At 39.1% G+C, this 72,089-nt stretch overlaps 1 pseudogene; it reads left to right on the top strand.

Moving 5' to 3' along the window:
- On the top strand, positions 100–710 carry LOC103694676 (ubiquitin-conjugating enzyme E2 G1 pseudogene; annotated as a pseudogene).

Genomic DNA, 72,089 nt, shown 5'->3' on the forward strand with positions numbered 1-72,089 from the left:
AGATCCTCAGGAACGTCCTTTCCCACAGTGTGGCATTGGCCAGGGATGGCACCCCTGGGGCCATCTGTCAGGCTGAGGTGCTTCTCCAGTCTCCCAAGGCAGGTCTCCTGCTGCTTCTTTTCCCTAGTCATGGCCTGGGTTCCTCAACACACCTTTCTCCAGCCACTGTCAGAGCTTGTAAGAATTGAAGTCAAGGTGACAGCATGAGATATTGGTGGGGAAGATGATGGAACTGCAGTCGGGACAGCTATTGCAAAAACAGCTGGCAGAACTAAACAAAAATCCAGTGCATGACAATGATCTCTATCGTTGGAAAGTTCTTATTTTTGGTCCTCCAGATACACTTCATGTTTGTGGAGATTTTAAAGCTCATCTCACTTTCCCAAAAGATTATCCCCTTGGCCTCCTAAAATGAAATCCATTATAGAGATTTGGCACAAATATGTCGATAAATTTGGTGATATTTGCATTTCTATTCATCATGCGCTTGGGAAGGACAAGTTTGGTTATGAGAAATCAGAGGAACGCTGGCTGCCTACCCATACTGAAAAGACCATCATGATTAATGTCATTTCTATGCTGACAGATTCGAATTGAGACTCACCTGCAACTGTAGATGCTGTGAAAGAATGGAGGGAAGACAGAAATGGAGTATTTCAAAGGCAACTTGTCCTCTGTGTCAGAAGAAGCCAAGAAACTGCATTTGAGTGATGCTTATTCAGTAGATAGTAACTTCACTTATTTCAGGGTCTTCAATTGAGAAAAATGACACTGTTTTTCCTGCACTATACCTGCCTATCACTGAACTTTTGTTGCAACAAGTTGGCAAACTCTGGCTGGAACTGGGCTCCAATAAAACATGACACTCATTAATGCTGACAAGAGCCTAACACATGCCACGTTACAGATGATTGCACATTTTGAAATCTAGCGAACTGTTTTAACCTTCAGGTAGAATTACAAGGCCACCATGTTCTTCCTCTTTCTGAGCAAATAAACCTTTCAGTAAATGAGAGAAAAGAGTCTACATGACAGGGGACAGGGTATCCCTAGAGTGCTGGTCAGCCAGCTTTACCAACCAATATGCACAGCTGCAGAGAGAGACACACACACATCACAGAAATTATCACTGAGCAGACAGCATTGAGGACATCATGTTGGCTGAATAGTTGAATTTACAATATGCACAGAAGATATTTAAAGTAAGACCCATGAGTCTGGTGTCCAACCTTGGAGACTGTAAATGCCTAGGGAACACATTGTTGAGGTACTTGGAGAAAATATTTAATCTTGAGCCCTCAAATGTGTCACAATAACCCACAACCTGAGAGAATCCTTTCCACCATCGATGGTTATCTAGTCACGTAAAGATTGTAAGCTCAGGAAAGAATTCTCCAACAGCACTCACAGAAATAGGGCAGACCTGCTGCTACTCAGGTCCTGTGAGTGTGAATCAAGATCTGTAAAGTTTGAAAAGACCATCCTGTGCCACAAGGAACTAGTAGAAAGGCCACATGCCACTCAAAATGGTGACAATGAGAACCACTCATTGTCAGTGGGCAATATCTTTGAAAGTTGCTTCTTATCAGTGATCTCACATGACCCCTCTAAAGCAAATGAGCAACAGACTTCTGACCACATCAATCAAAGCTCTGTTCTTGTTCTGGAAGTGGCCCCCAATTAGCACTACTGAGTCAGTGGTAAATCAGTGTGTGATATGTGATCATCCTATTTCCCTTAATGAACTGCAGCTTCAATTAGAGCAGGAAATTTTCCTTGCTAATCGTTTATTTTCATAAAAGACTCTAACACCAAAGAAAGTCTTGTAAATGACAACAGAAACGAACTACAGGATGAAACATATTTGAGCGCCTGTGTAAGGTAGAGGATTGCTACATGGGCTTCACTGTTTATGGTTAGAGACCAAGACAACCTGCCCCTGCTTTGTACATGCATCATAGATTTTCTTGCTAGCCCCTCACTGAGCCTTTTCGCCTCTTCCCAGGAATCTCATGCAGTGTAGTCTGCCCCCTGCAACTTTCTGTCCTCCTTCCTTAGTGTGATCACTATGTTGCATCTGAGTCTACTCCCTCAAGACCTAGTAGTGTTGGATACTAATCTGCAACCAAAAAAACTGGTGAACAACTGCCCCCACTACTTCAAGTACTTCTAAATACTAGACTGTCAAAGGATTTATATACCTCACAGAAGAGAATGTCATCCCCACTTTTGGTTATATGTCTATGGTTTTGGAAAACCATTAGCAGGGAAAGGAAAACTCTTCCTCTGAGAAATGAGACAAGACTCAACAGGAATGCAAACTTTCTATTTCTCTCATGGAACCCAGATCTTTAAATCCCTTGTCTGATCCCTAGAGGCTTAGAGCTGATTGATATCCCCCTCATAATGTGCTCCCTTTTCTTTCTAGATGCTGTGGAGTTGGGCAGGACAATACTTGGGAGGTTCAAAGATGGTTCACATTCAGGAAAACTGAGTCCAAGAGGTAAAAGTCCAAGAGGTACTACTCTCCTGGCAAGTCTTTTGCTAAGAGGCAGATAGTATGGAACAAGAGCCATCACTTTGGTTCAAAAACAAAGAAGGGATGAAGGATTCCCTGCCAATTTCTGGGGCCTCAGTTATGTCAGTCATGCGTAGTATTGTTTTTCTCCTGTCCCCTCCTTGCACTTATTTAAAGACTGTTATATCCTGGGTGAAATTTCTTCAGGTCCTACATAACCATCTTATATAGTATATTTAGCATTTCCAATTCAAAGTTCAGTCTGAAATAGGGAAAATCCCTGGGTGCAAAGGACCCCATGAATACAGGATACAAGGATAAGATTAATTCAGATTGCATATTGTACTATGACCTTCCAGGTGATGTGAAATCCTTGCTCCTATATACTGGTTCTCCAGGTACTTTAAAAGTTTTGAACAATGCCCCAGACCAAAAGAGGCAGTGTGCAAAAAAGAGGGATCAGGGCTGGATAATCTTAGTGGGACTGTAGGAAGACACCAGCTCTCTAGTACTCAGAATTCTGAACTAGAGTCCTAGGCCTAACTGAAACAATTGCTGACATTTTTATGTTTTCAGAAAAGGGGATACATACTGGCTTTCTATTGCTACAGGAATGTCCAGAGGACATAAACAATATTTCCAGGGAAGAGTCTTTATAAAGTCACTAGGTGATTTCAATTTGTCACTAAGGTGAGCACTAGGGCAAAGGGCTCTGCTGCTCAAAATAGAGTTTCATGACTTCATCATTAGGATTACCTGGAAATTTTGATCTGGCAAATCCTTAGGACCGATCTTGAATTCTGGAGGTAAACAGACACATGTGCTCATCTACACACACACAAACAACACACATACACCCAAGCACGCACACACACACACACACACACACACACACACACACACTTAGCATGCAAAATATATACAGGGACCTGGCATGGTGCATTGTCTCAGAGAATAATGAACAAAAGCAGGGGAAGAGCAGGGATGACCTCCAGGTCTTTCAGTCACACAATGAGGGGCATGATATCCAGCTATTGGTATGACCAATCAGACCCCATGCACCTCAAAAAACAAGAAGAAAGAAAGAATGAAAAAGATTCACCACACACTCACAGCACCTAGAATCTGGCATTAGCCAATTCCTGTCAAATACTCATAAAATACATGAGAGCTCACACATCCAGCCCATATGCCAAGACAAAGTATGCTTCTCTTATGGAGGAAGCAAAACTAGTTTGTGTTCCAATTTCATTCCTATCTGTGATTTATGTTCTGCCTCTAAGGGGCTCACATAAAATTAGTTTGTATGTGAGGACTCCCTAGATGTGCAGCCTTTTTGACATAAGGAAAGCTGTGTTAACAGAAAGGGAAAAATATGGTCAACAGGGAACTGGGGATAGTGACTCCCTGTTATCTAAGTCCTAGTCTGTGCAACAGGTCAGGAGACCACAAAGACCGTTCCTTTCATTTTTCATTTTCTGGAACTCAATTGACAATTTCTCCAACTTTTTCATCCAATGCTCCTGCTCAGTGATGGTGGAGGATTGCTATGATGCCTTCCCAGCAGACCCTGTAGGTAGATAAAAACAAGTGACATACATAATTGATGGCATAGGCCCAGGAGAGACCATGCTGACTCCCCGAAAGAAGGCTCAGGACTGAGGAAAAAGGAATGCTAGAGATATAATGAATCCCTGACAGAGCAGGAGAGCTGTCTTCAAGTTGGGCTCCTCAGCAAAGGCCCTGTCCCGAACCACCATAACTTAGAGATACACCTCACTCACTACTGCCCCTTTCCCAGACACAAAATGCCTAAACTGCCCCAGTCAAATGGATTGGAGAGCATTATCAGATCATATCTGATGTGATAAAAATAAGGCCTGTAAGTCCATAGTGCTTAGGACCAGCGAGCCCTAATCCTGTATTCATGTTAAAAGTGTCTGAATGATTGAGACTTTGATACATTACCATGGGAGTATCCATTTCTGTTCTAGGTACCACATAACCATTTAACTTACAGGAATCTGCTGAGAATGAAGTGCCTCAACACCCAATCCTGAGAGGGAGACTTTGCTATTCTCACAGAGCTTCCTCTTGGCTTCCTTTGCCACTAAGAATGAAATTAAGGAACTCCCAGCAAAATGGCTGCATGTCTGTCAGTACTTGGTTCTCTGCTAAACTAACCATCATAATTCCCTGATGCTAGGTCTGCTCTGTAGGAAGCAAGAGGTTCCAGATTACAAATCTATTCCTGGAAGACCCAGTTCTAGCCTATCTCATCCATGAAGCTTCCTATCCCCAGCCTCTGTTTTATTTCCCCTTCACCAGGATCATTTATTTCTGCCCTTTTCAACCAAGAGGAAAGGTAAGCTTCCATCTCCCTCTCTTTGCTCTCTCTATGTTCCCCGTACTCTCTCCTAAATGGCCTTCTCAATCAGGCCAGTATGTCTATGAGCAAAACCTCAAGACATTGACTGAATGTCCAAAATATAGTTACTGCACTCAAAATACCAGTAGCTGTTTTCACAATAATGGTGGCTTCACAGAGATTACTAGAGATCCTTAGAGGTACATTGTGAGCTCCAAAGGAGGGATTGATAGATTCCCCTCAAGCAGACACAAATCGTTAGAAGCCAAGCTGTCCTTTCCAAGTGCCCCCTTTAGAAACAATGGATGAATTTCAATCACTCCCCCTTTCAAAGCCAGAGATCTCTCTGCTCCTTTAGAATCTTTTCACTCCTTCACGAAGAGTGATGATCCACATTCCAAATGCAGAATAGAAATGGCCCTTTTCCTCCTAAAAATCTTTAAGGTCAAGATAGTGCGGTAGCAAGATTGCCTCCCTGCAGTGTGCAAGAAGACCAGGATAGATTTACAAGGCTCTTTGAATATTTTGGGTGATGAGGGATGGTGGTTGTCTTGTCAGGACAATGAAACCCTGAGAAATAGGATGGGTCTCACTTCATAGAAGCTCCCAGTTTCTATGCTCCTTTCCTGGAATACCCAGCTCAAGTCTACATCATCCAGGAATTTCCTGTTTCCATGACCAGGGTTCTCTCACTGCATATTCTCCAGAACCTTTTGTATCTTCTTGTACAACAAGATCAAATGTCACTTTTATTCTGCCTCTCTCAGCTCATTATGTCTCTCCCAAAATGGCTGCTCATCCTGGTCAACATGTCTGCAGCTGAAATATGTAGGCTCTGAACTAATAATCCAAAGGCAGTTGGTATCCCTACAAACATGGTGACATAACTGAAGATACTATGGCTCTCCTGGATACAATACATTACCCAAAGAAAGGACTAATTACTAAAGACATTACTGTGACCTGCCATAGCCTACCTGCTAGCTAACTCTCCTCTAATTGAACAAAAGATGTGATGCACTTTTCAGGAGCTTTTCCTGTGACATGGGTATGTTTCACCACTTCTTGCTTCCCATCTGGAGATTTCTTTATGTCTCATTAGAAACTTACTTTTCAAACAATGCTCAGGAGTTAGTCATTCTACTCAGTTGGTAAAAAGGATTTCCCTGCAGTGGACTACCTTTTTAAACTTTATATACTTTGTAACAAGTTTATAAACCCTCAAGGCAGGAAAATAGCCATGCCCCTACCTGAGAAGCTCCAGCATCCTTGCCTCTCCCCTGAACCACCCTAAGTGTCATAACAGTCACAGAGGTAATCTGAAGCCCTTGAACAGGAACAACCTCATATTACCCTAATATTAGGAGAATTCTTTGTTTAGCTTTAGAACCCATTTTCAATAGGGTTATTTGACTCCCTGTGGTCTAATTTCTTGAAAACTTTGTATATTTTGGATATAAGCCCTCTTTCAGTTGAAGGGTTGGTAAAGAACTTTTCCCAATCTGTTCATTGCTGTTTTGTCCTAACAACAGTGTCCTTTGCCTTACAGAAGCTTTGCAGTTTTATGAGATCCCATTTGTCAATTCTTGATCTTAGAGCATAAGCCACTGCTGTTTTGTTCAGAAGATTTACTCCAGTGGCCATGTGTTCGAGATGCTTCACCATTTTTCCTTCTATTAGTTTGAGAGTATCTGGTTTGATGTGGAGGTCCTTGATCCACATGGACTTAAGCTTTGTACAGGGTGATAAGCATGGATCCATCTGCATTCTTCTACATGTTGACCTCCAGTTGAACCAGCACCATTGCTGAAAATGCTATCTTTTTCCATTGGATGGTTTTGGCTCCTTTGTCAAAAATCAAGGGACAATAGGTGTGTTGGTTCATTTGTGGGTCTTAAATTCTATTCCATTGGTCTACCTGTCTCTCTCTGTACGAATACCATGAAGTTGTTATCACTATTGCTCTGTAATATTGCTTGAGTTCAGGGATAGTGATACTTCCAGAAGTCCTTTCATTGCATCGGATAGTTTGAGCTATCGTGGGTTTTTGTTATTCCAGAGGAATTTGCAAATCATTTTGTCTATCTCTCTGGAGAATTCGATTGGTATTTTGATAGGGATTGCATTGACTGTAGATGACTTTCATAAAATGGCCATTTTTGCTGCATTAACCCTGCCAATCAATGAGCATGGGAAATATTTTCATCTTCTGAGATCCTCTTCAATTTTTTTCTTCAGAGGCTTGATGTTCTTATCATACAGATCTTTCATTTGCTTGGTTAAAATCACATCGAGGTATTATATAGCATTTGGGAATGTTATGATTGGTGTCGTTTCATAAATTCTTTGTCGGCTTGTTTCTCATTTGTTTAGACGAAGGCTACTGATTTATTTGACTTAGTTTGATACCTAGCCAGGTTTCTGACAGTGATAATCAGGTTTAGTAGTTCTCAGGTGGAACTTTTGGGATCACTCAAATATACTATCATATCATCTGCAAATAGTGATATTTTGAATTGTTGCTTTCCTGTCTACATCCCTTTGATCTCCTTTTGTTGTCTGATAGCTCTGGCTACAACTTCAAGATCTATATTGAATAAGTAGGGAGAGAATGGGCGGTCTTGTCTAGTCCCTGATTTTAGTGAGATTGCTTCAAGTTTCTCTCCATTTAGTTTAAGGGTAGGTACTGGTTTTCTGTATATGGCTTTTCCTATGTTTAGTTATGGGCCCTGAATTACTATTCTTTCCACGGCTTTTATCATGAAGGTGTGTTGAAATTTTCAAGTGATTTCTCAGCATCTAATGAAATGATCATCTGGTCTTTATCTTTCAGTTTGTTTATATAGTGGATTACAAGGTTGGTTTTCCATATATTAAACCATCCCTGCATGCCTAGGATGAAGCCTACTTGATCGTGGTGGATGATTGTTTTGATGTGTACTTCGACTCAATTTGTCAGAATTTTATTGAGTATTTTTGCGTCGATATACTTAAGGGAAATTGCTCTGAAGTTCTCTTTCTTTGTTGGGTCTTTGAGTGGATTAGGTAGAAGAGTAATTGTGGCTCAATAAAAGGAATTTGGTAGCACTCCATCTATTTCAATTTTGTGGAATAGTTTGGATAGTATTTGTATGAAGTCTTCTATGAAAGTCTAATAGAATCTGCACTGAACCTGTCTAGACCTGGGGTCTTTTGATGGGAGACTCCATGCTTCAGTTTCTTTAGGAGTTATAGGGTTGTTCAAATGGTTTATCTGTTTCTGACTTAACTTAGGTACCTGTATCTGTCTAGGAAGGTGTCCATTTCCTACAGACTTTCAAGTTTTGTTGAATGTGGACTTTTGTAGTAGGATCGGTCGATTTTTTTGAATTTCCTCTGATTCTCTTGTTATGTCTCCCTTTTCATTTCTGATTTTGTTAATTTTGACAGATTCTCTGTGTCCTTTCATTAGTCTGGCTAAGGGCTATCTTGTTGAGTTTCTCAAAGAACCAACTTTTGGTTCTGTTGATTTTTTTCCAATGTCCTTTTTCTTTCTACTTGGTTGATTTCAGTTCTGAGTTTCATTATTGCCTGCCTTCTACTCCTCCTGGGTGTATTTGCTTATTTTTGTGCTAGATCTTTTAAGTGTGCTGTCAAGCTGCTGACATATGCGCTCTCCTGTTCCTTTCTGGAGGCACTCAGCGCTATGAGTTTTCCTCTTAGCACAGCTTTCATTGTGTCCCATAAGTTTGGGTATGTTGTATCTTCATTTTCATTAAATTCTAAGAAGTCTTTAATTTCTTTCCTTATTTCTTCCTTGACCAAGTAATCATTGAGTAGAGCATTATTCATGTATATGTGGGCGTTCTTCCCTTATTGTTGTGAAAGCCCAGCTTTAGACCATGGTGTTCTGATAGCATGCATGGGATTATACCTATCTTTCTGTATCAGTTGAGGTCTATTTTATGACCAATTGTATGGTCAATTTTGGAGAAAGTACCATGCGATGGTGAGATGAAGGTATATCCTTTTGTTTTAGGATAGAATGTTCTATAAATATCTGTCAAGTCCATTTGGTTCATGATTTTTATTAGGCTGTCCATGTCTCTCTTTAATTTCTGTTTCCATGATCTGTCCATTGATGAGAGTGGGGTGTGGAAATCTCCTACTATTATTGTGTGAGGTGTAATATGTGTTTTGAGCTATAGTAATTTTTTTTTATGTATATAGGTGCCCTTGTATTCGGAGCATAGATATTTAGGATTGAGAGTTCATCTTGCTGGATTTTTCCTTTGATGATTATGAAGTGTCCTTCCTTATCTTTTTAATGACTTTTAGTTCAAAATCGATTTTATTCGATATTAGATTGGCTACTCCAGCTTACTTCTTCCGACCACTTACTGGGAAAGTTGTTTTCCAGCCTTTCACTCTGAGGTAGTGTCTGTTTTTGTCTCTGAGGTATGTTTCCTGTAGGCTACAGAATGCAGAGTCCTCATTGCTATCCAGTTTGTTAATCTATGTCTTTTTATTGGAGAGTTGAGACCAATGATGTTGAGAGATATTAAGGAATAGTGATTATTGCTTCCTGTTATATTCAGATTTGGATGTGAGATTATGGTTGTGTGCTTGTCTTCTCTTTGTTTTGTTGCCAAGATGATTAGTTTCTTGCTTTTTCTAGTGGGTAGCTTGCCTCCTTATGTTGGGCTTTACCATTTATTTTTCTTTGCAGCACGGGATTTGGAGAAAGACATTGTGTAAATTTGATTTTGTCATGGAAGATCTTGGTTTCTACATTTATGTTAAATGTGAGTTATGCAGGATACAGTAACCTGGGTTGTCATTTGTGTTCTCTTAGGGTCTGTATGACATCTTTCTAGGATCTTCTGGCTTTCATCATCTCTTGTGAGAAGTCTGGTGTTATTCTGATAGGTCTGCCTTTATATGTTACTTGACCTTTTTCCCTTACTGCTTTTAATATTCTTTCTTTATTTTGTGTATTTGGTATTTTGACTATTATGTGACGGGAGGAGTTACTTTTCTTATCCAATCTATTTGAAATTCTTTAGGCATCTTGTATGTTTGTGGGAATCTCTTTCTTAAGGTTAGGGAAGTTTTTTTGTATGATTTTGTTGAAGATATTTACTGGTACTTTGAGCTGGGAGTCTTCACTCTCTTCTATTCCTATTATCCTTAAGTTTGATCTTCTCTTTGTATCCTGGATTTCCTGTATGTTTTGAACCAGTAGTTTTCTCCATTTTACATTATCTTTGAGCGTTGTGTCGATGATTTCTATGGAATCTTTTTCTTGAGATTCTCTCTTTTATCTCTTGTATTCTGTTGGTGATTCTTGTATCTATGGCTCCTTGTCTCTTTTTTTGGTTTTCTATATCCAGGGTTGTTTCCTTGTGTCTTTTCTTTATTGCTTCTATTTCCATTTTTAATTCTTTCAACTGTTTGATTGTGGTTTCCCGGAATTCTTTCAGGGATATTTGCGATTGCTCTCTATCGGCTCTATTTTTTTATTTATGATTTCGTGCATTTCTCTAAGGGAGTCCTTCATGTCTTTCTTGAATTCCTCTAGCGTCATAATCAAATATGGTTTTAAATCTAGGTCTTGCTTTTCTGGTGTGTTTGGACATTTAGTATTTGCTTTGGTCAGAGAGTTGGGCTCCGATGATATCATGTAGTCTTGGTTTCACTTGAGTGGGTTCCTGTGCTTGTCTCTTGCCATCACGATTTCTCTGTTGTTACCTTGTTCTGCTATTTCTGGCAGTGGTTATAACATCCTATAGGCCTGTGTGTCAGGAATGCTTTAGACCTGTTTACCTTTAGTCTTTCAGCCACTCATGGGAACAGAGCATTCTGCTTTCAGGTTTGTAGTAGTTCCTTTCTTTTCATCTTCAGATGTTCCTATTGCCATATTTCCTGAGGCCACCAGGCAAGTGATTGGGGAGGAACATTTGGTCTTACCTCGGTCTCAGGCCTGGAGTCACTTCTCAGAGCTGGTTTCAGTTCTCCATGATAGCAGCAAGCAGAAGAGGTTGCCCCACCTCTGCTCAGGACACTGTGCACATGGGGCCCAGATGGTGCTAGGCGTTCCCCTCTAGAGTCAGAAATGTGGGCAGAGATTGGTCTCCTCTGCATTCCGAGGCGTGTCCTCTCCTCTGAATATCTAGTTTGCTCTCCCACATAATTTAGGTGTATGGAGCTATTTAACCAGGTCCCCTTCAGATCCAGGCATTGTCTGTACCACAGTGTTGAGTGTCCCTGTCTTCCTGTTCCCAGAGGCCCTATATAGTTTCCTCTTGGGACAGGGATTTGGCATAGGTGGGCAGTACTGGTGGTCTCTCCTGCCCTGATGTCTCAGAAGTCCCTAACTCTCGGGGTGGTGAGCTCTCCCTCCCTCGGGTTTTGGTAACAGGGAGCTCTGGACAAGGATCAGCGAGGTTTGGGCCCCAGCTAGAGACCAGAATTGCCTGGTCCCAGAGGAATTTTGCCTCTGTGAGTCCTGTTTCCAACAGGTAGGTCACTTGGAGAAGAAAAGTTGGTCTTACCTCTCATATAGAGCCTTGATGATGTGGGTTTCAACTCTCTGTAAGGGCAGCAACCAGAAGGACCTGTCCCGCTTTAACTCCAGACATTGTGCACAGGGGGCCCAGATGGAGCTGGACGCTTTCCTCTAGAGTCAGAAATATGGGCAGAGAGTAGTCTTCTCTGCCTTCCCAAATTTTGTTTTATGATAATGTAAACTGCATCATCATTGCCCTGATCCTTCTGCAAAGTTTCAAATATATATATATATATATATATATATATATATATATATATATATATATATATATATGCTCTGTTCCTGTATTTCTTCATGTATTTAAAACGGAAATGACTATTATGTTCCCTCCTTTAACTCACTCCTCTCTCCTCACTTATATTTCTTTGCCTACTCTCCTCGTTTATGCTACACCTATCCCTTCCTTCCGAAGAAAATTGCATTCCCAGCTCTCTATTTATGAACTCAGATGGTAAGGAGAGAGAAGCTTCCCCTAAAGAGCTATCAAAGTAGAAGTCTACCAGTAGAGATTGGATGGAAGAGCACAGTATTAATGTACAGTGAAACAATTACCTAGGAGATTACTGTTAAAGAAATAGCAAATTTAGTAATTAATTTTTTAATTTACATATCAAACGCTGCTCTGCCCCTAGACCCCTAGCACGAGGAAAGGGTAAATCTACACATACTTTGAAGCATGAAAGAGGAGGAGAGCTCTTTACAAGTTGGATCTATTAGCTACTCTCCTGCTCCCAACCATGAATGCTTGATATATGCAGGTAAGTCCTATAGTTCATAGTGCTTAGGGCCTCCAAGCCCTAATCATGTATGTTCAAGACAAAAGAGTCTGAAATCTTGATACATGTCCAGGGGAGGATCCCTCTCTCTGCTCTTGTCAAAACATGTCAATGACATGTACAGGAATCCTCTGAAGATAAAGACCAATACTCAACACTGAGAGTCAAAATTTTATCCCTAGGACTCCTATTGGCTTTCGTTCTCATTCAGAGTGAAATTAAGAAACTCATAGCAGACCAGCTGGATGCTTGTCAATTCCTGGCTGTCTGCCAATATTCATCAGATATTCTTGACTCTGGGTCTCTTCTTTTAAAATCCAGAGGTTTCAAACCATAAGTCCTACTCCTAGAAGGTATGACCCAAGCACAGGTTCTCCAGGAAGCTCCCCAGCACTAGCTCAGGGCTTACTCTCTCTGCTTTACACCAGATTATTTTTTGCACTTTTACAACAAGAAAGAAGTCCTAATTTCATTTTTTTCACTATCGCATGTCTCCATGATCTTTGTTTTCTCTGTAAATAACTTGATAATACTGAAAAACATGACCAATAAGCACTAACTAAATAGCACAAGGGCAGCTTTTCTTTCCATAATACTAGTGACATCACAGAGAATACCATGGAAATTCAGGCATAAAATAGAGTATCCAGAAGAGTGTACTCTTCAACAGCACATAACTACCCATTAACTAGCTCTTCTCCAAATCAACAAGCCAAGTTGCCCTTTCCAGTAGCTTTGCCTGAGACACAGGGAAGGCTTTCAATCACTGTCCCTTCTAAAACAGATATAACTGATTTAAGAATTGTTTCCCACCTTCATGTATAGATATTGAAGCCTCAATTTTCAAACAAAGCCTAGAAATGGTTCTTCCCCACCTTATTTAGCACACTGAAATGACAAGGAAGAAAGGAAGTTGAGAATTTAGATCAGGAGGATTGTCGGTGATGTGACAATTCTACACATTCAATCCCTCTAAGGGGACGTCTTCTGTAGCTAAATGATCATTTTTTCCAATTCTCTCATCCATTGCTCCTCCTAACTAATAGTGGAGGGTTGGGATGATGCCTTCATAGTAGACCAGGTATATAGATAAACACAAGTAAGCAAAGACTTGGGGAAGATCCACAGAGTAGTATAGTTTGCGTGGGGGAGTAAAAAATAAGGAAAAATTACGTAAATTCAGATAAAAACTATTCTCAGAGCCTCAAAAATAACATGTTTTAGCCATTGGGCTGTTAGTGATGTGATCAGCTGTTCACAGTTCAGGCTATAGATGCATTGGTTTGCATCTGTAGTCAAATTGCATAGGTGCAATTTGAGACATCAAAACAAACAGTCAGAGAAAGCATGATGGGTCAACCTTGGAATGAGCAATTAAGTCACACTGAACTATGGAGAAGTGTCATGTCGAGAAAATAGAGAGACAAAGACAGACAGACGGACAGACGCGCACACACACACACACACACACACACACACACACACACAGACCCGAAAACAAAGCATCAGTCATGGGGAAAAATGTTGTAGATCACTGATAAGGAACTTCAACTAGGGAAGAAAAGTCATATTCTGCTGGGTGCCACATGTGACAACTTCTATACCCTTGAAAGAGTGTCACTACTACATTTCTGGAGAACATCCTTTTGGAACATACAGACAGGGACTGGTAAAGTAAGGGTAGAGACTAGGTATTCTTAAACTATACATGTTTATTAAAGCCCCTTGTTACCTTTCTTCATATGCTGGCAGTCCAAGCAAAAATAAGCCAGCACCTGTTCAGCCTGTCATTTATTTCTTGGACCTTTGAAAATTTATCTTCAATACATGCTTATTGGGCCCTATGCTTGTTGGGAGTTGTTGAATATTCTACATCTTCTCAGTTGTTAAAGTTCTAGTCTAGTACATGTGGACATCAACTCTATTTCTAATTGTGGTTTTCCAGAGGACAGCAAGTTCAGATCACACTGGGGATATGAGAGAAGCAAGAGCATACACTGGTATGAAATGTGCTTTCATTAGTAAAGACTGTTGTAGGAAAGAGGAAAAAAATAGGACAGAGAGGCAGAGAGATGCACATAGAGAGAGATGAGACAGAGAGACATAGAAAGACATATACACAGAGAAAGAATGAAAGAATATGCCTTGTGTACATGAAGCCATAAAATAATTTGTGAATCTAGACGACAAGTTATAGATGACTGCTTGTAAATTATAGTAACTAAGAACGAATCCTGGTGCCAGTTGTGCTATTGAGCTTGGCCTTTACCAATGTGAGACACTAGATGTCCATGAGCAAATACTTAGCCTGGAAAATTTAGTTATGGTGACCAAGAAAAACAAACACAGATTTGTCCCCTCTGTCTGCCTCTTATTGCTCTGATCTCCCATGTCACAAGAGGCTGAATGGTCTTCCAAATACCCTGAGATGCAGCTCACAAGGAATAGCACCAATCTTCAACAGTGCTTCATATCAGCAAAGCCTTGGCTTGTGGATGTTATTCAGAACTGGACAGACAGGTTACACTTTGCCTAGCTGGGTGTCAAATTTCAAACTTGAGACTCACACTCTGTGATTGTCAACACTTCCATGTTTCTATTGGGAGGACTGTGTAAAAATGGCCTGCTACTGTATTCTCATTCCTTTCACATGTGACATGTGACTGAGATGACAGCCTCCTTAAGCTTATACAGAGATCCACAGGATGCAGCTTGGCTTCAGAGCTCTAATGTCTGGCCACAGAAGCCATGAGAACGATGTGACAGTTCAAAGTGATAATGTATACATGCCAAGGCATTTCCTCCAACTTTTGCATTCAAGCATATTCTTTTATTGCAGTTTATGCTGCTCTTTCTAGAGGGACATGTTGTGGGAGAACATTTGGATACTGCCCCATCCACAGATTATAGATTTCTTACATAGACTTCTTTCAGTGACAAGGTTTCTGTAAACTTGTTTGCAAACAAACCATTTAAGCACACAAACACACACACATACACACATACACACATACACACACACACACACACACACACACACACACACACAAACACACCGAGTGTAGGGATAATGGAGATGTTCATGTTGAAAAAAGATAGGACAGTAGATCTAGAATATAAAATGTGAAGGGCTGCACTAAAATCTAAGACCCTAGGATAGAGAACGGGAAACAATTGTGGATGATGCTTTCACTAGAACTGAGCCACATGAACAATGAAGTATGAGAAAATAGATATGCATTGTCAAAGCCAAAGACCAGAAACATACACAGTCAATTGAAAGCAAATGCAGCTCATCTATCTGATTTCTAATGGAAGAGTACAGGTGTTTACCACACCACTCCTGCATACTATTTCATTGCATTCCAATGCTAGCACACTGAAGGATATTCAAGAACATACCTGACAGGTGAGCTTTGACCTAGCTTCATAAAGAGATGCAGCAAGAATCTCAGCATTTCCAAAGCTCTGTTGAGCAAGGGGTGTTAATTTCTTCTGGCTCCCTTAGCAATGCTTCAGAAATCCAAGGAGACAGCCTCCTCATGCATATTCACAGCTGCACAGGGTGTCATTTGGCTTCAAAACAACATAGCCTGTAGTTACAGAAGCCAGGATGAAAACTACCAACTCCATCAGCATACAGTTGCTGGGCAGATGACCCCAATCACTGATAGATCTCTCTAGACCCATGACTGTTTATATACATGCCTTGAAGGGGTAGGAAATGGCTGTTTTGTTCCCTCATTCACTGTTCAGGACACATACAGAAATCAGGAAGGAGACATTCCATGTTGTAGTTCACTTACTGAGTTTTTCACTGTAGTAGAAAACTGCCAGCAAAAGACACAATCCTTAGGATAAAACAGCAAGCAACAGATTGGAAAAGGGATCTATACCAATCCTACATCTGATAGAGGGCTATTATAACAATACATAAAATGAACTCAAGAAGTTAGACTTCAGAGAGACACAAAACCATATTAAAATTGTGGTCCAGAACTAAACGAAGAATACTCAACTGAGGAATATCAAAAATATGAGAAGCATCTAAAGAAATGTTCATCATACTTAGTCATCAAGGAAATGCTAATGAAAACAACCCTGAGGTTCTATCTCAAACATGTAAGATTGGCTGAAAAAAAAAAAAACTCAAGCGACAGCAGATGCTGATATGGATGTCTAGAAAGAGGAATAATTCTTTGTTGGTGGGATTACAAACTGGTTCAACAACTCTGGAAATCAGTCTGGAGATTCCTCAGAAAATTACAAATTGCACTACCTAAGGACCCAGATATACATATCCTGGGCACATAACCAAAAGATGCTCCAACATACAAAAATGACTCATGCTCAACTATGTTCAATAGCAGCCTTATTTATGATACCAAAAACTAGTAAGGACCATAATGACATTCATCAGAGGAATGGACACAGAAAATATGGTACATCTATCAAAAACAATGATTTCAAGAAATTCATAGACAAATGGATTGTACTAGAAAACATAATACTGACTGAGGTAACCCAATCACAGCAAAACACACATGGTATGAAATCACCAAAAGTGGATATTGCCACAAAAATCTCAAATTACTCAAGATGCAGACTACAGACCACTGGAAGTCCAAGAAGGACACCCAAAATGTGCATGCTTCACTCTTTCACTCCTTTTAAAAAGGGGGAACAAAAATATCTAATAATTTAGAGCAGAAACTGAAGGAATCCCATTCAAAGCATGACGTACACGTGGCAAATATATATATAAACCCACCAAAACTAGAGCTAGATAAGGTTGATGAAGCTAAGACGTGCATGCACCCAGTATCCAGATACAGATCTTTCCTGAGAGACACAGCTAGAGCATTTCAAATACAGAAGTGAATGCTAGTGGCAAAACAGTGAACTGAAAATGGACCTCTTTTTGGTAGATTTTGAGAAAGGATTAGCAGAGGTGAAGGGGATTTCAACCCCATAGAAAGAACAATGCCAACAAAACAGAGCTTTCTGGTACTAAACCAACATTCAAAGACTGTACAGGGACAGATCTATCGCTCCAAGTGCATATGTAGCAGAGGATGGCTTTGTTAGTCAGCAATGGAAGGAGAAGCCCTTGGTTCTCCTTAGGTTTGCCTCCCAGATCAAGGGAATGTTGAGGGACAGTAAGAGCGGTTATAGAAGAAGGGTAGGGGGACCAGTTAGGGTTCTTATGGACAGGAAACTGGGGAAGGAAATAGCATTTGAAATGTAAATATAAAAATATCCAATTAAAAAAGCAATAAAATTTGCTAATTTTTTAAAAATGAAAGCAATAAAATAGAAAACTGTCAGCTAATCACACCTATTGACTAAGATATCTAATGTGTCAATGTCAAGGAATGGGAGTCAGAGTAATACCACTGGAAAGGCTGAGACGATGAAGTGTCAACTAGAAGCACTTCTTTCTCCCAGATATCAGTGTCAGACATTAAGGCACTATAGGAATCCAAAGAATGGAGGAGTTTACTCTGAGCTCAGGACATACTTGTCTTTCCCTTTTTCCTTAGGAACTTTTTCTTCCTTGACAAAAGGATAAAAGTGATGAACTCTTAGGAAAACAACAGTGCCCTACCCAACACTTGGCTTTAGGGATAAAGTAATTAATGATATAAATTACATGAATTCCAGGAACCATAAAAAGCAGGGATGTCCACATGCTTCTGAAAGGCTCACAGCTCTTGATTCACATGTGTGTAAGGCTCAAATCAAGGCTATCTCTTAATGAACCCACTCAACCGCTACCCAGTAGTCATTGAGTATTTCTATGGACCATGCATTTCTCACATTTTTATACAAAGACAGAGTGCAGCTTCCTTCTCCCCATCTCTGATCTCTTTATCCTCTTTGTTCTCACTCCCAAATGGCCGTTTACTCTGAATTAGTCTTCAATTATTAAACCCTAGGTGTACTGACAGAATATGTGAGAAACTGTTGCTGTCACGACAACACTTGTGACATCACAGAAGAAGCTAGGGCTCTCTGGGATACAAGAAATTTTTCTTGAAGTGCCTAATGATGATGTCACTGAAAACTGCCATGGCCTACCTGCTAAAGAGCTTTCCTTACATTGACCAGATTAGAGGGTGGTCTTTCAGGTGTATCTGCTGTGACACAGTGGAAAACTTTACATACTCCTTTTCTCTAAAGCTAGAGACTTCTCTTTGCTTCATTAGTAGTTATATGCTCTGAATGGAGAAAATGAGTCAGAGGCTTGGCACCGGTAGAAAGGATTTAGGAACATGGAGGGGAGGAGATTCTTCTAGATAATATTTTTATTCCCAGGTTCATTTCTGTGATATACAGATCAATATTCTAGGTTTTCTCTGTTTCCCAAAGGTCATCATTTTCCCTACAGACCTTTAATTGAGTGAATATTTTATTACACTTTCCAATTGTACATTCCTTGATAGTAAACTTTATATATATTTCTGAATGTGTGCTCAAAAATTCCGTTTTCCAATTTCATTATTTTGCAATTATTTTGGCACCAAAAGGGGCCCTGCTATAGAGTCATTATTACAGTATAAGTATTGTGTACCTATTTCAATGATACATTCCCGAATCCTTATTCTATCCAAAAATTACCAGACATCAGGAAAGCAAAGGAAAACATGGAGTATGGAATGCGGTTCTGTAGTCCCATTAGATATCAGTTGTCTAATATCTACATTCCTGTGTTTCCAGGGACAGACTTGAGTGTTTTGGATGTTTTACTATGATTATTTCTTCAGGCCAAACATAAGAAGCAGGAGTATCGGCAAGGAGAGGAATGGCTTTAGGTCCATTGAAACATTAAATTCAATAGGTTCATAGGAACAGGAGGAAGTCTTTTTGGCACTGTCATTTATGGAATCTAAATTCTTGACCTAGATCTGCAGATTCCATGTTAAATTTCCACATAACATCATAGCTGTAAGGTCCGCCAGTAGTATACACACACACACACACACACACACACACACACACACACACACACACGTATATATCAGCCACCAAAAGTAGATAAGGTTGATTAAGCTTAGAAGTGCATGCTGAGAGGAACCATATATAGATATTTACAGAGACATACCTAGTGCATGTAAAATACAGAAGTGAATTCTAGTGGCAAACCAGTGAACTGAAAACGGACCTCATTTTGGTATATTTTGAGAAAGGATTACAAGAGCTGAAGGGGCTTTCAGTCCCATAAGAAAAGCAATGACCAAGAACCAGACCTTTCTGGTACTAAACCAATATTCAAAGACTGTACATGGACAGACCTATGACTCCAACTGCATATGTAGCAGAGGATGGCCTTGTTGGGAACCAATGGTAGGAGAAGGGATTGGTCTTCCCTGAGTGTGACTGCCTGTTCTGGGGAATGTCGATGGACAGAAAGGGGGGTAATAGAACAAGGGGAGTGGGACTGGTAAGGGATTTTATGGCCAGGAAATTGAAAAAGGAAATAATATTTGAAATGTAAATATAGAAATATCCAATAAAAAATAAAATTTGCTAAAAAATAAAAAAAATGAAAAAAATAAAACAAAAGAAAAGTGCCAGCTAATCACACTTTTTGACTCAGAAATCTAAAGGATCGATGTCAGGGAATGGTAGTCAGAGTAATACTAGTGGAAAGACTGATGTAATGAAGTCTCAACTAGAAGCACTTCTCTCTTCCAAATATCAGTGCCAGACACAAACTGCACTATACCAATCCAAAGCATGGAGGTGAGTACCCTGAACTGAGGACACAATACTTGTCTTTCCCTTCTTCTTTAGCACCTTTTTATTCTGGGCAAAAAGAATAAGAGCTGTGATGTCTCAGGAAACAACTGTCCACTTCCCAACACCTGGCTTTTGTGATAAAGAAATGAATGATATAAACTATGAGGTACAGGATCCATAACAGAAAGGTAAGTCCAGATGCTTCTGAGAGGCTCCCAGGTCCTTATGTCCATATGTGGTAGGCTCAGATCAAGGCATTCCCTTCAGAAAACAACCTCAACCCCTACCCAGGACTCATGGATTGCTCCAATATTTCTTCCATTTTTAATACCAACACATAAGTCCAGCTTCCTTCTCCCCATCTCTGACCTCTTTATCCTCTTTGAACCTCCCAAATGGCTGTTTACCCTGAAATACAGGCCAATTAGTAAACCTACAGGTACTGAAGGAAAATATGAGGCAGTTGCTTTACAACATCATTTGTGACATCACAGAAGGTAGGACTCTCCAGGATACAAATATTTTTCAGGCTGGGCCTAATGATGATGTGACTGAGAACTTCCATGGCCTACCTGCTAAACTGTTTTCCTTACATTGACCAGACTAGAGGATGACATTTCCAAGAGTGTCTCCTGTAACACAGTGGAAACTTTTACATACAACATCTCCCTAAAGCAAGGGACTTCTCTTTGCTTCCTTATTGGTTACAAGCCATTGGTGTTTTATTCAGGAAATTTTTTACAGTACCCATGTATTCGAGATGATGCCCTAGTTTTTGTTCTATTAGTTTGAGTGTATCTGGTTTGATGTGGAGGTCCTTGATCCACTTGGACTTAAGCTTTGTACAGGGTGATAAGCATGAATCGATCTGCATTCTTCTACATGTTGAACTCCAGTTGAACCAGCACCATTTGCTGAAAATCCTATCTTGTTTCCATTGGATGGTTTTGGCTCCTTTGTCAAAAATCAAGTGACTATAAGTGTGTGTGTTTATTTCTGGTTCTTCAGTTCTATTCCTTTGGTCTATCTGTCTGTATCTGTACCACACAGTTTTTGTCACTATTGCTCTGTAATACTGCTTGGGTTCAGGGACAGTGATTCCCCCTGAAGTCCTTTTATTGTTGAGGATAGTTTTAGCTATCCTGGGTTTTTTGCTATTCCAGATGAATTGGCAAATTTTTCTGTCTAACTCTTTGAAGAAATGGATTGGTATTTTTGATGGGGATTGCATTGATTCTGTAGATAGCTTTTGGTAAAATGGCCATTTTTACTATATTAATCCTTCCAATCCATCAGCATGTGAGATCTTTCCATCTTCTGAGGTGTTCTTCAATTACTTTCTTCAGAGTCTTGAGGTTCTTATTTTACAGATCTTTTACTTGCTTGGTTAAAATCACACCAAGGTACTTTAAATTATTTGGGTCTATTATGAAGGGTGCCGTTTTCCTAATTTCTTTCTCGGCTTGCTTCTCTTTTGTGTAGAGAAAGGCTCCTCGTTTATTTGAGTTAATTTTATACCCAGCCACTTTGCTGAAGTTGTTTATCAGCTTTAGAAGTTCTCTGGAGGATCTTCTGGGATCACTTAAATATAATGACATATCATCTGCAAACAGTGATACTTTGAGTTCTTCTTTTCCAATCTGTATCCCCTTGATCTTCTTTTGTTGTCTGATTTTCTGGCTAGAACTTCAAGAACTATATTGAATAAGTAGGGAGAGAGTGTCTAGGCCCTGATTTTAGGGGGATTGCTTCAAGTTTCTCTCGATTTAGTTTAACTGTAGCAACTGGTTGGCTGTATATGGCTTTTACTATGTTTAGGTATGGGCCTTGTATTCCTATTCTTTCCAGGACTTTTATCATGAAGGGGTGGTGAATTTTGTCAAATCCTTTTTAAGAATCTAATGAAATGATCATGTGGTTCTGTTCTCTCAGTTTGTTTATATAATGGATCACGTTGATGGTTTTCCGTATATTAAATCATCCCTGCATGCCTGGGATGAAGCCTACTTGATCATGGTGGATGATTGTTTTGATGTGCTCTTGGATTCGGTTTGCCAGAATTTTATTGAGTATTTTTGCGTCGATATTCATAAGGGAAATTGGTCTGAAGTTCTCTTTCTATATTTGGTCGTTGTGTGGTTTAGGTATAAGAGTAATTGTGGCTTCATAGAAGGATTTCGGTAGTACTCCATTTGTTTCAATTTTGAGGAATAGTTTGGATAGTTTTGTTATTAGGTCTTCTATGAAGGTTTGATAGAATTCTGCACTAAACCCGTCTGGACCTGGGCTCTTTTTGGTTGGGAGAACTTTAATGACTGCTTCTATTTCCTTAGGAGTTATGGGTTTGTTTAACTGGTTTATCTGTTCCAGATTTAACTTAGGCACTTGGTATCTGTCTAGGAAATTGTCCATTTCCTGAAGATTTTCAAGTTTTGTTGAATATAGGTTTTTATTGTAAGATCACATGTATTTTTGAATTTCCTCTGAATCTGTAGTTATCTCTCCCTTTCTGATTTTGTTAATTTGGACACACTCTCTGTGTCCTCTCATTAGTCTGGCTAAGGGTTTATCAGTCTTGTTGACTTTCTCAAAGAAACAACTTTTAGTTCTGTTGATTCTTTCTATGGTCCTTTTTGTTTCTACTTGGTTGATTTCAGCTCTAAGTTTGATTATTTCCTGCCTTCTACTCCTCCTGGGTGTATTTGCTTATTTTTGTTCTAGAGCTTTAGGTGTGCTGTTAAGCTGGTGCCATGCTCTCTCCTCTTTCTTTCTGCAGGACCTCAGAGCTATGAGTTTTCCTCTTAGCACAGCTTTCACTGTGTCCCATAAGTTTGGGTATGTTGTACCCTCATTTTCATTAAATTCTAAGAAGTCTTTAATTTCTTTCTTTATTTCTTCCTTGATCAGGTTATTGTTGAGTAGAGCATTGTTCAACATCCACGTATATGTGGGCATTCTTCCCTTATTGTTATTGAAGACCAGCTTTAGGCCGTGTTGGTCTGATAGCACGCATGGGATTATTTCTATCTTTCTGTACCTGTTATGGCCCGGTTTTTGACCAATTATATGGTCAATTTTGGAGAAAGTACCAGGAGGACCAGAGAAGAATGTATATCCTTTTGCTTAGGATAGAATGTTCTATAAATATCTGTTAAGTTCATTTGGTTAATATCTTCTTTTAGTCTGTCTACATCTCTGTTTTATTCCTGTTTCCATGATCTGTCCATTGATTAGAGTGAGGTGTTGAAATCTCCTACTATTATTGTGTGAGGTGCAATGTGTGTTTTGTGCTTTAGTAAGGTTTCTTTTAGGTATGTAGGTGTCCTTCTATTTGGGGCATAGTAAATTAGGATTGAGAGTTCATCTAGGTGGATTTTTCCTTTGATGAAAATGATGTGTCCTTCTTTATCTTTTTTGATGACTTTTAGTTGAATAATTATTTTATTTGATATTAGAATGGCTACTTCAGCTTGCTTCTTCCAACCATTTGCTTGGAAAGTTGTTTTCCAGCCTTACACTCTGAGGTAGTGTTTGTCTTTGTCTCTGAGGTGTGTTTCCTGTAGACAGCAAAATGCAGGGTCCTCATTGCATTTTCAGTTTGTTAACCTATGTCTTTTTATTGGGGGAGTTGAGACCATTGATGTTGAGAGATATTAAGGAATGGTGATTGTTGCTTCCTGTTATATTCATATTTGGATGGGAGGTTATGTTTGTTTGCTTCTCTTCTCTATATTTTGTTGCCAAGACGATTAGTTTCTTGCTTTTTCTATGGTGTAGCTTGCCTCCTTATGTTGGGCTTTACCATTTTTATCCTTTGTAGCAAAGGATTTGGAGAAAGATATTGTATAAATTGGTTTTGTCATGGAATATCCTGGTTTCTCCATTTATGTTAATTGAGAGTTTTGCAGGATACAATAACCTGGGCTGGTATTTGTGTTCTCTTCGGGTCTGTATGACATCTGTCCAGGATCTTCTGGCTTTCATAGTCTCTGATGAGAAGTCTGGTGTGATTCTGATAGGTCTGCCTTTATATGTTACTTGACCTTTTTTCCTTTACTATTTTTAATATTCTTTCTTTATTTTGTGCATTTGGTTTTTCATGTGATGGGAGGAGTTTCTTTTCTGGTCCAATCTATTTTGAGTTCTGTAGGCTTCTTGTATGCTTATGGGTATCTCTTTCTTTAGGTTAGGGAATTTTTCTTCTATGATTTTGTTGAAGATATTTACTGGTCCTTTGAGCTGGGAGTATTCACTCTCTTTTATACCTATACCACCTTCTATACCTGGATTTCCAGTATGTTTTGGACAAGTAGTTTTTTCTGCTTTGCATTATCTTTGACAGTTGAGTCGATGATTTCTATGGAATCTTCTGCTCCTGAGATTATCTCTTCTATCGCTTTTATTCTGTTGGTGATGCTTGTATATATAGCTCCTTGTCTCTTCCTTTGGTTTTCTATATCCAGGGTTGTTCCCTTGTGTTCTTTCTTGATTGCTTCTATTTCCATTTTTAATTCCTTCAACTGTTTGATTGTGTTTTCCTGGAATTCTTTCTAGGATTTTTGTGATTCCTCTCTGTAGGCTTCTACTTGTTTATTTATGTTTTCCTGCATTTCCCTAAGGGAGTTCTTCATGTCTTTCTTGAAGTCCTCCAGCATCATTATCAAAAATGATTTTGAATCTAGATCTTGCTTTTCTGTTGTGTTTGGATATTCTGTGTTTGTTTGGTGGGAGAATTGGGCTCCGATGATGCCATGTATTCTTGGTTTCTGTTGCTGGGTTCCTGTGCTTGCCTCTCGCCATTAGATTATCTCTAGTGTTACTTTGTTTTGCTATTTCTTACAGTGGCTAGACTGTCCTATAAGCCTGTGTGTCAGGAGTGCTGTAGACCTGTTTTCCTCTTTTCTTTCAGCTAGTTATGGGAACAGAGATTTCTGCTTTCAGGTGTGTAGTTTTTTCTATCTAGAGGTCTCCAGATGTTCCTGTTGGCCTGTGTCCTGGGTTCACTAGGCAGGTTGCTTGGAGCAGGAAGATTGGTCTTACCTTTGGTCCCTAGGCTCACGTTTGCTAGTTGGGTGTTGCTTATGAGCTCTCTGTGAGGGCAGCAAACAGGAGGACCTGTGCCACCCTTTCCGGGAGCTTCCGTGCACCATGTTTCCAAATTGTATTTGGTGTTTTCCTCTGGTTTCAGAGATGTGTGCAGACAGTAGTCTCTTCTGGTTTCCCAGGTGTTTGCCTCTCTGAAGGTTTAGTTCTCCCTTCCACGGGATTTGAGTGAAGAGAACTGTTTATCTCATTGGTCCCTTCATGTTCCAGTGGTGTCTCAGATGCAGGGGACCTGCTGCTCCTGTGCCCTTATCTACAGGAACCCAGAGGCCAGGGATGTGGGCAAGGGTGGGCAGTGTGGTTGTGTCTTCTGCTCTTCAGTCTCAGGAGTGCCAACCTATCCGGCCACTGAGCTCTCTCTCCCATGGGGTTTCGGAGCAGTTAGCTGCTGTGGGCAAGGATCCGCAAGCTTGGGAATCCCGCTAAAAATCGGAAGTTTCTGGTCCCAGAGCAATTTTACCTTTGTTTGTCCTGAGGCCACCAGTCAGGTCTCTTTGAGCAAACAAGTTTGTGGTACCTGTGGTCATGAGGCTCAAGTTTGCTCGTGGGGTGTTGTTCCTGAGCTCGCCATGGGGGCAGCAAACAGGAGGACCTGCGCCACCCTTTCCGGGAGCTTCCGTGCACCATGGTTCCAAATGGCATTTGGTGTTTTCCTCTGGCTTCAGAGATGTGTGCAGACAGTAGTCTCTTCTGGTTTCCCAGGTGCGCCTGCCTCTCTGAAGGTTTAGTTCTCCCTTCCACGGGATTTGAGTGAAGAGAACTGTTTATCTCATTGGTCCCTTCAGGTTTCGGCGGTGTCTCAGATGCAGGGGACCTGCTGCTCCTGTGCCCTTATCTACGGGAACACAGAGGCCGTATACAGTTTCCTCTTGGGCAAGGGATGTGGGCAGGGGTGGACAGTGTTGTTGGTCTCTTCTGCTCTGCAGTCTCAGGAGTGCCCACCTGTCTGGCCTGTGAGCTTTCTCTCTCATGGTGTTTGTGAGCAGTGAGCTGCTGCAGGCAGGGATCTCTTCCTTTTTTTTAAAATCCAAGACAGAAGGCCAGCTTCCTTCTCCCTATCTCTGATCTCTTCATCCTCTTTGTTCTCACTCCCAAATGACTGTTTATTTGGAATTAGAGGCCAGATAGTAAACCCTAGAGGTACTGAAGGAATATCTAAGAGGCAGTTGAAGTCACGACAACATGTGTGACATCACAGAAAAAGATAGGGCTCTCCAGGTTACAAGAGATTTTTTTAGGCAGGGCCTAATGATGAAGTCACTGTGACCTACCATGTCCTACCTGCTAAACAGTTTTCCTTACATTAACCAGATTTGAGGGTGCCCTTTCCAGGTGTGTCTTGTGTGACACAGTGTAAACCTTATATACTCCATCTCTCTAAATCTAGAGACTTCTCTTTACTTCATTAGTGGTTATATGCTCTGAATGGAGAAAGTTAAGATCTTGGCATGGGTAGAAGAGATTTAGGAACATGGAGTGTAGGAGATTCTTCTAGATAATATTTTTATTCCTAGATTCATTCCTGTGACATACAGTTCAATTTTCTAGGTTTTCTCTGTTTCCCAGGGCCAGTATTTTCCCTACAGACCTTAATTGAATGAATACTTTATTTCAGTTTCTCATTGTACATTCCTTGATAGGGGACTTTTTAAATATTCTTGAATGTGTACTAGAAAATTCTGTTTTCCAATTCCATTTTCTGCAATGATTTTGGCAACAAAGGGGGCCAGCTAAAGTTTGAGTATATCTGTGGAAATACTGTGTACCTACTTCAAATGATAAACTCCCCAATTCTTATTTTATCAAAAAATTACCAGAGATCAGCAAAGCAAAGGACAAAATAGAGTATAGAAATCAGTTCTCTCGTCTCATTTGATACCAGTACTAAAATATCTACCTTCCTGTTTCCCCATGGCCAGACTTGTGGGTTGGATGTTTTACCATGATTTTTTTTTTCTTAAGGACAAACATAAGATACTGGAGGATGTGCAGGAAGAAGAATGGCTTGTAGACCAGTCAAATTTCAACTTCAGTAGGTTCGTAATTACAAGATGGAGTATATTTGGCATTGTCATATCTGAACTCTACATTCTTGACCTAGTTTTGCAGAATCCATGTTGCCATTCCGCCTAAATACATAGCTGTAGGACCAAACAAAAGCATATATATATATATATATATATATATATATATATATATATATATATAATCTGCCACGAAATCTAGCTAAGATTGATGTAGCTAATATGTGCATTGTGTCAGGAACTGGATATAGATCTTTCCTGAGAGACACAGCTAGAGAATGTCAAATACAGAAGTGAATGCTAGTGGCAAACCAGTGAACTGAAAAAGACCTGTTGTTAGTAGATTTTTAAAAAGGATTACAAGAGCTGAAGGAGCTTTCAACCCCATAAGAACAACAATGTCAATGAACCAGAGCTTCCTTGTACTAGACAAATATTCAATGAATGTACATGGACCGAGCTATGTCTCCAACTGCATATGATGCAGAGAAATGCCTTGTTGGGCACCAATGGAAGAAGAAGCCCTTAGTCCTCTCTAAGTTTGTCTCCCAATTCAAGGGAATGTGATGGTGCAGTAAGGGGGGTTAGAGATTTAGGGGAAGAATTCGGATAGTAACCTTATTGGCATGTAAATGCAAAAGAAATAACAATAAATGTAAATGTAGAAAATCAAGTTTACAAAAGCAATAAAATTTGCTAAAAAATAAAAAAAAAACGAAAGAAATAAAAGAAAAGAAAACTGACAGCTAATCACGCCTATTGACTCAGAAATCTAAAATGATAATCAGTGGAAATATTAGTGGAAAAACTGTGATGATGAAGTCTCAAATAGTACTTTCTCTCCCAGATATCAGTGTCAGGCACAAACTGCACTATAGGTATACAAATCATGGAGGAGATTACACTGATATAGGAACACAATACTTGTCTTTCCCTTCTTCCTTCAAACCTTTTTCTTCTTGACATAAAGAATAAAGGGCATGAGATCACAGGAACACAACTTTGCCCTTCCTAACACTTTGCTTTTGGAATAAAGAAATGAGTGATATAAACTGACTTCCAGGAACCATAAGAACAGAGCTGTCCGGATGCATCTCAGAGGACCTCAGCTTCTGATTCCCATATGTGGAAGGCTCAGATCAAGGCAATCAATCTCTTAAGCGATACCACTCAACTCCTACCAAGGTGTTACTGAGTTTTCCCTACGACCATGTATTTCTTCCTTTTCTTCATACGATGGCTGAAGGCCAGCTTCCTTCTCTCCATCTCTGATCTCTTCATCCTCTTTGCTTTCACACTTAAATGGCTGTTTACTCTGAATTAGAGGCCAATTAGTAAATCATAGAGATACTGAAGTGATATCTGAGGGGCAGTTGCAGTCACGACAACACTTGTGACATCACAGAAAAGCTAGGGCTCTCCAGGTTATAAGAGATTTTTCAGATGGGCCTAATGATGATGTCACTGAGACCTGACATGGCCTACCTGATGAACATCTTTCCTTACATTGACCCGATTCGAGAGTGCCTTTCCAGGTGTGCCTCCTGTGACACAGTGGAAACATTTACATATTCCATCTCTCTAAAGCTACAGACTTCTCTTTGCTTCATTAGTGCTTACCTGCTCTGAATGGATAAAGATAGTCAGGGGCTTGGCATGGGTAGAAAAGATCTGTGACCATGGACTGGAGGAGATTCTTCTAGAAAATAATTTTATTCCCAGTTCCATTACTGTGACATACAGATCAATTTCTTAGGTTCTCTCTGTTTTCCAAAAGCCAGTATTTCTCCTACAGACTTTTAATTGAATGAATATTGTATTACATATTATTTTTCTACATTCCTTGATAGGGAACTTCATATATATTCCTGAATGTGTACTCAAAACTTCTGTTTTCCAATTCAATTTTTGTCATGATTTTGACAGCAAATGGGGCCCAGCTATAGAGTGAATATAACTGTGTAAATATTGTGTACCTACTTGAAATTGTAAACTCCCAAATCCTTATTTCATCCAAAAATTAGCATATATCAGTAAAGCAAAGGAAAACATGGATTATAGTATGTGGTTCAGTAGCGATTTTAGACACGTTCTCTAATACCTACATTACTGTGTCCTCATGGACAGACTTGAGGAGTTTGGATTTTTTACCAAGATTCTTTCTTCAGGCCAAAAATATGATTCAGGAGGATGGGCTGGGAGAGGAATGGGTAAGGTACATTTAATGTTCAACTGCTTTGATTTCATAATGCTAAGAGGGAGACTATTTGGCATTGTTCTTTGTGGCTTCAACAACTTTGAACTAGTTTTCCAGAATAGATGTTAAAATTCCACCTTACTTCATATCTGTAGGAGACAGGAAAAGTATATAAGATTGATGATGCAAAAGAGTGTTGGCTGAGAGGAATAAGATGTAAATCTTTCCTGAGAGACACAGCTAGAGCATGTCAAATGCTGAAGTGAATGCAGGTGGTAAACAAGTGAACTGAAAACCGATCTCTTCTTGTTACATTTTAAGAAATGATTATAGGAACTGAAAGAGCTTTTTACCCCATAAGAAAAACAATTCCAATGAACCAGAGCTTTCTTGTATGAAATCAGTATTCAAAGACTGAACTTATGTATCCAACTGCATGTGTAGCAAAGCATGGCCTTGATTGGCACCAGTGGAAGGAGAAGCCCTTGTTCCTTCCAAGGTTTGACTACCAGTTCAAGAGAATTTCATGCGGCAGTAAAGGGAGTTGTAGAATAGCAGAGGGGTCTGGTTAGGGCTTTTCTGGCAGGAAACTGGGAAAGGAAATAACACTTGAAATAAATATGGACTTATCAAATTAAAAAAAAAGCAATAAAATTTGCTAAAAAAATAAAAAGGTGAAAGAAGTATAAAAGAAGAGAACTGCCAGCTAATCATACATATTGGCTCAGAAATCTATAGGGTCACTGTCAGGGAATGGTAGTCAGAGTTATACTAGTGGAAAGACTGAGATGATGAAGACTCAACTAGAAGCAATTCTCTCTCCCAAATATCAGTGTCAGACACAAACTGCACTATAGGAATTCAAAACATCGAGGAGTTTATTCTGAACGGTCGACATCAGTACTTGTCTTTCCCTTCGTCCTTAGGACCTTTTTCTTCTGGGCAAAACAAGTAAAAGCCATGAGCTCTAAGGAAAGCAACAGTGCCCTTCTCAACACCTGGCTTTTCGGATAAAGATATTAATGATATAAACGCTCTGACATCCAGGAACTGTAAGAAACAGGGAAGACCAGATGCTTCTGAGGGACTCCCAGCCTCAGACTGCCATATGAGGAAAGCTCAGATCAGGCTATCTCTTCAAAGAACCTACTCAACCCCCTTTGCAGGACTCACTGAGATTACCCGTGGACCACATATCTCTTTTCTTTTATACAAACACAGAAGGCAGCTTCCTTCACCCCCTCTCTGACCTCTTCATCCTCTTTTTTCTCCCCACCAAATGGTTGTTAACTCTGAATTATTTGCCAATTAGTAAACCCTAGAGGTACTGAAGGAATATCCGAGAAGTAGTTGGTGTCATGACATCACTGGTGTCATCACAGAAGAAGCTAGAACTCTCAAGGAAACAAGAGATTTTTCAGGGAGGGCCTAATGATGATGTCACTGAGAACTTCATGGCCTACCTGCTGAATAGCTTTCCTTACATTGACCAGATACAAGGTGCGAATTACAGGAGCTTCTCCTGTGACACAGTGAAATCCTTTACATACTACATCTCTCTTAAGCTAGAGACTTCTCTTTACTTCATTAGTGTTTGCATGCTCTGAATGGAGAAATTTAGTCAGTGGCTTGGCAGGGGTAGAAATTATCTAGGCTCATAGAGTAGAGGAGATTCTTCTGGATAATAATTTTATTCCCAGTTCAATTCCTGTGACATACAGTGCAATTTCGCTGTATGTATCTCAGTTCAAAATTTGGTTTTCTCTGTTTCCCAAAGGTCAGAATTTACCCTACAGAATTTTATTTGACTGAATATTGTATTACATTTTTTTATTGTACATTCTTTTATAGGGGACTTCTATATATTCCTGTATGTGTACGAAATATTGTGTTTTCCAATTCAATATTTTGCACTGATTTCGTCAAGAAAGTGGGCCCAGCTATAGAATGAATATAAAAGTTTTTATATTGTGTATCTACTTCAAATGATATACTCCCAAATCCTTATTTTTTTCAAAAAATCCCTGAAATATGTAAAGCAAAGGACATCATGGACCACAGATTGTGGTTCTGCAGTCCCAGATATCAGTACTCTAATATCTAAATTCCTGAGTTCCCAGGGACAGACTTGAGGGTTTTGGATGTTTTATCATGGTTCTTTCTTCAGGGCAAACGTAAGATTCAGGAGGATGGGCAGGGAGAGGAATGAGCTGAGGTTCAAGGAAACGTCTATTTCAATAGGTTCATAAGAACAGGTGGGAATCTACTTGGCATTGTTATTTTTGTATTCTACATTCTTGACCTAGTTGCACAGAAACTATGTTAAAATTCCACCTAACCTCATAGTTGTGGGAGTCACCAAAAGTGTATAAGTCTGTGTGTGTTTTGTGTGTGTGTGTGTGTGTGTGTGTGTGTGTGTGTGTATATATACATATATATACGTACATATATATATATATATATATATATATATATATATATATATATATATATATATATATATATGTATCAGACCGAAAAACTAGGTAAGATTGATGATGCTCAGAAGTGCATGTTGTCTGGAACACATGGTCACTGGAGAAAATTTCCTGAAAAAAACACCAATGGACTCTAAGATCAAGAATCGACAAATGGGATCTCATAAAACTGCAAAGCTTCTGTAAGGCAAGGACACTGTGGTTAGGACAAAACAGCAACCAACAGATTGGGAAAAGATCTTTAGCAATCCTACCACGGATAGAGGGCTTATATCTAAAATATAAAAAGAACTCAAGAAGTTACACCGCAGGGAGACAAATAACACTATTAAAAAATGGGGTTCAGAGCTAAACAAAGAATTCACAGCTGAGGAATGCTGAATGGCTGAGAAACACCTAAAGAAATGTTCAACATCTTTACTCATAAGGGAAATGCAAATCAAAACAACCCTGCGATTTCACCTCACACCAGTGAGAATGGCTAAGATCAAAAACTCAGGTGACAATAAATGCTGGTGAGGATGTGGAGAAAGAGGAACACTCCTCCATTGTTGGTGGGATTGCAGACTGGCACAACCATTCTGGAAATCAGTCTGGAGGTTCCTCAGAAAATTGGACATTGAACTACCTGAGAACACTATACCACTCTTGGGCATATACCCAAAAGATGCCCCAACACATAACAAAGACACGTGCTCCACTATGTTCATAGTAGCCTTATTTATAGTAACCAGAAGCTGGAAAGATCCCAGATGCCCTTCAACAGAGGGATGGATAGAAAAAATGTGGTACATCTACACAATGGAATATTACTCAGCTATCAAAACTATGACTTTATGAAAATCATAGGCAAATTGACAGAAATGGAAAATATCCTTAGTGAGATAACCCAATCACAGAAAAATACACATTGTATGAACTTACTGATAAGTGGCTATTAGACAAAATGGTTTAATTGACTTAGATGCCTAGAACACATGAAATTCAAGACAGATGATCAAATGGAAATTCTTCACTCCTTCTTTAAAAGGTGAACAAGAATACCCTTAGCAGGGACTAGGGAGGGAAAGATTAAAACAGAGGCAGAAAGAACACACATTCAGAGCCTGCCCCACATGTGGCCCATACATGTCGAGCCACCCGATTAGAAAAGATGGATGAAGGAAAGTGCCGGCTGAGAGTTACCGGATGTAGATCCCTCCAGAATGGCACAGCCAAAATACAGCAAATATGTAGGATAATGACAGCAGCAAACCACTGAACTGAGAATGGCACCCCCATTAAAGGAATCAGAAAAAGGACTGGAAGAGCTTTAAGGGGTTCAAGATCCCATATGAACAATAATACCAACCAACCAGAGCTTCCAGGGACTAAGCCACTACCCAAAGACTATACATGTACTGACCCTGGGCTCCAACCTCATAGGTAGCAATGAATAGCCTAGTTCATGCACAAGTGGAAGGGGAAGCCCTTGGTCCTGCTAAGACTGAACCCCCAGTGAATGTGATTGTTGGGGGGATAGAGGTAATGGTGGAGAGGATGGGGAGGGGAACACACAAAGAGAAGGGGTGACAAATTGGACACCTATATATACTACATATCCTTAAAGGCAGAGACTGCTTTTTGCTTCATTAGCAGATACATGCTATGAATGTAGAAAGCAAGGGACTTGGCATGCAGAGAAAAGATCTAGGAACACGGAGTGAAGCAGTTTCTTCTGGATAATCATTTTATTCCCAATTCCATTCCTGTGACATACAGTTAAATTTCCTAGGTTTTCTCAGTTTTCCAAAGCCCAGTATTTTACCTACAGACCTTTAATTGAATGAATTTTGTATTACATTTTATTTTATATTCCTTGATAGGGGAATATATATATATATGTGTGTGTGTGTGTGTGTGTGTGTGTATGTATATATATATATATATATATATGAATGTGTACTCAAAAATTGTTCTTTCTATTTCCAATTTTTTAAATGATTTTTGCAACAAAGTGTGCTTAACTATCGAGAATAATATTTTAAATATTATGTATCTACTTTAAAGGATAAACTCCCTAATCCTTATTTTATCCGAAAATTACCACACATCGGTAATGCAAAGGATAACATGGAGTTTAGAATGCGGTTCGATAGTCCCATTAAATATAAGTTCTCTAATATCTACCTTCCTGTTTTCCCAGGGCCAGACTTGAGGGTTTTGAATGTTTTGCCATGATTATTTCTTCAGGCCAAACTTAAGATTCAGGAGGATGGGGAATGAGAGGAATGGCTTCAGGTCCAGTAAAACCTCAAAACCTATAGGTTTATAAGAACAGGAGGTAATCTATTGGGCATTGTCATTTGTGGATTCTACAATCTTGACCTAGTTGTGCAGAATCCATGTTAAAATTGCACCTAACCTCATAGCTGTACAAGTCACCAGATGTATATATAGCAGCCACAAAAACTAGAAAAGGTTGATAAAGTTAAGAAGTGCATTCTGCAAGGAAGAGGATATAGATCTTCCCTGAGAGACACAGCTAGAATCTGTCAAGTAGAGAATTGAATTCTAGTGGCAAACCAGTGAACTGAAAACAGACCTTTTGTTGGTAGATTTTGAGAAAGGATTACAAGAGCTGTAGGATCTTTCAACCCATAAGAACAACAATGGCAATGAACCAGAGCTTTCTCGGCCTAAACCAATATTCAAAGACTGTACATGGACAGACCTACGGCTATAACTGCATATGTAGCAAAGGATGGCCTTGTTGGGCATCAACGTAAATAGAAGCCCTTCATCCTCCTGGGGTTTGACTCCCATTTCAAGGGAATTTCAAGGAGCAGTAAAGGATGTTGTAGGAATGGGGAGAGGGACAGGTTATGGATCGTATGGGCAGGAAATTGGGAAAGAAAATAACGTTTGAATTGTAAATATTGAAATATCCAATTTAAAAAAGGAATAAAATTTGCTAAAATTAAAAAAAAAAATTAAAGAAATTAAAGAAAGGAAATCTGCCACCTAATTACACCTATTGACACAGAAATCTAAAGTGTCTCTGTCAGGAAATGGTAGTCAGATTAATACTAGTGAAAAGACTGAAATGATGAACTCTCAACTAAAAGCACTTCTCTCTCCCAGATATCAGTGTCAGACATAAACTGCACTATAGGGATCCAAAGCCTGGAGGAGTTTACTCTGAGCTGAGGACACAATACTTGTCTTCCCCTTATTCCTTAGGATCTTTTTCTTCTCAGCAAAAAGAGTAAAAGGAATGAGCTTTCAGGAAAACAACTGTGTCCTTCCTAAAACTTGGCTTTTGGGATGAAGAAATTAATCATATAAACTATCTGACTTCCAGGAACCATAACAAACAGGAATCCAGATGCTTCTGAGGGGCTCCCAGCTCCTGATTCCGATATGTTGAAGGCTCAGATCAAGGCTATTTCTTCAACTAACCCAACCAAGCCCTACCCAGGAATCACAGAGTTTTCCCCGAGACCAAGTATCACTTCCTTTTTTTCATATTAAGATAAAAGCCCAGATCCCTTCTCCCCATCTCTGATCTCTTCATCCTCTTTTTTCTCCCTCCCTAATGGCTCTTTATTCTGAATTGAAGGCCAATTATTGGAAACACTAGAGGGACTGAAGGAGTATTCACGAGGCAGTTCCTGACACAACAACACTAGTGACCTCATGTAAGAAGCTAGGGCTCTCCAGGATACAAGAGATTTTTCAGTGAGGGCCTAATGATGATGTCCCTGAGAACTGCCATGGCCTACCTGATAAACAACTTTCCTTACATTGAGCAGATTCAAGGGTGCCCTTTCCAGAAGTGTCTCATGTGACACAGTGGAAAACTTTACATCCTACATCTCTCTAAATATAGAGACTTCTCTATGCTTCATTAGTGGTTTCATGCTCTGAATGGAGAAAGTTAGTCAGAGGCTTGGCATCGGTAGAAAAGATCTAGGTACGTGGAGTTGAGGAAATTTTTCTGGTTAAGAGTTTTATTCCCTGGGCCATTCCTGTGACATACAGTTCAGTTTCCTCGCTGTTTTCTGTTTCCCAAAGGCCAGTATTCTACCTAAGAACTTTAATTGAGTGAATATTTCATTATATATTCTCATTGTACATTCCTTAATAGGGCGCTTTATATATATATTCCTGAACGTGTACTCAAAAATCTGTTATCCAATTCAATTTTTTGCAATGATTTTGGCAACAAAGGGGTCCAAGCTATAGAGTAAATATAAGAGTTGAAATATTGTGTATGTAGTTCATGTGATAAACTCCCAAATCCTCATTTAATCGAAATATTACCAGACACCAGTAAAGCACATGACAACATGGAATATAGAATGTGGTTCTGTAGTCACATTATATATCAGACCTCTAATATCTACATTCCTGTGTTCGAGATCAAGACTTGTGTGTTTTGGATGTTTTGCAATGATTCTTTCTTCAGGAAAAGAAGACTCAAGAGGATGGGCATTGAGAGGAATTGGTTGAGGTCCAGTGAAACCTCAACTTCAATAGTTTTATAAGAACAGGAGGAAGTCTATTTGGCATTGTCATTTGTGGATTCTATATTCTTGACATAGTTGCACAGAATCCATGTTAAAATTCCACCTAAGCTCATTGCTGTAGGAGCCATATATATATATATATATATATATGACCAAGAAAATATAACATTGATTTGATGAAGCTAAGAAGTGCATGCTGCCAGGAACTGGACATAGATCTTTCTTGAGAGACACAGCCAGAGCATGTCTAATATAGAAGTGTTGTTGTAAAAAATATAAAAATAATAAAGTAACGTTCTTTCTTAGCTGCTAGATCTGGCACCATAGTTTCCCATGATATCTGATAGATATATTGGGGGAAACCCATCCCCACTCCTCAGCAACCCATTTTCTCTTTCTGGCCCATCTTCCCTTTCCTACACTTAAACCCCCTCATTAAAGAACACACAACACAATAATCTTTGAACAAATTGATAAGATATAATTTCCCACTTAAACATACAATGCACAGTATCATGCATCCATTAGGAAAATTAATAACAACTTGTAAATGGACAGAGCAGATTCTCAAGGTCACCTGCCATGGATTCTCACCCTCTCCTCTTCCTGTCTCTCCTTTTTCCTCTAGCCTCCTCCTCTTCCTTCAAACTTCTCTCCTGCCCATACTTCCTTCTACTCCAATTATAGGCCTCCTTCTATCCTGTACCTGACCCTCACCTGTACTTCACAAATTCAATGAGGAGGTGGTTCTGGTGAAGTCACCTGAGTTCTGAGTACTGACTTGGCATCTGTTCTTGGGGCAGTTTAATTAGAATCAAAATACAGAATACTTCAGGGAAAACCACAACATTTCCCCCATTTTGTCCAGTTAAAAAGCCTTTTCATTTATATATAAATTGAGTATGATTATTACCATTCTACAATTTTTAATGCATATGACATATTCAACACCCAGTTCATTACCATATCAGTTAGACAGAACATTTAGTTCTTCATTCCAACTTAAGAAAGGCTTAAAATCTATATTATATCTTGTCTAGATTGTGTTGTATCTGATAACTATCCAAGAACATATGAATATTCAGAGTCATACAGCCTGGTAAGCTAGGAGACTATAATCAGTCTTCAATCCCAAAAGAAATCTAAGAGTGACCAAATATCTATACACATAGGAAGCCTAACACGGCTTCTAGAATTGACAGGTTGTAGAGATAAATTTCCATTAGCACAGTCCCATGTTAGCAATATGTGAGTGCAAGTCTTCAGCCTTCTGGCCCAAAATCAACTGAGAGACTCTTGAATGCAGATTCTGCAGGAATGATCACCCTGTCTTGGCAAGCTTTATCACTCAACTATTCTGCACAATTTGTCCTTTTCTGGACAGTATTAGTCTGCAGATGAAACCGGCAGTTTTGTCCAGTGGCTGCCTAGCCTCAAAGTATTGCCTCATCTGGAGGTGGAGATGTTCAGATTCTGCATTAAATCTACAAAACGGGAACTGTTAGGAGCAGATATGTCTCAACAAAAGATAAATAACTTTAAATCTCAAATTTTGTGGATTTCTTTCGTTTTTGAATATCACCTGTCTATATAAGACAATCTGTACTTTTGGCTCCATATCCTAAATTTTATCTTGAAAGTACTTTCACAAACTCAGAGCCATGACTTTGGTATTTGAACCTTAACTCACAGGTGTAATCAACTCAGAAGTTTGCAATGAAAACAATGGAAGGACTGGCTCTAAATCTGTACATTTATACTTATTTGACAAATAAATTCTATATCAAATCTATGATTTAAGCTTAGTTACCAAATAGGATTATGACTGTACAATTCAATCTAGTTAATTGCTCCCTGTTAAATTTCAACCATTTCTAAATTCCTCATAAACAACTTTAGAATGACCACTTCCAGCACCCTGGCAAACTCCAGGGAATTTTGATGACGACTCCTCCATAACTTCTTCAAGATGTATATGGACATTGAGATGTCCTGTGGCATAGTGGGTAGGAAGAATGAAGCAAATGCTGTAGCCCATATGTCCTGACTGGACCCAGGTGAAAGTACTTGAGGCCAGGATTCCAAGTAGGCACACTCTTCAAAAAACAACTCTCAAGACAAATGTTTAGAATTGAGATATCTTTTTGATTGAGTCTCCTGAATAAATTTTTCAGGTGGTCTACCCCTATCAAATCTGATCAGTAGGATTCTGTGAGGTTTCCAGAGCCTAATCACACTTTTTAAAAACACAAGGACAAATCGTTCTCGCAAAATACTGTGTTCCTTAGCCTGAAACCAGAAAAGCTTGTATCTTGTGAAAGACCCCCGGAGAGGACCTTTCCCTCAGGCGGAGATCCAAGCGTTCAATGACCGAGCCAGTCCACTCGGATGCAATCAGCAAGAGGGTTTATTGGAAAACACAGGTACCTGTGGGCACACAGTCTCTTCGGAGGACTTGCACACTCAGCAGCTACAGCATGGGGCTTTTATAGGGTTTGGGGAAGCAGAAGTGGGAATACAGAAGCAGATGCATAGTTACAGGGATTGGTGGATTTAAACGAGTCACAAAGAGTTCTCAGAGGATTGCCTATTTCACATGATGAGGTAGTAAGGTATAGCTACACACATTGGCAAGTTTGAATCATATTCGAATGAGATTGTAACGTGATAAGACAGTACGTGCGGGTAGGGATGTCCTGAATGTCGGGGGGTAGGGGCTTATCCCTTCCTGCCAGGTGGTCTGTGAATCAGATCTGGTACTCCTAGTCTGTTCTGTATTCCTTTCCTTTTATGGTCTGTTAGTTTTAAAGGTGACTAGGCCCTAGGTATCTGGGTGTACCTGGGCTCATTCAAGCCTGTTGCAGCTCTGAGTTAAGATTCATTGGGGGGGGGGGTCTTTCACTTGCACTCTCTCCCAGAGTAATAATATCACCATAAAACTCAAAGTCACATGGATAATGAAGACTAAACAATTTTTTTAAAAAGAAAGTAAGGTGAACAATGAGCTTGATAGGCTTTTGTACTCTGTCATATCAGGAAATTACCCCAAAATTCCCATGGAGCCCACATTAAGAGAATTTGAGCTTCCTATTGTGGTAAATATCAAAAGTAACCACAAACACTCGCTAGCCGGCATCAACAAGCAATATGGCATTTATCAGGGTAATTCATAAAACAAACTAAATACCTTCTATCCATTCTAAAATGAATAAGCAACACATCAAACCAGGACATTTCCCAAAAATATCTCAAGCTGTTTAGTGCTCTACCTGGAACCACAGATTTTTCTTTACCCTCAATATCTTCTACAATCTATGTCTGCATTTACTCTCTCTGATGTTATAGACATTTCATCACAACTCTACTTGGTGGTAGTGACTAATTTTTCCCTAAGTTCACAACTCTCTACTAGAAGTTAGTGACCAATTTTTCCCTATCTAAATTTCAAACCGTAGATGAAAATCACTACATCATTCGGGTAATCTCTTTACTCTCCGTAACAGAAACTTAAACACCTTCTATCAATTCTAAAACCAATATGCAACTTAAAACTCAGGAATTTATCCCAAAACATACCCGTCTGTTAAGCTCTCTACCTGGAGCTAGAGATTTTTCTTTAACCTTAATAACTTCTACAATATATGCCTGCATTCACTCTCCCTGGTGTTGCAGACATTTCATCACAACTCTACTTGGTGGTAGTGACTAATTTTTCCCTAAGTTCTGAACCATGGATGAAAATCACCACCTGATTCAGATAATCTCCCTAATCTCTTCTTCCTAAAATCACTTAATCACTTTTTAATAATATCTGTAATAAAGAAGAATCTTGTGTAACTAGGATTTCAACACAAAATTCTTGTGGAGCCCTCGTTTAAAAGAATATGAGTATCCTGAAAGACTTTCTAAACAACTTTCTTTAAAAAACAACTTTAATCTCCTAACTCTCTGAGCTGCCATTACTTATCACACAGCAGGGGACCAACAGCCTGTCAGCAGAGGCTGCTTCCCCCTTATTTTGTTAGAATTCCTGACCTTAAGTTATCACATGACTTAACATGGTGCTGGTGTCCTCTTACTTAGAAAATAACAACTTCCTCTCAACTCTTAAGATTATTAGTGGATTCTTGCCCATCACCTTGGTTCACCATTTGTTGTTGTAAAAAGAAAAAAGGAAAAAGTTGCCTTTTATCCTGCTATTGCTGGCACCATAATGTCCCAATATATTTGGTAGATATCTTGATGAAAACACATCCCCACTCCTTGGTGGCCCAGTGTCTCTTGCTGCCACATATTTTCCTATACTCAAACCATCACATAAAAGAAGACACAACACAATAATATTGACCCAATTGATAAGATATAACTGCCCACTTAAACATACAAAGCACTTTACCATCCATCCCTTAGGAACATTAATAACAACCTGTAAATACACAGAACAGAATCTTAACTTCACCTGCCATGGCTGCTCACCCTCTCCTCTTCCTGTCTCTCCTTTTTCCACTAGTCTCCTCCTTTTCCTTCAAACTTCTATCCCACCCTGTGGAGGGCCGCAATAACATTCGCCACCACAAGATGGCGCTGGCTTCCACTGCGCCCAACGTTGAAGACCGGGATAGCATTCGCCATTACAAGATGACGCTGGCCTCCGCTGTGCCAGCCGACTTCCTTTCAGGAAGTTAACTGTGTGCACATGTGCAAGAGTGCGTTCGTGCCAGGTCTTTGCCCACTCCGGAGCGTGCCTAATGAGATCATGGGTAAGCGACAAATCAGGTGTGGATGTGCCGCGCTAGGGTGTATATAAGCCACGCCATGCTGGTGTCCCGCCGCCCTCTCTATTATTAATAAATATAAGCATTTTGGCTACAGGAGGATTCATGTGTCCCCGTGTATTCTTGCTAGCGAGGTAGCACAGGACATCTGGTTCTGAGAACCCGGGAAAAAACGCCACGCAATCGCCAGGCGCCAAGAGAGGGTCTTCCATCTGCAGAAGGAATCCAGAACTGTAGTGTTTAAAAGGTAAGGCCCTGAGAGACAATGCTTAGCCTTCACCTGTTCCACTTCACTCCCCTGCTAGATGCGGCAGAAGTTTTTCTTATCGTTTTGGCAGCCCTTGTGCTTTCTCTATTGGCCTTTGAGTTTCTAGCTACCACCAGACAGCGTCAGATGTCGCATGGGAGCCGCCAAGCTGTAATAGCATAGCGGAGAGCGCTGGGGGAGGGGCAAGTCGGCATGTCAGAAACAGCGTGGGATAAAAAATTAAAGAGCTCAAGGAAAAAAGATAATAAGCAGACAGTCCCCTCTGCGGAGGCAAGAGATTGGGGAAAAAATGCCCCAGGAGAGAAAAAGGGAGGAGATAAAAGGAACACAGTATTTTGGGAGAAAAATTTTGTCTTTGTGCTTGTAATAGGTGTGATTAGGCTCTGGAAGCTTCACAGAGTCATATTGATCAGACTTGATAGAGGTAGACCGCCTGAAAATTTATTCAGGAGAATCAAACAAAAGAACATCTCAATGCCCATGCACAGCTTGATGGAGTTAATGTAATTGGGTTGTGAGTAAAAATATTCAGGACTGTGTTTCACTTCCATACCATTTGTGAATGTCAGTTGTGCTGCTCAGATAATATATCTTAGTATCTTACAGGAATTGGGTTTCAACACGTTGATGGACTAGTCTAGGAATTGAGACAATACATCATCCATATCAACTCCACTCGAGTGGATAGTCACCATGAAAGTGATAGGAAAGGGAAAATCCTACCGCTCTGCTGACACCATGTGGTTATTTCCCTCTTTCTCTATTGTCTGTCCTTGGTGAACCAAGCTGTCCCTATATGTCAGTTTAAGTTTGTAGTTTTTGTTTCTTGTTGCTTAAATGTTTTATGTTTCATGTTCAAAAGGAAAAATGGTAAAAAGTTTATCTGCTGGTCGTTCACATCTTGATTTGGTTTTAACTCGTTCCAAAAAAGTAACAAATGAATAAAAAGCAGTTTCAATCAGACCTTTAGAGCCCTGTACTTGCAGCCAGGAGTCTAGGTCAGCTGGAGAAGCTGCCCTGGGGCTAAGCGTCTGCACGAGCTGATCTTAAAGGGGCCAGCAGCTCCTCAGCTTCTTTCGTACAAGAGCTGATAGCTTTTTCTCTTAGAGAAATCCTGACTTATTATTTGACTCAACAGGTAACAAGGTGCTTCTCTTAAAATCATAGCTAAAAAGGTAAAAATGTTGCTTGGTCTAAATATTAAAGATATGTATAGCCACTTCAATTTTGTTTCTCATTGGTTTTAAATGTATAAATATGCTCTACTTGCCTTGGTCATGGATTGTTGGCTTTCAAGTTATTGTATATGGTTAAAAAGGTATAATATTGGTAAGAAAAGGTTGACATAAAGCTGGTAATTTGGATGGAGTCATTCTAGACAACATGTGGCATGAGCCAACCTAGGGAAACAGATCTAAATTGAGATAATAGTTTTATGAAATTCTTATTCTAGAAACCAGGTTTCTAAAAGAATTTAGGACAATGTCTCTTTGTTGAGGTACTAGAGACTACACAATTGTGCATTCATATGTAGTAATTGGCATTCCAACTTAGTAGCATGAAGGACAGCCTCGGTGTCTTGGAGACTGGACTTTAGAGACTGGATTGTTGGAGGTTGAGTTTTGCTTTCCAAAGTTGTGGTGTGCCCTGAAGCCCTCTGTATTTTGATGCTAATTCCACTGCCCCAAGAACAGCTGCCTAGTCAAGTACTCAGAACTCAGGTGATTTTCCAAAATTGTGGCTGTGCTCTGGTGGTACAAGGAGAACTTAAAGATTATGATTAAGGATTGCCAGTGTTACATTGAATAACTCAAACTTATATATAGTTGAGGAAAAATCAAACAGGTAGAGATTGTTACAGGATTTACAAAGGATTGATGAGGTTTTAGAACTTGTGGGAGCACTACAGCCAGTTTGTTTACTCCAACTGCCATTTCAAGATAGATTTAGAGGATTGATTGTGAGTTTTCATTTCGTGAGCTTGCTTATAATTTTAGAGAGCCCATAAAGTGATATCATTAGGATTGGCTAACAGCCTTATATTATGCAATTTTGTGGCTTCTTCAATGTAAAAAGTTAGAATTTTAAATCTTTCAGTGTATACGGAAATTTTTACTACAAACCTTTGCTCTCAAAATGAGCTTTAATATTTGGGGAGTAGCTGTTGCACTACTCCAAAAAAGAATATATGAAACTAATTTTAAGCTTCTAAGGATATGTTAATTGTAATTATACTAAGTACCTCACCTTGCCAGAGGACTTAGTACTTTGTTTGTTATCCACATTGGAGATAAAGCTTCAGTTTGTAAATACAGAATTGTAGGCTAGAGTCATGGAAGTATTTTTAAAAGAAACCTGTTGAAACATACCTTATTCCAAATAGCAATCAAATTGATTATTACAAAATACTGATATTTGGCCTATTACATATACAAAATTTTCAGGCAATATTGATAATTTTATTCTTTACATGATAACTTCAGGGCAATCCCCAACAAGTAGCTTTGATATCCTAGTGAAATCTTTCAAGCCATGAAAAATTGCAAATGTAATCATGTTCTAGTTTTCTGCTCATTCTGGATGCTGAAAAAAGTGATACCCAATACTGTATGAGAACAAGTATTACATAGTACAGGTAAAGAAAACAAATTACTCCTAAAGCCAATGTAATTTCATAAGTAAGGAATTTGTTATAGATTAACAAAGAGTAAGCAAAGTAGATTTCTCATTCGGTGTCCCTTCACTGTAGTCAGCAATTTGAATTTACAGAGAAATAGTTATATATTGTATTATTTATCTTTAAAAGTACTCATATAAGAAACTTTTAAAAAGCACAAATCTAAACATCTGTATAAAAATGTCATATCTACTTTAAGTGATCAAAATACACATCTGTGATTGGCAATTCTTATTAAATCCTATGAGGAAACTGAGGGTAAAACTGGGAGAGAAATCAATCATCAACTGTCCAGACTCTGTGACAGTGACATTAGCCAGTGCTGCCATTGTTCTTGATCCCTGACCTTTAAAAGGCACAGCCTTTCAGAATTTCAAATTGTTCCCTATTTTTTTTTACATCAGAGTCCTTAGGGAAACATCTTAGCCAGCTTCACGAACAATTTTATTTTTCCAAAGACTTTTTCAGGGTAGTGTTCATCGCTGACAAGTCTACATTTCCTCGGGCAATGATAGAAACATTGATCTGCCCCAAAGGCAATTCCTAAAAGACCTCGACCACTATTATTGCGAATGATTATGACCCTGCCCTCTGAGTTTTGGAAAGCTCCCTGATGATTTTCATGTAATTTTTATATTAAGAGAGGTATGAGGGCATCAACAAAGCAGAACTCTGCATGAAGTCCTCAGTACACTTGGTCCTTGGGTTCATGACTCACCAAGTTTTAAAGAGGCTTTGCTAAAGAGTGGTCCATAGTCCAGGACTTCCAAAGATCTGTGCCATTCCACCTCCACAGCCCTTGACAGTACTCCATATCAGAACCAAATTTTACCATGCTTTTGCCCTGGATAGAATTTCCAATACTATACTGAGTAGGGAGAGTAGGCAGCCTTATCTTGTCCTTGACATTAATGGAATTTCTTTAAGTTTCTTTTCATTTAGTTTGATTTTGTGTACAGGCTTGCTGTCTATTGCTTCTACTATGCTTCTGCATAGGAGTGGTATCCCTGATCGCTCTCATGCTTTTAACATGGAGGGGGGATGGAAATTTTTTGCAGGCTTTTTCAGCATCTAATGAGATTATCATGTATTTTTTTCTTTCACTTTCATTATACAGTGGATTTATTGATTGATTTTCAGAAATTGAAACATCACTGCCTCCCACTAGAAATTAATAATTACACAGCATAACCTACAGAAGGGATCTCATACTCACACACATAATCTAACAGAACACCCCCGCCAAAAAAAAAACAAAAAAAGGATGCAAACAAAATAACCGTGTCCCTACAAATCAGACCTTATACTTACATACACACTCAAACATCCCCCCCAAAAAACAAAAACCAAAATCATGCAAGCAAAAATACCCTCCACCCCAACATCAAAATAGCATAAACTAAATATCACTGCTCATTAATATCTTTAAGCATTAATGGCCTCTACTCAACAGTAAAAGGACCCAGGCTAACACAATGGATTTGAAAACAGGATCCATCCTTCTGTTGTACTCAAGAAACACACTCCAGCAACTGAGATACACACAACCTCAGACTTAGGTGTTGGAAAAGTTTTTCCAAGCAAACAGACACAAGAACAAGATTGTATAGCCATTCTAACATACAGCAAATCAGACTTTCAACCAAAAGTAATCAAAAGAGATGGGGAAGGACACTTCATATGCATCAGAAAAAAAACAAATAAAATGGCATCTCAATTCTGGATGTCGATACATCCAAGACAAAAGCAGCAACATCGGTGAGAGAAATATTGCTGAAGCTTAAATATCACACTGAAACTCATACATTAATAGTGGGGAACATCTATGTCCCTCTCTCGCCAAGGGCAGGCCATTGATGCAGAAACTAAAAAAAAAAAAATTAAATGATGTAACTAACACGGGTTTAATTTAAATCGACCTCACTGATATCTACAGAATATTTCACAGGAACACAAAAGTACACACTCACTTTAAAGTACCTCAGGGAACCTTATCCTAAACTGACCATGTTCTCACTCGCTAAATAAGCCACAGCAGATACAGAAAGACTGTGCTAACCATTGGATTTTCTCAGATCACTATGGATTAAGACAGGACTTCCACAATCGCAAAAAGTCTATAAACTCATGGAAATTCAACACCTCGCTAACCACCGCTGCAGAGAAGACATGAAAAAGAAAAGAGATCCTAGAATTCAATGAAAATGAGGGCAAATCGTCTCCAAACTGAAGAGACGTAAGGAAAGCAGTGCTAAGAGGAACGTGCACATGCATCAGAGACTGCTTTCATAAAGAAACCGGAGAGACCCCACACTATCAACTTCCTAGCACACTTGAAAGCTCTAGAATAAAAAGAAGCACATACATATTAAAGGAGGAGACAGCAAGAAATGATCCGACTCGGGTCAAAAATGATCCATCAGAAAGAAAGAGAATATAAAGATCAACAAAAACAAGAGCTGGTTCCTTGGGAAAATCAACCAGACAGACAAACCCTTAGACAGATAATGTAATAGGTGAAGAGACAGCATCCAAATAACAAAATCAGAAATGAACAGGGAGCCGCATCGATGGACACTGGTTAAAATCACAGAATCCTTAGGTCTCACTTCAAAAACCTGCTGTCTACAAAATTAGAAGATCTGAATGAAGTGGATGATTGTGTTGATGGATTACACTGACCACAGATAAATTCAGGTAAGATAAACTATGAAAATAACTCTACAACACCTACAGAGACACAAACAGAAATTAAAATTTTCCCCACTGAAAGAGCCCCAAGACTAGATTGTTTGAGCAGTCTTCTACCAGACTTTCAAAGATTTCTCAAACTACTCCAAAAAATAGAAGCAGGAGGAAAATCGCCAAACTGATTCCCTAACACCACTTTGGCCTGATACCTAAATCACAAAACGAGTAAACAAAGAAAGAATTTCAGACGAATTTCCCTTAAGAACATTAGTGGAAAAAATACTAGGTAAAATGCTCGAAAACAAAATTCAAGGACATATGAATCTGCAATCCAGTGCCATCTAGTAGGCTTCCTACTGAGGATGCAGGAATGGTTCAGTCTATGAAAACCCTTCAAAGTGATCCACCATATTAAAAAAAAATACTCTGCCCTCATAATTTCACATTAACTTGTGAGCTCCACTTGGAGTTAACTTTGTGGAAGTTGCATATCATGCAATATACATGCATATATATATATATATATATATATATATATGTGTGTGTGTGTGTGTGTGTGTGTGTATAAACATATATAAAATATTAGTAAAATAAATTAATATATTAAATTGTTATATACTAGCATAATAATCTAATTAATATTACTATATCAAATTAACATATTAAATTGTTATATATCAACGTTGTGATAATATATAATAAATATATTATATTAAGATATTAAATTATTATATATTGATATCATGATAAAACATAATATGAATATATTATGTTAGTATATTAAATTATTATATAGTAATAATACTATACCTCTCTTACCCTTTTCTGACTCTCTATCTAACCACACCTTCAAACCTCCAGTACCAACTTTCCCCTCAGGCTCACTCCCATCGGCTCTATCATTTACTGAACAGTTAACATGGACAGAAGATTTATATGCGATCTCCTGAGTCCATAATAGAGGTCTAGTCAGGGACAACCTCCTTTGAAGAAGCAGATAAATATCAGGATACAAATAACATTTCCTGGGGTAAGATCAAACCCATATAATGACTTTGCATTCTAAGAAAATGGGGAATATTCTTCCTAAACACCTAGCTATACTACTCGTGGCCTTTTTCCTGAAAAGACCTCTACCTGCCCTTCTACTAGGACATGTGCTCCATCATGTTCCTAGCAGCTTTCTTCATAATGAGCAAAAAATAGAAATAACCCGGATGCTCCTCAACCAACGAATGGCTACAGGAAATATGGTTCACTTACACAACGGAATACTATGCAGCTATGAAAAATAAAGACATTGTGAAGATGCAGTGAAGTAGATGAAATGAGAAAGTATTGTTCTGAATGAGGTAACTGAGACCCAAAAAACCATGTACATATTCACTTAAAAGAGGGTATTAGCCATAAAGTACAGAATTCACATACCATGATCTAAGGAAAGAAATAGACTAAACAAGAAGCAAGGCCTAAGAAAATGCTTGAATTTCACTCAGAAGGATGAATAAAATAATGAGAGGAGGCAGATGGAAGGAAAAGGTTGGGTGGCTGAGGGGATGGGAAGGGAAATGGAGTTTTAGAATCATTTCTTGGGAGAAATGGGAGAGAGGGACAGAGGGCCAAGAGAATAAACTGAAATCAGTGACTGTCCAGGGTGGGTGCTATCTCTATCATTTTCCAGCAATCTGGGATGGGTGAGGATACACTGGCTTCCCTGAGGGTGACTTTAGAGGAGACTCGTAGCCGTGGGGATACAGATACTGAAATGGTCACATTCCGTAGCCACGGAGAACCCAAGGTGAAAGGTTAAAGACACAAACCCACCCCCAAATTTTTGACCCAGATATTGCCCTTTCTATAAGAGACACAGGGACAGACATAGAACAGGAAATGAGGGAATGACCAAAGGATACCTGTCCGGATGTGAGATTTATCCTATGGGCAAATAGCAAACACTGTCATTATTAATGGTCCTTTCATATGTTTGCAGACGGGAGGGTAGCGTAATTGTCCTCTGCAAGGCTCCACCAAGCAGCCAACTGACACAGATGCACAGACGCATGGCCAAATATAGGATGGAGCTCAGTGAGTCTCACTAAAGACCTGAGGGAAGGACTGAGAGAGGCAGAGGAGCACAATGGTCTTCACGTGGGTTCACTAAACCTCTCGCCAGTCTGGATCCGGTTCTCCTACCGGGCTGTGTTTTCAGGACCTGGTGGGAGACGATGAATCTAGTCCTTCAGAGACTTGATGTGCCAGGGGAGAGGGTGCACTCAGTGGGGTCCTCCACTCTCTCAGAGAAGTAGGGGAGAGGATAGAAGGAGGGACTGTAGATAGTGGGGGCATGGAGGAGTGTGGTGCCAGGTCGGCATTGAGAATGTTACCTGGTGAATAGATACAACCATTCTGCCAAGGAGGAGAGCGCAGGCATGGTATCATGGGGGCGGTGGAATTACATCATGGAGGGGGGTCAGGACATCGTAGGGGCAGGGAAATGGCATCATGGGGGCAGGGGCTTGGCATCATGAACCTTAAGAGAAAATAGATGAAACTAGAAAAATAAAATCAGCTAGAAAGGGAACTGAGATTTAGAGACACAAACATGATGGACATTTACCTATGAATGGTATCAGCTGTGAGATAAATCATATTCTATCTACAATCTACAAATGCAGAGAGGACACAGGAAAGGAGAAGGCCCGTGACGGGGAAAGCATCGACCTCTCTGAAAGAAAAAATTGGACCAGATTCTGTGGGTGAGTGAGGGCTACTGAGGATTGGAGCGGAGGGTTGGCTGGAAGATGACAGGATAGTGTGCTGCAGAGATCCAACCAGAATTAGAGGACATACGGGTTAATGTAGAAACTGGATGGATGTACTGGATAATTCGTGGCATCTAGCGGGTGATTTTCCTGAGGATTTAATCTGATGGAGAATGCAGTGCCCGGACCTGCAATTCTTTGAAATCCACCAACTGGAAGTCAGGTTGGGGATAGGGTGCATTCAGTGGAGTTGGTTTCTGAGGAGGTCAAATGGAGATCCCTGAAGAACAGATCAATGCTGGGACAGAGATTATAAAATCTCAAGCAAAAGAGGACTTCCTGGTACCTTAAGACTGCATCGATGTAAATGCACCCGAAAACCCCTTCCCGCTCTCCAAGATTTGTGTAGCCCTTGTTAACTCTGAGTAAAATATATGCACACAGCGCATCCCTGAACACCTTCTAAAGAGCTGTGACAGTGAATTCTTTGGAAGAACCCAACCTCACTTGCAGGCAGACCAAGATTCTGCTGACCGACTGCTTCCTGGGTCCACTTCATCCTTTTACACCTGGTGTGCATCTGAACAGTCTAGGAAGCAGACATCAGAGATGTGTTTGTGTGTGTGTGTGTGTGTGTGTGTGTGTGTGTCCATGTGTGTGTGTCTGTCTGTGTGTGTATATATGCGTGACTCTGTGTGTCTATGTGTCTGTGTGTGTCTTTGGGTGTCTGTCGCTCTGTCTGTGTCTCTCTGTGTGTGTTGCTGTGTGTGTGCATGTGTTTGTGTGTGTGTGCGTGGGTGAGTGTGTATGTGTCTGTGTGTTAGTCATGCACAAGCTTACCATCCTCACACACAGCCTGTCTGGACTGCTTTTCTTTTTGTAAAGTTCGCAAATCTTTCTCTTGTCCTAAGAAAAGACCACTCTGGTTCTCAACTCTCTATGTGAAGCCATTACGTGTTGAGTGATTTTCATGTATGAGGAGTATTTCCTACTGAAAGTTGCTTTCATGGATACAATATCCCTTGAAAAACACGTCTCAACATTTACTTTCCATATTCTGTGATTATTCCATTATCATCATCATCATCATCATCATCATCATTGTCATCATCATCATCATCATTATATATTATTACTATACCAGGATAATTCCATTATATTATTGTCTGTGTTGCTACCAGTGTGCTAATGTTCACTGATGGCAGGAAGAAAGATGTGGGAAGAAAGATGTGGTTCATGTGGGTATCATTGGACGGCAATGTTTTTGTTCTTGGAACTGAAAGTTTTATTTATATGTTCCCAAGAGCAAATACATGCAAGTACAGAAAGTTCCTTGGTCTTCTACATGACAGTGACACCCTCAAGTAGTCTTCTGATTTATTTGAGAAACAGAATTTAGATGAGCAATGAAAAGGTTGGTGACCAAAGACCCAATTTAGGGAGAAATAAGACAGTTTTTCACAATGTTTCAGGCTTTGGGGATTGGTAGACATTACATAACCATCTTTTCATTCATATCAGGAATAGTCAAATTATTAAATAATAGTAGGCAGAAAATTTTAACAACATATGTATGCTGGCTAATTTAAATTCCCATATTTCATCTCTGGAACATTATATATTCTCTTTCAGGTTCTTCTTGAAATACTTTGAAGAAGTGAAAACTGATATGTGTTTATCGGTACACATTCATAAAGGATGGCCGTCGCTGTAGTGATGGACAGACGACATGACTGTCAAGAGACAGACTGACTTTCTTGCCAAAGAAATAAATCTTCACCTTAACAGAGGCAGTTTAGGTCTTAGGTGCAGAAGTACAAAATCCCCTGAGAATGTTTCCTACAGGTACCATTTCTGGTATGTTGTAATATCCTAGGAAGTGGGTTTTCTCTTTGCATTCTGTTTCAAAAGTTAAGATCTACAAAAAAGATTCGATTGGGTATACTACTCGGAGATGTTGTCTTTTATCTTTTTTATCATTGGATCCTTGATTGCATACACTCAGGCATTTTCTGATCCATCTCTCACAGGAGGGGCTGTAATTGTGATGAGTCTTCATCAGGAATAATGTAAAGAAGACGACTCCCTGCTGCATTTATCCCCGGTGAATCTGAGATGACTGTTGCCATCAACCTGTATATCTAAACTTTAACTTTACAGCAAAGTAAACTCACAGGAGTTTAAGCCTTTGTATTTTTTCATTGTGTAAATATTTGCAACAAAGCGAGCTTTAAAAGTAATAAAGTTGCGTGATGTGTGTAACTCATTTAACAGGTTCCTTTGTATAACTTAACAGAATGTATAAATGGATTTCCTTCATGTTGAATGTAATGAAGACAGGGTCTCTTCTAACGATATATGTAGTAATTTTGGCCTCTACAAAATTTAATATGTTCATATCTTGCCTAAACATCCGCCAAAATTACTTATGAAATACTTCCTATACTCACCCAATGTTACTTCCTAAATACTGACTTTAAAATGCATTTAGCAGAATAGATATTGAGGTGGATAGAGTGAGGGAGGGAACTGACAAGGAGGGGAGGTAGGGAAAGGAGTGGGCTTTGGGGAATCAGGTATAGTGAAACCAGATAAAAGAGAATGGAAATCACAAGTGTGGGGTGTACAACTCTAGGAAGTGCCAGAGACCTGGGAAAAGCAAGGACCCCAGGTGTCTATTGGGGTGACTATAGCAGTGGGGATACAGATCCTTAATTGGCAACCTCTGTAGCCAGTAAGACAAGGACAAAAACCCACCCACAAAACCTTCAATCCAAAATGTACCTGACCTACAAGATTTTCAGACACAAAGAGAGAGCGGACATGGAAGGAATGTCCAAACAATGGTTAGCACAGATTGAGACCTACCCCGTGTGGAAGCACTGGTCCCTGACACTATTAAAGATTCTCTATCATGCTTGTCGACATAATCATAGCATAACTGTCCTCTGAGTGACTCCACCCAACCTGGGAGAGACAAATGTAAAGATTCACCAACAAACATTAGCTGGAGCTTGGGGAATCTTTTGAAAAAAAATAACATGTGAAGAATCGAGGCCCAGATGAGATGAGGGACTCCACAGGAAGACTAATAGAGTCAGCTCACGGGGACTCTTGGGGTTTGCCATAGACTGAACAACCAACCACAGAGTTAATGTGGACTGAACCTGAGCCCCAAGGACATAGATAACAAATGAGTAGTTTGTCTTTTTACAGGTCCCCCAACAAAGAGTGTTGTTGTTCTCTGAGGATGAAGCACAGATACTGGGATGCAAATAAATAAACAAATTTTAAAGACACAGATGTCCCATCTATAGACAACATGTTTTGGGATAGTCCAATTCCAGTTGTTTGGGACCCAAACAACTGAAGACAAAGCCGTGGAGTGTCTATGTCTTTAGAGGCCATAATCCTCTTCACTATGTTCTCCCATCACAATCCCCAACCTCCACCTGTTGGTTGGCTAGTGGATGTCTGCATCTGTGTGGTTCAGCAGCTTAGTGGAGTCTCTCAGAGGGAAGCCAGGCTAGACTCTGCCTGCAAGCATAACAGAGTGTCATTAATAGTGTCAGGGATCGGTGCTCATCCATGGGGTGGGTCTCAATCTGTGCTAACCATTGGTTAATCATTCCTCACTCTCTTCTCTATGCACGGACACTGCATTTCTTGTGATCAGAATAAATATTGGGTCAAAAGATGGTGTTTCTGTCATTCCGTTTGGATTGCAATCTGGCTACAGGAGGAGGCCTCTTCAAGTACATATCACTGAGGCTGTGAGTCTCAGCTAAAGGAACATCCATTGATTCTTGGGCATCTCTCTTACCCCAGCTCTCTGCCTTTTTCTGGATATGAACTCTACATCCACACCCTTACCCATCTAAGCTGCTTTGTCTGGTCTCGGTAGCAGAGGATGTGATTAGCATCACAGAGACTGGATATGCAAGGCGAGGGGATACAAGTGCAGTCCCAAACTTCTCAGAGGAGAAAGAGCTGGGGGAAGGATAGTGAGAGTGGTGAACTGGAGGAAGGCAGTGTGCAGCATGTAAAGTGAATAAATAAACAAATAACTATAACTATGAAAATAATTAAGTCTACTTGAAGGTAAGAAGCAGGTGTGTGTGAGTGTGTGTATGTGTCTGCATATGTATGTGTGTGTCTGCGTGTGTCTGTGTGTATATATATATATATGCATATATATATATGTATATATATATATATATGCATGTGAAGATAAGAAGTAGTTGTGTGTATGTTTAATGTTAAATTATCACATTTGAGAAAACAGAGGTCTATGCAGAAGACAGGTCAGCTTAGGCACTATATTTACAAAAATGGCATTTGCTGAAGATGAAGAAATGATTCTGTGATTAGTAGTATTATCTGTTCTTCCAGAGAACCCGGGGCCGATCCCCAGCTCCCAAGTGACAGCTCACAATTGGCTGTAATTTCAGCATCAGGGAATCTCAAACCATTTTCAACCTCCTGGGCACTTGACATGCATGTGGTGTACACGTATACAAGCAGGTAAAACACTTACATATGTACAACAAAAAGTATAGAAACAGAAGAACAGTTCCTGGGTGACATAATTTGATTTATGTGAATATTCATAGTGATAATCACAGTCAAATAAACACTTTATTAACATATAATGCAATCAAAGCCACTAAAAGTTAAATGATCACATGAGTCACTTAAAATCTATTTATGTAAAAAAATTGCAATAAAATTTGCAGTAATAAAATTAAAATTTTATTAATACACAAAATAATAAAATTAATATTCTCATATATAGCTGAAAATAATACATTCCACGTATTTTTTGACTTTTATAATTATTGCAGTTTGTGGTTAGTTTGTTGTTGTTTTTGTAGGTGTTCATTTCCAGGTATTAGCCTATAAACTGTATAAACCCATGCAGAATACAGTACAGGAACTCAGGCTCTCTTATGTTGAATTCAGGAAGGTTGCTATCTGTTTTCCTTCTTGTCTGATCATTTTTCTCTACTTACATTAGAAGGATATTTTTGTTCTTGGATTCTACCAGTTTTATCAAGCTGATAACTAGATAGCTGATAACTGGAGATTATTTAATTTTTGAAGATCATTTTTGAAGCTATTTCCTGATTTCTGCACTGTAGATTTTCAAATGCATAGCCAAATGAACAACTATTCAGGGACAAAACATGCCTTAAAACTACTGTTGTTTTGTCTTTTTTGAAAGAAGAAATCAGAAAGGGATGGTGTTTGAGGTAAGGGACTCTGTGGGTGAAAACAGGAACAAGGACAGCATTTGAAACATAAATAAATTAATAAAATAAATAAATACAAAAAAGCAGAAGTCAACCTATACAGGAATATCAGATTTAATTGATGGGAAACAGTATGGTTTTATATCGTAACCTAATTCCTCAATTTTATGTAGTATAATCAATCTAATGACTTACTCTCAAAAATCAGAAAATTGAAAAAAAATTAAAATATTACAAGTACCACAGTAGGTTGACCAAATCATAACAACAATCTTTGTATTACTGTACACTTCCTATGTCCATATCCGATCCAGAAATCTAGTTGATATTTAGTTATTACATATCTTACATCAGTCTATTCTGTGGTAATTCATTACTATTTTAATCTTCTGTGACTACACCTTTGAAGACAAATAATTAGTTTGCTGGAATGTCTCTGAATTTGGATTTGCCCAGTGGTGTTTCTCTTTTAGGTTGAGATTATATTTACTTGGCACAGATACCAAAAAGTGTTTCCTGCTTTTGTATCTCAGTTCAGCATTAGGTGGATGACTGGCATCATAACAACACCCGATTAAGGCCAATGAAATTATTTTAAATTACATTCCTTTTTTAGTTAAAAATGTTGTAATGTATTTTTCTTTTGTATTTCCTTTTAAAGTAATAGAAGTTATAGGAGAATTACTTAAATACTATGGAAAGATTGTGTGTCTCCTCAAAACTTTAGGCTTTGTTTTCAGCATCTCGGTCTTTTTTTTTTCCAACACTTTGGCCTTAATGGTCCTTACTGCATGTAAGTAGACTCAGAACAATGAGTCTGAGGAGAATATTATCATGGTCTTTCTGTTTGGGTGACTCATGCCTAAATAAATAGTTTTAGTGTTATAGTAATTTATATTTTTTTTTCGGAGCTGGGGATCAAACCCAGGGCCTTGTGCTTGCTAGGCAAGCACTCTACCACTGAGCTAAATCCCCAAACCCCCATAATTTATATTTTAATGTCTTCTATATTTTCTTTTTTTTCCTTGCTATGACCAAACTTTATTTTAATCTTAAAGAGATGCCCTGCCACACCAACATGGTGCGCTTATATACCTCTAGTGCGGCGAATCCACACCTGATTGGTTGCTTACTCATGACCTCATCAGGCATGCCCTGGAATGGGCAAAGACCTGGCACGAAGGCACTCTTGCACATGTGCACAGTTAATTTCCCGATAGGGAGTCAGCTGGTGCGGCGAAGGCTAGCACCATCTTGTCTAGCTCGGCCTTCCACGTGGGGCGCAGTGGAAGCCAGCGCCATCTAGTGGTGGCAAATGTTATTGCGGCCCTCTACATCTCCCCCTTATCATTTTATTAATTAATAACAGTAAACTATTGTCTAGGCTGGTCTAGTTCCCTGCAGTTACGTCCATCTGCTGTGGCTCCTGTCTTAGGTCATTCCTCTATGTCGCAGCCTTATCCGTTGAAGGGTAACCCTATCGCCACTGGGCCCCGTGTCTTACATTGGTCTGTGCATAAGGAAAGTTGCCCGTCTCTGGATACCACAGTGCTGTGTGACAGTAACTGATAATGACCTAGGGCGAACTCTAAAAAGAGGCCAGCCAGAATGTGAGGTAGTGGGGAGATCGTGATCATCCTATCGCGTGCAATGAGGAAACCTCAGCGATGTAAAAGGGCTGATCAAAGGAATCTTGAGTCTCTCTCATCCCAGTGCAATGGATCCACAGATCCATGGGGTACAAGAGCAGAGAGCTCAGATACCGACTAATTTTTGAAGATAGATAACCAAATTTTAGGGGAGGCCCCTTGTTCAAATGGCCACAAGTGCTTAAGTGATAACGGCCTTGTCACGTTTATGTTGAGATCTGAGTTTGCAAACCAACCATAGTATGAACACTAATCCACAGCATAGGGCTGCACCAAACAGAGCCACCCCCTCCCATTCCTTGAAGTACTAGGAATCCAAATCCAAAGAGGCAGTGTGAGGGCTAGAGGTAGTTTCCGAGGGATCCATCCGGGAGTCATTTCCAGGCGTCAGAATTCTCCGTGTCAGTCCTTCCGGTAGCCAGAATGGGTTGTCTTCTTCCCCCACTCACAGCTTCTGGATTTCTTCCATGAAACAGAGGCTTCTCGTAGCGCCGGCGATGATGAGGCTTTTTTTGTCCTGGGTTCTCGGCACCAAATGTCCCACGCGCAACCTCTTGCCGGCAAGAAGCACACGGGCACGTAGAAATCCTTGCTGTGACCAAACTTTAAAGAGAAGCCCTGCGGGGCTGGGGATTTAGCTCAGTGGTAGAGCGCTTACCTAGGAAGCGCAAGGCTCTGGGTTCGGTCCCCAGCTCCGTAAAAAAAAAAAAAAAAAAAAAAAAGAACCAAAAAAAAAAAAAAAACCCAAACAAACAAACAAAGAAAAGAGAAGCCTATATTTTCTGCACAGTTAAATGGAATTATATTTTTGTTTCATTATACTCATAAACACTGAAGACTCTAATTTTATTTAACTTTAATTTCTTGTGGAATAACAACCAGAATATCTAATTATATGACCCTAGCTTACATTTTATATTAGTTTTCTGTCACTTGTAAACCCTCTTCAATTCATGTATAATGTGTGCATGCATGCGTGTGTGTGTGTGTGTGTGTGTGTGTGTGTGTGTGTGTATTTATCTGAATATACGATGTTGATGTTCAGAATCACCTGGTTGAAATTCTTTTCCACTGCCCTGTTAGAAGTCATAAGGGGGAGGTAAGATTACTCCTGTTCCAAAATCATAGGCACTGGGTGCCCAAAACAGAAGTTTGACTGACTTAATGGTACACAAAGCAGAGGCTAACAATTCACTGCCCTGAGAACTACTTAGCAGTTCCAGTCCAATGCAGTGAATTGATATGTACTGAGGAATATGGAATTGTAGCATAACGAGCTGAGACCACTTAGAAGTAATTTCTTGGAAGATCTCCAAATAGCTAAGAATGGGTACAGAGAATTTTCAAGGCCCCTGAGACATTAGCAAGTGGTTTAAACTCTGCACAGATCAAAATCTTTAAGTACTGGACTAATTTACTAAAGTTATTTAGTAGCAAGCATACTTTACCATTGTTTGCAATTAAGCATGGTGGTGAATAAAGAGAACACTCTAAAACAAAGTTTTGTTTCTTAAAGATTATTTCAAGACGGCCAGAAAGAGCACAGTGGTTTTGTTTTCTTCCTTTCACAGACTTTGCACTTTTTGAAAAAGCACTTTGGGATCCTCATTTGCATATTTATTATCAGAACTTTCTTCAGACCCAGAGTTCTTCTCAGTGCTGCCTTGAATTCTTGGTTCCTTAGGCTATAGATGATGGGGTTCAGCATGGATGTCACTGCTGTACTGAACATGGCCAAGAGTTTATCAACTACTGGTGGGTGGCTGGATTTGGGTCTCACGTAGTTTTGTCCCAACCCTACAGGGCAACATATTCCCCATGAAACAAATGCCAAACGGGCACATACCTCACGACTCATTTGAGTTGCATAGTGAAGTGGTGTCATACAGTGGCCAAAGACCATGGCTGCTAATAGGCAGCACTCATTTATAACAAAAAGTGTGAAGAAAAACATCTGTGTGGCACATCCCTCCTGAGAGAGTCCTCAGATCTCACTTACAAGGCTCTCCACATCTTTAGTATGACTGAGACAGTGTAACCAATTCCCAGGATACATAATTTCACCAGAAAGAATTACATGGGGGTGTTTAGAGTTGAATTAGTGTAGATAGCAAAGGATATGAGAGCAAAATAAGAGTGATCCGGGGGAAACATTCTCCAGGGACCTCAAAGTTCTTGGCAACTGCAAAGCTTTAGACAGACAAGCCCTTTTCCTACCACAAAGAGAAATTGACACAGTTGACACTCATCTCTTGGAAGACAGAGCAGTAAGCCATTAGAAGGATTCTTGCAGATAAGAGATATTAATTTTTTAAATACTTTTAGAACCTCAGTTATATCAGAGCCAAAGTCTTTCTCTATAGTCACAAAAATCAAATCTTAGAAGTGATTTATTCTCACAGATTTTCATATCTAATACTTTCCCTCTTAACACCAGAGGATTTTCCAAAGTGTTCTAAGCATTGAATCAAGTGCCCATATATTTACAATAGAAGGTGGAAACTTGTATTCCTGGCACTAATGAAGCTCAATCAGAAGGTTTACAATGGGTCTAAGTTCAGTTTCACATGCTGAAAACCTTGAGTGTATCTCAATTTTTTACCCATTCTTATCATAAACTAGTTATAAAGGTTATGCATAAAACCTGATCCACCCACTCATCCTTATGCTTTCCTGATGCCACAGGTATAGTCTTTCCAACCACCCAGTGTGTGTGTGTTTGTCCCAGATTATTCTCTGATTGCTATTATGAATATTCAAACCACACAGTAAAAGTATCATTTCCTCAAGACTCATCATTTTTAAAGATAAAGTAAAATCAAATAATCATTGGATAAATAAATGATTTTTGTTTTACATACATAGAATTAAAGGCAGTTAACACATCAATGTCTGCACAATAATGAAGTGGACAGCGACGCATCTTAAGAAGTGTAAACTGAGCCATGAAAGAGAAGAAGGATCAACCAAACAGGACTATAACCCTTCATGCTGCATCCTTCAATGTGGCAGCTGGTATCTGTAACTTTATAGTTCCTGTCTCTTTATAGAATATGTTTTCTTAGTGAGAGCATCACTGCATAGGCATTACATTTCTGTTTTATTAATATTGTTCATGACATTCTGTCAATCAGACTATTGATGTAAATAACGAAAAAAAGAGAAAAAAAAGAGGTGGTGTCTTGATATGTAATCCAGGCTAACCTGAACTTCCTAATTCTACTCCCTCAGTCTCTTCAATGGGAGGTATTTTAAGAGCAAGACATGTTGCCTGGCTTGATAGAAATTTCTTTCCTAGGGTTGGGGATTTAGTTCAGTGGTAGAGCACTTGCCTAGTAAACGAAAGTCCCTGGGTTCAGTCCCCAGCTCTGAAAAAAAGAAAAAAAAAGAAATTTCTTCCTATTCTTTCATATCAACATCTTTCAATTCCACCAAATTGCCTGTATTTCTGTACATGTAGTATCTATACAGTTTATTACTCTTTACTCACTTTTGCAACAGGCAGCTGCTATGTGCTTGCTTGGTTATTTACTTGAAAAACTGTTTAGTTCCAGCACAGCCTTATCTGTTTTCAGATATCATCCTTCTCTTCTGTCTACAGTTACACTCTGTTTTTCACACAGTAACTGCTAAAATATCTGTTAGCACTGTGGTGGTGACTACTTCTCATCTTCTTCACATTGTAGACATATATGGACACTGAGTATGGTCTTCAAATTTCTTATGATTATGTTTACCATCCTTACCAATCCATGAGCTCTCATGTAATCAGAAGCTCCAGTGTTTAGCTTACTTTTGCTACATAGGGATTCTCCCTGTTCTTTCCCATTATATCTTCTGAAGTTCACTCTCATGTCTCCCAAGTTTTGCAGATGTGGCAAACTCATTTTTCTCCCAGTCTGATAAATTTTCCCTTCAAATGAGATGACCTTTCCTGTTTTGTGAGGTTTATATGTCTTTGCTGAAGTTTGGGTTTTCTTGCCAAAAATTACACCACTTTTTTCCTGACTAGGGTAGAATAGGAGATATCACCAGTCTATTAGGCTCTCTCTCTATTCACTTGATATAATGAAATATCGGAGATATGTGAGTAGAGCAGTGCATGGTTGATCCACAAATCGAATGTGAGTTTCAGTATTTCCAATTTATAAATACACATGTTACCTATGTTTAAAAATACCATATAAGATACACACACACACATACACACACACATGCACACACACTCAAATTTATGCCACATACATATATGTGTCTATATATTCATGCAGAAACAAAGACACAGAGAAACAGAATAGGGAAATTGCACATGGAGATTGTACATGAATTAAAATGTTATTATAAACAACAATGCAGGGTAACAATATTTTTTTACATCCTGTTTCACCATTTGGTCACTTATAATCGCAGCTAAGAAAAAAAAATGTATTCCCTGTAAGTTTGCTTCTGTGTGAATTAAGTTAATTTCCCAAATCACTTAAGTTGATCTGGTGTTGAAGGCTTGTCAGCTACATGGGTCATAAGCATGTGTGCATGTCTACCCACCAACATTTTAGATTTACCCTGTGTACACTCTATTTTGGGGAATTTCTCATCATAATACATAATTCTCATTTATATTCACTAATTGATCACTAGATTAATTTTCTATTTGGGATAATGAAAAAAAAAAAACACCTCCCCAAACAACAACAACATAAAAGCAAAATAATACATAGTTTTCTCATGGGGGCAGACGACATAGTCAGGTATACTATCTTATTAGATCTATTAGATTAGATCTGCACCCATTCATGCAAAAGTTATAAAAATCTAAGTGTAGAGAACATATGGTAGATTTAATGCTCTGACAACTATAAAGCAGGAGGTCTGTTGTACATACTTGACCTCTCAGTGGACTCTGCTCTTGTAGAAAAATTGCGGGAATGCAGTGGATTCCATTGTGATGCATTTCACACTTATTTTGATGTACTGTAAATATTTCTACATATTAAATTAAAACAAACAAACAAAAAATAAAAAAAAAACTTCCCACAGCAAACGCAAGAAAATGAATATTTTTTTAATTTGAAATATTTTTAAAGCAACTTCCTTTTCATTAGTAGTTTCAGTATTTGTATAGGTAGCTCTCTACTTAGTGAGGCCTTGCCTCTCCCAGTTAAATTTCCAGAAAATCAACTCAAGAACCAGAATGGTATATTTACACTTAAATTTGTGCAATAAAAATGATTCACAAGAAATCCCGAGGCGTCCTGACAGATTGACACATCTGTGCACCTCAGCCCACATCCCTGGTGCAAGGAGAAATTGAATAGTGCCTCTGAACACCGGGATATAGGAACAGTCAGCTTCTGGTACCCACGGTTATGATCTGCACCCAGGACTGCACTGAACGGCCAGTTTCCTACACCCAAATCCCATGGGGTGATAGAGTTGGTCCCTCAGGAGTGTGGATACCCCTGAGAATTCAAAGGATAATACACACCTTCCCACAGTACAGACCCAAGAGGGAATTGCACAGTGCCAACTTTGCCCATAGATGGCAAGGGCATACAGGAGCAATCTTGGGCAGAATCCTTTGATTCTTGCCTGTGCCTAGAGCTGGAAGAAGGTCTTGCAGAGTGCCTACACACATGAAATCAGAACACCTGTTCTCAGAAAGGCTGAAAGAAAACAGAAAAACAGTTCTACACAGTGCTGACTCAGAGGACTACAGCAGGGTCAAGTCACTCTCAGAAGCAGCAAGACAAGCGCACACCAGAGACAACCCAATGACTATGAGCAAGCATAGAAACCTAAGCAACAAAAACCAATACGACTTGGCATCAACAGAGCCCAGTTATTCCACCATAGAAAATACCAGATATTTAAACACTCCTGAAAAGAAAGATTTAGATTAAAATTACATTTGTTGATAATGATGGAGGACTTTAAGAGAACCTAAAGAATTCCCTTAGAAAAATGCAGGAAAACACAAGTGAACAAGTAGAAGCCCTTAGAGAGGAAAAGCAAAAATCCATGAAAAATTTACAGGAAACATGCCCAAACAGGTGGACGACTTGAAAATAGAAATAGAGCAATAAAGAAACACAAAGTTGACAAAGATGGAGATAGAAAAACAAAGGAAGAGACAAGGAGCCGTACATACAAGCATCACCAACAGAATGAAAGAGATAGAAGAGAGAATCTCAGGGTCAGAAGATCCCATAGAAATCTTTGAAAAAACTGATGAAGATAATGGAAAGCAAAAAGTTCCTGGCGCAAAACATACAGGAAATCCGGGACACAATGAAAAGATCAAACCTAAGATTAATAGGTATAGAAGAAAGAGATGACTCCCAACTTAAAGGGCCAGTAAATATCTTTAACAAAAATACAAAAGAAAACTTCCCTAACATAAAGAAAGAGATACCTATAAGCAAAGAAGAAGCCCACAGAACTCCAAATAGCTTGGAGCAGAAGAGGAATCCCTCCCATCACATGAGTCAAAACACCAAATGCACAAAACAAAGAAAGAATAATAGAAGCAGTAAGGGAAAAAGGTCAAGTGACATATATAGTCAGACCTGTAAGAATTATACCAGACTTCTCTCCAGAGATGATGAATATCCTGGACAGATGTCAAATAGACACTAAGAGAGCACAATTGCCAGACCAGGTTACTGTATCCAGTAAAACTTTTATTAACATAGACAGAGAAACCAAGATATTCCATAACAAAATCAAATTTATGAAATATCTTTTAGCAAATCCAGGTCTACATAACAAAATAGATGAAAAACTCCAACACATAAGAGAAAATACATAATACCATAAACAAGAATATAATTTCCTTGCAATGAAACAAAAAGAGAGACAAATAAACATAATTCTACCTCTAACAAGAAAAGTAAGAGGAAGTGACCATCATTATTCCTTAATATCTCTAAATATCAATGGACTCAATTCCCCAATGAAAAGACACAGACTTACAGAAAGAATACATGAGGAAGATCCAGCATTTTGCTGTATGAAGGAAACAAACCTGAGAGAAAAAGACGGATACTACCTCAGAGTACATGGCTGGAAAACAACTTTCCAAGCAAATTGCATGCTGAAAGAAGCTGAATTTGCCATTCTAATATCAAATAAAATTCAACCAAAAGTCATTAAAAAAGATAAGAGAGGACAGTTCATATTCATCAAAGAAAAACTACACCAAGATGAACTCTCAATTGTATGTATCTATGATCCAAATACCAGGGTATCTGCATTCATAAAAGAAACCTTACTAAAGCTCAAAGCACACATTGCACCTCACAGGATAATAGTAGGAGATTTTAACAGCTCACTGTCATCACTTGAGTGACCATGGAAACAGAAATTCAACAGAGATGTAGAGAAACTTACATAAGTTATGAACCAAATGAATTTAACAGATATTTATAGAACATTCCATCCTTAAAAAAAAGGTTATACCTTCTTCCCAGAACCTCATTGAACCTTCTCCAAAAATAACCATGTAATTGGTCACACAACAGGCCTCAACAGATACAGGAAGATAGAAATAATCCCATGTGTTCTATTGAATCACCACACAGTAAGACTGGTCTTCAACAATAAAAATAATAACAGAAAGACCACATACACATGGAAGTTGAACAATGTTCTACTCTATGACAACTTGGTCAAAGAAGAAATAAAGAAAGAAATTATAAACTTCTTTGAACTTAATTAAAATTAGGATACAGCATTCCCAAACATATGTGATACAATGAAAGCTGTGCTAATAGGAAAACTCTGAGTGCTTACTAGAAGAAAAAGGAGAGAGCATAAGTCAGCTGCTTGACAGCACACCTAAAAGCTCTAGAACAAAAATAAATAAGTAAATCCAAGGGGGTTAGAAGCCAGGAAATAATCAAACTCACAATGAAATCAACCAAGTAGAAACGAAAAGGATCATTCAAACAATCAACAGAACCAGGCGCTGTTTCTTTGGGAAAAAACAACAAGATACATAAACCCTTAGCCAGACTAACCAGAGGTCACAGAGACTGTATCCAAATTAACAAAATCAGAAATGCAAAGGGGGACATAACAACAGAATTCAACAAATCCTCAGATTCTATTGTAGAAGCCTATATTCAACAAAACTTGAAAATCTACAGGAAATGGACAATTTCCAAGACAGATACCAGGTACCGAAGTTAAATCAGGAACACATAAACCAGTTAAACAACCCCATAACTCCTAAGGAAATAGAAGCAGTCATTAAAGGTCTCCCAACCAAAAAGAGCCCAGGTCTAGACGGGTTTAGTGCAGGATTCTATCAGACTTTCATAGAAGACCTCATACCAATATTATCCAAACTATTCCACAAAATTGAAACTGATGGAACACTACCAAATTCCTTCCATGAAGCCACAATTACTCTTATACCTAAACCACACAAAGACCCAACAAATAAAGAGAACTTCAGACCAATTTCCCTTGTGAATATCGACGTAAAAATACTCAATAAAATTCTTGGAAACCGAATCTAAGTACACGTCAAAAAAATCATCCATCATGATCAAGTAGGCTTCATCCAAGGGATGCAGGGTTGTTTTAATATAGGAAAATCCATACATGTAATCCATTATATAAACAAATTCAAAGATAAGGAGCACATGATCGTTTCATTAGTTGTTGAGAAAGCATTTGATGAAATTCAACAACCCTTCAGGATAAAAGTCCTGGAATGATCAAGAATTGAAAGCCCATACCTAAACATAGTGATATAAATATACAACAAATATGTAGCTAACATCAAACTAAATGGAGAGAAACTTGAAGCAATCCCACTAAAATGAGGGACTAGAGAAGGCTGCCCACTATCTCACTACTTATTCAATACAGTACTCCATGTCATAGTCAGAGCAAGCAGACAGCAAATGTAACTTAAATGGGTACAAATTGGAAAGGAAGAAATTAAAATACCAGTATTTGCAGATGATATGATAGTATACTTAAGTGACCCCAAAAGTTTCAATAGAGAACTTCTTAACCTGGTAAACAACTTCAGCAAATAGTCAGCATATGAAATTAACTCAAAAATACCAGTAGCCTTCCTCTACTCAATGGATAAATAGGTTGAGAAATAAATTAAGGAAATTATATCCTTCACATTAGTCCCAAATAATATAAATAACTTGGTTGGAGTTTAACCGAGCAAGTGAAAGAACTGTATGACAAGAAATTCAAGTCTCAGAAGAAAGAAATTGTGGAAGATCTGAGAAGATGGTAAGGTCTTCCATGCTTATGGATTGTCAGGATTAATATTGTAAAGATGGCCGTTTTGCCAAAAGCAATCTACAGATTCAGTGAAATCCCTATCAAAATTCCTACTCAATTCTTTAATATGGATAGAAAGAGCAATTTGCAAATTCATTTGGGATAACAAAAAGCCCAGGAGAGCTAAAAGTGTCCTCAACAATTAAAGAACTTCAAGGGGAATCACTATCAAGAAGTATTATAGAACAATATTCATAAAAACGGTATGGTATTTGTGCAGAGACAGGCAGATAGATCAGTGGAATATCATTGAAGACCCAGAAATGAACCCACACACCTATGGTCAATTGATCTTTGGCAAAGGAGATATAACCATCCAAAGGAAGAAACAAAGCATTTTCAGCAAATGGTGCTGGTTCAACTGGACATCAGCATGTAGAAGGAGGCAAATTATACCATTTTTATCACCATGTACAAAGCGTGAGTTCAAGTTAATCAACGACCTCCACATCAAACCAGATACAATCACACTAATAGGAGAAATAGTGGGGAAGAGTCTTGAAGATATGGGTACTGGAGAAAATTTTCTGACCAAAACACCAATGCCTTGTGCTCTAAGATCAAGTATCAACAAATGGGATCTCAAAAAACTCAAAGCTTCTGTAAAGAAAAAGACACTGTTATTACGACAAATATGAAACCAACAGATTGGAAAAAGATCTTTACCAATCCTACAACTGATAGTGGGTAATATCCAAAAGATACAAAGAATTTAAGAAGTTAGACACTAGAGAGCTAAAATATCATATTAAAAATGGGGTACAGTGAGAAACAAAGCCATCTTGGCTGAAGGTAATCGAATGGCCAAAAATCACCTAAATAAATGTTCAACATCCTTAGTCATCAGGGAAATGCAAATCAAAACAAATATGAGATTCCACCTCACATCAGTCAGAATGTCTAAGATCAAAATCTCAGGTGACAGCAGATGCTGGTGAGGATGTGGAGAAAGAGCAACACTCGGCCATTGTTGATGGGATTGCAGACTGGTACAACCATTCTGGAAATCAGTCTGGAGGTTCCTCAGAAAATTGGACATTGAACTACCTGAGGACACTATAACACTCTTGGGCATATACCCAAAAAATGCTCCAACATATAACAAAGACATGTGCTCCACTATGTTCATAACTGCCTTATTTATAATAGTCAGAAGCTGTAAAGAACCCAGATGCCCTTCAACAGAGGAATAGATACAAAAAAATGTCTTATATCTACACAATGGAATATTATACAGCTATCAAAAACAATTACTTAAGGTAATTCATAGGCAAATGGAATGAACTAGAAAATATCATCCAGAGTGAGGTTACTCAATCACAGAAAAATACATTTGATATGCACTCATTGATAAGCGGATATTAGCCAAAAAAATCAGATTATCCTTCATGCACTGCACAGATCACATGAAGCACAAGAAGGATGACAAAAATGCAGATGCTTCACTCCTTCTTTAAAAGGGGAAACAAAATACCCATAGGAGTGAATAAGGAGGCAAAGTTTATTGCAGAGACTGAAGGACCAACCATTCAGAGCCTGGCCCACATATTGCCCATACATATACAGACACCAAAACTAGATAAGATGGATGAAGTTAAGAAATGCAGGCTGACAATAACTGGATATTGATCCCTCCTGAGAGAGACAGCCAGAATATGTCAAATACAGAGGCAAATGCCATCAGCAAACCACTAAACTAAGAATCAGACCCATGTTGGAAGAATTAGAGAAAGGATTGAAAGAGCCGAAGGCATTAGCAACCCCATAATAATAACAATGCCACCCAACCAGAGCTTCCAGGGACCAAACAACAACAGGAGGACTATACATGGACTGACCCAGGGTTACAACTGCATATGTAGCAAAGAATGCCCTTGCTGGGAAACAATGGAATGAGAAACTCTTTTTTTTTCTGCCAGAATTGGAAGATTGGACCCCAGTGTACGGAATGTGGGGATGTGTGGGGAGGCCGTGGGTAGGGATGTGAACACTGTTATAGAAGGGTAGTGGGAAGGGTTAAGGGGCTTATGGACTGCAAACCTTGAAAGGGAATAGCTAACAGAGAGAGAGAGAGAGAGAGAGAGAGAGAGAGAGAGAGAGAGAGGGAGAGAGAGAGAGAGAGAGGGAGAGGGAGAGGGAGAGGGAGAGGGAGAGGGAGAGGGAGAGGGAGAGGGAGAGGGAGAGGGAGAGGGAGAGGGAGAGGGAGAGGGAGAGGGAGAAGGGGAGGAGGAGGAGGAGAAGGAGGAGGAGAAAGAAAACTAAATTTAATTCTTCCTCATTCCCTCTCTCCCTCAGCTGTTGTTTAGGTAGTTGTGTTAGTGAGACGTTATAAGTGTAATTTCTGGTGTTACTTTGAGACACCATCTCATAGTAAACTTTAGTCTCTTACAATCGTCTTGCCCCTCTTCTGTAATGTTCCTCAGCCTTGAATCAAGTGACATTTTGTAGATAGAGCCATTGAGACTGGACTTGAAATTTCTATCTTACATTTTGAAGGGCTGGGATTTTTACTGTGATCTTTGTTGCAGAGACTGTACTTAATTCTGTATATAAGGACACATGGCTATGATTGCTGTTAGGTGTGACACTGGCTTAAGTAAGTGGGTACCTGTAGATTCTTCCCCAAACCACGGCTTCAGTAGTCTTACTTATGTGGCTAAATTACCAGTACCATCCATGTTCATTGAACAGGTCCTAAGAAAAATTAGAGAGCTATTAGCTATCACCAAGCTATTTATGCCACTGCACTGCCCTTATGGTTATCCTGCCATATTGATCATTGTGTTTAACAGGCATGATGTGAACAATCAAATCAAACTGACAAGACTGATGACTGTAATTACATGTTATACTAGAAAACCGACCTGTGCCTGTCACATATTTATGTATGAGAGTAGTGACATTCTGATGGTAGGAGAATGGAAAAGTTAAATTTGGTCTTAACATAACAAAAGAAAATTAAACTTTTTCCTGCTACACCACATTTAATTGATTGAAGCAAAATAAAATCTCTTTACTTAATGATGGGGGAATATCATTTTACAATATAATCCTAGCTCTTTTTAAATGATTAAAAGTCACATGTAGTTGGAGCTGCCATACTGTATAAAATTGGCATCAGGATTGGGACAATGAAATATTTGGTTTTATGCAAATGCATAGTAATAATGAACAAAATTATATACCAAGCTTCATGCTGTAGGTAACTAATTGCATTTAGTCAATTGTATCTAAGATAATTTATGAGTGAAACTACTATTAACATTATTTTGTTTATTTTTACTCCTACCATTGTACCCTCTCCAGGTCCCTTCCCACATTTCCTCATCGCATTCCACCTCCTCCTCCCCTGACTCCAAGAGGATGATCTCAGGCTCTGCCACGTACCCCTAATCCCTGGAAACTCAAGTCTTTCAAGGATTAGGCCAGACCAGGCAGTCCTCTGCTGTACATGTGTCATGACCTCAGACCATCTTGTGTAAGGTACTGTGTTGGTGGCTCAGTGCCTGGGAGATCTCAGGGGTCAAGATTAGTTAAGAGTGCTGGTTTTCCTGTAGAGGTTACCCACCCCTTCAGCTTCTTCAATACTGTTCCCTAATTCAACCACTGACAGAAATCATAGACTGATACTGTTTTAAAATATGTGCACCATTTAATTTTGAATAGTACAGTATGGCTCTTTCATATAAAATTGATGGCAATATGTATTTATTATAGTCTTCTGAGATGACCATTTGTCAGTATTTATAAAGTATTATATTACTTAACAGCCTTGACATAATTCCAACAACGTGTTTTGTAGTGTATACAAAATATATTGTAAATAATCACCACTGAATGCAGTGCCTGAGTAAGTGTTCATGCTGATTTTCAGTAATGAATTTATTTAATGAAAATGAAAATAATCTTAATTGCACAAGTAGGCTATTAAGTAAACAAATGTGTATACTACCATTTATTAATTGCATGATGTTCCATGAAGATTTTCCCCATGCAAATGTATTCAAGAACATCGTTAAATGAAAAACAAATGAAAGAATATTGCATTATGTAAGCAAACTTCAAAAATGAAGACTTACCTGTATTCTATAATTTTGTCAATGTAGAGTACAACTGCAAAACAGCAGGGGAGACAGGAGATAGAACACTGGGAGTTCTAGGTCAATTTGAGCCACACAATGAGACACAAATTTTAAAACAAATAGATCTTATTTGACAGAATGTCTGCCAAATCATTCTTGGTGGTTACATTTGGAAGTTTTAAGAAAGCAAGTTATTCTTGGACAATTCTATACATGCACAAAACATCTATGGAAGTCCTCTATACTATCAATATCCCATCCTCCCCAACCAACATACCCTCTTTGGACTAAACCCTGATAGTACTTGCATATCTTTATATTTTATTTCATGACCACATGGATTTAACCGGAGCCTTTTTGGTAAATATGGGCGTGAAGCTATACATTTAACCACTAGCAAGACACCAGTGGCTACATCCTATTCTATTTTCCAGCCCTGTCTTTGGTTCCTTTGAATAGTCAGGGTCAATAGTATTTAGGGTATCTTCAGATAGATGTAACTATTGTGACTTCCTGAGTGTCACAAATGAATGATGCTCAGAAGATAGCATCTCACAGATCTCCTTACCTATAAATTAGCCCTTGAAGGAAGTCAAGCCATGCACATCACCTTATCACTAAACCAGAATTTATCTCCAATATGTAGACATTTGAAAATGAAAACTTAGTTTTCTCCAAGGGCCTCTCACTGGGTACACAATCTAATTTTAAGGGTAGAATCAATATAACCTCTAGGGGAACTCATCATTATGTTTGGATGATCGTTGTCTCATATTGGGTCAGGACTTCTTCTTCATAATTTCTTTTTTATTTTTTATTTATATATTTATCTATTAATTTTTACTCTGTATGTTTTGTGTATATATTTTTTCCTGGTTTTATGTTTCCGTGGAATTTCTGAGTATGTGAATGGAAGTCTGGGTGTCTGTGTCAGTACCTGATTCTTGTGCTTTTTTTGGCACTTTTAACCTGCTTGTTTTGTTCTACTCAAGTTCATTAACTTTTATGTTATTTTTATCCCTTGATGACTGTTTGTTTTCCAGTGAGAGTCAGAAAGATGTAGATAAACATGGCATAGAGAGGTATTGAGGAAGATGATGAAATAGAGGGAAGGGAAAAAATAATTCAAATACATTGCATTGAAAAGTCTAATTTAAAGAAAAGAAGATTATAAACATACATTCTAGGGCCAGTCTGCTCCATTTTCTCAAAGTCCTAACTAGTTTCATAATGCATTAGGATATTCTTTAATGCTTTCAGAGACATCAATCCTTTGAGGTTCAGTGAGTGTTTCACATGATGGATGTTAGAAGTTTTGAATGGCAAGACATCCATTTTTTTCTTTTCTTTTTTTCCTTTTTTTTTTATTAACTTGAGTATTTCTTATATACATTTCGAGTGTTATTCCCTTTCCCGGTTTCCGGGCAGACATTCCCCTCCCCCCCCTTCCTTATGGGTGTTCCATTCCCAACCCTCCCCCCATTGCCACCCTCCCCCCACCAGTCTAGTTCACTGGGGGTTCAGTCTTAGCAGAACCCAGGGCTTCCCCTTCCACTGGTGCTCTTAGTAGGATATTCATTGATACCTATGAGGTCAGAGTCCAGGGTCAGTCCATGTATAGTCTTTGGGTAGTGGCTTAGTCCCTGGAAGCTCTGGTTGCTTGGCATTGTTGTACATATGGGGTCTCGAGCCCCTTCAAGCTCTTCCAGTTCTTTCTCTGATTCCTTCAACGGGGGTCCTATTTCAGTCCAGTGGTTTGCTGCTGGCATTCGCCACCGTATTAGCTGTATTCTGGCTGTGTCTCTCAGGAGAGATCTACATCCGGCTCCTGTCGGTCTGCACTTCTTTGCTTCATCCTTCTTGTCTAATTGGGTGGATGTATATGTATGGGCCACATGTGGGGCAGGCTCTGAATGGGTGTTCCTTCAGTCTCTGTTTTATTCTTTGCCTCTCTCTTCCCTGCAAGGGTATTCTTGTTCCCCTTTTAAAGAAGGAGTGAAGCATTCACATTTTGATCATCAGTCTTGAGTTTCAAGGCATCTAGGCATCTAGGCATCTAGGGTAATTCGAGCATTTGAGCTAATAGCCACTTATCAATGAGTGTATACAATGTATGTCTTTCTGTGATTGGGTTAGCTCACACAGGATGATATTTTCCAGCTCCAACCAATTGCCTATGAATTTCATAAAGTAATTGTTTTTGATAGCTGAGAAATATTCCATTGTGTAGATGTCCACATTTTCTGTTTACATTCCTCTGTTGAAGGGCATCTGGGTTCTCTCCAGCTTCTCGCTATTATAAATAATGCTGCGATGAACATAGTGGAGCACGTTTCTTTTTTATATGTTGGGGC

This window comes from Rattus norvegicus, chromosome Y, assembly GCF_036323735.1.
Source record: "Rattus norvegicus strain BN/NHsdMcwi chromosome Y, GRCr8, whole genome shotgun sequence".
Lineage (NCBI taxonomy): Eukaryota > Metazoa > Chordata > Mammalia > Rodentia > Muridae > Rattus > Rattus norvegicus.